Below are 72,089 nucleotides of genomic sequence, written 5' to 3' on the forward strand. Positions count from 1 at the left end.
AAAATACCACAAGTCCCCCAACCAGAAAATGATCAAGGTAGGCAAATAGTACTTAAAGAAGATGTACAAATAAATATATGAGAAATGTTCAGTAGCCTTAGCCATCAGGGACATGCAAATCAGAAGTGTACTGTGATTCAGTCTCACCCCAGGCAGTATGGCTATTATGAAAAGAACTACATAAACAATACCCACCACCCATGGCTGCTGAGAAGGACCTGGGGAATGGAATTTTTATGCAATGCTGGTAAGAATCTAATATAGCATAGCCACTATGGAAATCAGTGTGGTAGTGCCTCAGAAAGCTAAAAGTAAGACTACTGGATGATTAACTAGACAACTCCTGGTATATTACTCAAAGGAATGAAAGTCAGCATTCCACAGAGATGTAAGAGCATCCACTTGTACTGTGGCACTATTTACAATAGTATAGATGCAGAACCAGGCTAGAGGCCACCAACAGATACAATGCTAGAGAGAATGTGGTATATACACACAATGAAATTTTATTCAGCCGTAAAAGGAAGTAAAATCATGTTATTTTCAGGAAAATTAATGGAAGTGGAGATATTAAGAGAACCAAGCCAGACTGAGTGAGAGAAATATTTTTCCTATTGTATGTGGATCGTTCATGTCTGTGTGTAAGAGCGCGCGCGCGCGCGTGTGTGTGTGTATGTGTGTGTGTGTGTGATAATTCGGATGGGAAGAACAAGGGGCAATCTTAGTGGAAAGTTCAGGAGAGGGTAATGCGGAGTGATCATGGTCAAAGTGCATGATCTACTTGGATGGAAATGTCCCTATGGATCTCATCATGATGTATGATATAGTGAATATACATTAACAAAACACCTATAGTGATCAAAATGTTTTTATGATAAAGAAACTGAGTGTATAGTACAAACACTTATTTTACTGTATCTAAGTATTCGATTACTTAACTGCTTACTTCTAGGGACTTAAAATTTGTCAAGAAAAGACAAATTATTTCTAAATGATGTTGGAAAATTGTCTAGTCTGTAATAGATTTCCACATGGAGTTAGGTGCCAGGGGATGAATATTTATATGATATTGGGCTGGGAAAGGCTTTTGAATAAACATAGTATAGACATAAAGCTAAAGATTGATGATATACATAAATGCTTTTCAGACTTAGAATTTTATACATACTCCAGCCACATAAAGTAAAAGGCAAATGAAATCTTGGTCATTAGGATGGCTGCTAATTTTTTCAAAGGGCAAAAAATATAGTGTTGTTGAGGATGTAAGTGTGGAAGTTGGAACCCTTGTGCACTTTTGTGGGAATGTAGAATGTGTAGAATGTTATAACCATTATAGAAAACACTGGAGGCTCCTTAAAACATTAAAAGAAGACCTTCCATCATATGATCGAACAGTTTTTCCCATTCTGGATCTATCTATCTATCTATCTATCTATCTATCTATCTATCTATCTATCTACATATATGTATGCAGAAGTACTGAAAGCAAAGGCTTGAAGTGGCATCAGTAAACTATATTCTTAGTAACATTATGTGTCACAACAATGGGCTGACCAACCCAAATGGCCATCAACAAATGAACAGACAAGCTAAGTGTGGTATATAAGTACTATGGACAGTGAAGGAAAGAAACTCTGACATATGTTACTTCATGGAAAATAACACTTAGGAGACTATAGTAGCAGAAATAAACCAGTTGTACAATGCATACCTCAGAGGAGGTATGGAGTGAGCTAAAATTTATGGAGACACACTGCAGAATGGCGATTGCTAGGGGTTGAGACGAAAGGAAAATGGGTAGTGATTCCAACTTAGGTATATGAAATGAGGTGTAGGGTAGAGATGCCTGCACAACAATGTGGGTGTGTTTTTGCTGCTAATCTGTTTAACTGCACATTAAAGATGGTGTAGTGGTTAGCGTTCATTGTCAACTGATGGATCTAGAATCATCTGGGAAGGAGGAATCTCAATGAAAGATGGTCAGAACTGACTTAGCCTATGGGAATTTTTCTTGATCCACTGAGGTAGAAAGACCTCTCTACTGTGGGTGGCACCATTCCCCAGACAGGAGATTCTAGGAAAACAGAGAAAGGCAGCTGAGCATTAGCATACACACACGGGAATTCATTGCTCTCTACTCTACTGTGGAGGTGAGGTGACCGGTCGCACTCTCATTTCCCCATAAGAGGAATCAGAGCCTGGAAATTTTGATACAATTAACCCCTTCAGCCTTCTATTGCATTTGTCAGGGTAGTTTATCCGGGCATCTGAAAAGGGAACTACAGTTAAGATGGTCACCGCTGTGCTTTGTGTTTCACAATAATCATAAAATAATAGCGGAAGAAGAAGAAGGGTGCTCACGGTCAAGAGCACTGTCCAGAGTCAGACTCGCTGGAGCTATTCTCACTCCTCTATTGGTATGGCCGAATGAGCTTTGGCAAGTTCGTTTATGTACCCACCCCAAACCATTCTCATCTCAAGCCTTTGAAAACTCAGTGTGATAACTCCTTTGAAGTAGCTTTGACAGTGCATGGAATTAAGTTATTGCTCAATGAACGCTCCATGCTACTTATGACACAACTGCAGTGATGGGAAGATATAGATTTATAGACTCCATATATAAAGAGCTCTAAAGAGCTAATGTGGAAAGACAAAGATCCTTAGGGCTTAGAGATAACAGATACCACCCCTCCCCTCTCCTCCTCTAGTCCAGGTTTGCCTCAAACTTAATGCAGTTTCCATAATGGCCTAAATTTGTGATCCTCTTGCCTCAGTCTTTCTTTTTTAAATTTAAAAAAATTATTTGTTTTTATTTTATGAACCTTAGTGTTTTGCTGGCATGTATTACTGTGAGAGAGTTGGGGACCCTGTGGCTGGAGCGTTAGACAAACCCGGGTCCTCTGGAAGAGCAGTGGGTTAATAACCACTGAACCATCTCTCCAGCTCCCCACCCTAGCCTTCTCAATGCTCAGATTGCAGGCACACACCACTATACCTGGCTTAATAGTTTGTCCTTAGTTTTTGTTGTTCGGGATATTCTTACATCCTGGTTGCAGGGATGGAAATCAGCGCCTTGTACAGGTTAGGAAAGTGCTTTACCACTGAGCCTACCCCACCAGCTATGCTAAATATTTCTAACTTCAAAAAGAAAATACTTTGGGGAGACAACTTAAACAACAGAAGCAATTTTGAAAGGTAAATTTAGAAAGTAAGTTCTTAGGGAAAGTAAGAACTGAGGTGATATAGGCCCACAGTGACTCTGGGGAGGACCACAGTGACTCTGGGGAGGACCACAGTGACTCTGGGGAGGACACAGCAGCTCTGGGGAGGATCACAGTGGATCTGGGAAAGCCCATGGTGGCTCTGGGGAGGACACAGTGGCTCTGGGGAAGGACACAGTGACTCTGGGGAGGATCACAGTGGCTCTGGGGAGGACTCAGTGACTCTGGGGAGGATCACAGTGGTTCTGGGGAAGGACACAGTGACTCTGGGGAGGATCACAGTGGCTCTGGGGAGGATCACAGCGGCTCTGGGGAGGATCACAGTGGCTCTGCGGAGGATCACAGTAGCCCTTCCATGTCAGCCCTCTTTATTAACATGAGTGGCTCTGCTTGCTTAATATCGTTCTCTTTCTTCACATGCAATAATTCACTGCCCTTTTCCTTAACTTGTTTTATCTCCATTACAGCGTTTTCTTACTCCTGACTTGTGCTTCCTTGTAATAGCAATGTGCCCAGTACGACAGTTTGCTGCAGGGCCTAATGAATCTTAGTCAGAGAATCCTTTAGATTCGGTTTTCACATTGAACTGTCTGCTTTTTCTTCATTTACCCAAATCAGACTATTAGGGGTGGACTCTGATGGGAACTTACCTATTTCTTGGCAAGAATTGCCTTTGTCTTTGTGTTTAGTAGCGCTTTTGGTGTCTGCCATCTTGATGCGCATGTGTTACATGGTTTGGATCTGTCATGCAACCAGATGCATGCCAATTTACTGTGATCTAGGTGTATTTTCTGTGTGATACAAAATGGGATTATCTGGGGCTCCCTCTTTAGAGGGTGTGTTTACACTTTTAGAATATTTATTTTCTTAATCAACACTGTAATGACCAGGTAGTTGAATTTTCCCATTAAAAGTCTGTCAACACTATCTTTTACATCTGTTTTGCTTAGTTCATTCCTAAAGCTTCCTATCACTTTGTTCACAAGGTGCTAATCAGTTATTGGGCTTTAGTGTGTAAAACAGAGCAAGGCAAAGGTCTAATAAGATGCTAAGATGACCCCTGTAGAAAACCACACCACCAATCTTGATTGACAGAAGGTTGGTGAGCTCTGCGGTGAGGTAATATGGTGTTTTGTTTTTCTAACTTTTTAATGCAACACATGGTCTTGGCTTGGAGGCTTTGGGGGACTTATGCTGTGTCTGAATTTGAAGGTGAGGTGGCTGAGTCCAACTGCCAGGTAGAGCAGATCTCTTGCTCATCTGAGGAGCTGCGGCACCTTTATTCCCAGGCTGTCATATTGCTTTATAGAGTTGCATCGTTCCCCGTTCCGAGTGCCTTCCCCCGTGATGTTTCTTTTTCAGTAGAAAAATAAACCACATTTGCCTGTTATCTTTTGGCTAAAGTGGGGCCATCTTTCATGGAAAAGTAGCATAAAGCAACGGCGGAGAAGTAAGATGATCTTTTTATGCAAATAGCTACTTTGCAGTTTCTAACCATCTGCTTTTAATTGAGCTTGTAGGCTATTAGCCTCGTTGTCTCAGAGAAGACTAGTTAGGTGCCTGCCAGAGAGCTCAGAAAAGCAGGGATCAACACCATGCATGTCAAAAGAAATTACTCAAATGAAAAATTGTGCCCCAGCTTTTGCATGGAAGATGGGACTGAAATCAAAAACAGCTGCTGGCGGCTTCAGGAGCAAATCGTGAACGGCGAAGCCACAGGTGCTCACACAGGAAGACACGCGGCTTTCACAGCAACATGCTATTTCTGATGATTCTTATTTATTGTGAACTGAACTTTGAAGAAAGATCACCCAAAGATCAACATAGCATTCTTCACCTCACCTCTTCTGGGGAGAAGCCGTGTCTTGCAAAGAAGGATTCTTTCTGAGAAATGTCTTGAATGGGTTTTGGACTTCATGCGCTGGCCCATGGTGAGAGGCTGGGACAAGGCGGCATTTAGGAAACCCAGTGCAGAGTTGGGAAGAGGCTGGAGTCCTAGGTCCTGCTTGGGCCATGTGAGTTATGCACACACAGTCCAGCAAATGCACAGGTTGGCGGAGGCAGGGCTGTTGGTCTGATTGCGGAGAAGCAACGGGGATGAGTCTCTGTCCGAGTAGGAGTTTGTTCTGCTAAGTTCTGTCTTCTCCGCCTACCACGGACAACATGAGAAGCAGAGAGTTGGAAGGACTCGGAAAGTACCGGGCCTGCATTTTAGAAAGGAACAGGTGCAGCTTAGAGAGACGGGAAAGTTAACGGGGGCAACCCATCCGGTCCATGGTCAGCAAGCACATCTCATTTTACTGCCCTGCTCAGAGCTGGGCATATGAAGTCGTTGCTAAACTGGAGCTCGTTTTCCCAGTGCACTACTGAAATAACGCTTCCAAAGTTCGTTACTGTTTCTCAAGGTAAAATAAGTGGTTTATTTTTTAAATCTGTCTTCCCCTCGCTCCGTTTCCCTCTTCTCTCTCTCAGCCAGACAGGATGGCCCTTTTCATACGTGGGCACAGGATTCTGAGAGAGCCTTCTTCCTGCACATTTTGTTAATTGGCCAGAGGTTAGACACAGTCATGTCATTGGACTAGACACTTCCTTGTGTCAGGTGAAAAGGAATGTGATTTTGTATTCATTGCATGTTAATGACCCAAAACTGTGACTAAAACATCTGGACTCTGGTCCCACTCCTGCATTAATTAGTGGTGTGCTCTGGGTCTTAATCTTCTCATCAGACCAAAAAAGCGTCAGCTAAATAATCTCTAAGGTCCCCACGAGTTTAAATATTATAATAGTCTAGTTCAAAGAAGTTATAGAAACTTTATACTCATTACAAGGTTGTAATGGGCTGTTTCTTTTTAATGCCTGTCTTCTTTGCCCCAATTTGCAAAGCAAGTCTTTGATTCTTAATTTCACGTTGGCTTTTATGTTCTACTCGGACTGTCAACAGTGAGGTGTACACTGAGGCTGGACACATGGCTCAGCCAGTAAAGAACCCTCTGCGCAAGCGTGGGGGTCTGAGTCTGGTTCTCTAGTACTCATGTATAACCCAAGTAAGGTGGTTCAAGTGAGTAATCCCAGGTGTAGCAAGGCCCGGACAGGCAGGTATGTGGAGCTGATTGACCAGCAAGTCTCACCAAGCTAAGTCAGTGAGCTCTGGGTTGAGTGGGAAGAGTTAGTCCAAAAACTAATGTGAATGGACTTGGAGAGATGGTTCAGTAGTTAAGAGCACCGAGTACTCTGCTGGAGGACCCAGGTTCAATTCCCAGCACCTCATGATGGCTCAGGACTGTCTGTAATTCTAAGACGAGGGAATCTGACAACTTCTTCTTTTGAGGGCACTGCACATACATGCCACACAATCATAACATGTAAGCAAAAATATCCATACACATACAACTAAGGAAATAAGACGCAGAGTGGTCAAGGACAGCATTGTTGGCCTCATACGCACGTGTACACATGTGTCCACACCCACATGAACTTGTATTCCCCCACCCATTTACCATTATATGTGCGTCATAACTACACTGACCTCAGACTCTGCCTGTAGAGTGATGGACTGCCAGGTCAATCTGGCTCCGCATGTGTCCTTTTATTCTGTCTGTAATATTTTCTACAATGTCTTGACATGGAGATCTCCTCATCATTAAGGCTCGACTCAAGAATCACCAACATAGACACATCCTGGAGCCGTCTTAGTTTTCAGCCAAATCAATTTACCGTTCACCTGTAGCATGCAAAGCTTCCTGTAAGCAGCCGAGCACAGGCCCAGCTCTAGCCGATGGGTTAGTAAAGCATCTGCTACGTTGATGTCACTTTCATCACCCGAAACAGACAACTTGCAGGAAACATGGGCATGTTTGGGCTCAGGATTTCAGAAAGCTTAGTCCAAGGTCACATGGCTTCATGTTTGCAGGCCAGTAGTGAGGTAGACTATCATGGTAGAGGTGATTCATCTCATATCAGCTGGGAAGCAAAGAGCAAAAGCAGAAAGAGGACAGGGCATGATAAAGCCCCAAGACATACTCCCAATGACTCAATTCTTCCAGCGAGGCCCACTCTATCACTTCCCTCTTTCACTATTGCCTTCACATTGGGAGTCCATCAGGGATTTTGTCTATCCCTTGGGTCAGAACCCCAATGACCTACTCATCTTTGGAGATGCCTTCAGTCTCACACTCAGAGGTGTGCTTCACCAATCTTGTGCATTTCCCCAATTAAGTGAACAATTAAGATTAGAAGCCATCATAAGGAAGACGGATATGAAGCAAATAAACAGTAAGAGTAAGAGATCAAGGGGACTGGACATGGTGATACATACATGTAATTACCGTACCTAGGAGGGTTGGGTAGTTGGATTATAAAGTCAAGGGCATACTATGAAAGTTTGAGGCCATCTGAGCTGCATAGCAAGATGCGGTCTCAAAGAATAAATAAATGAGCAGGCAAGTGAAGTAAGTGTGGTGGTTTGAAAGAAAATGACTCCCAAAGGAAGTGGCCCTATTAGGAAGCGTGGCTTTGTTGCTGTGGCCTTGTTGGGGAAGTGTGTCACTGTGGAGGTTGGTCTCTGAGGTCTCATATATGCTCAAGATATGCCCAGTGTCCCAGTTCACGTCCTGTTGTCTGTGGGTCGAGATGTGGAACTCTTTAGCAGGTCTGCCTGCTGCCTTTGGATCAAGATGTGGAATTCTCGAGCACCATGCCTGCCTTTCCACCACCATACTTTCAGCTGCCATGATCCCTGGCATGTGATAATGGACTAAACCTCAGGAACTGTAAGGTGCCACCTCAGTGAAATGTTTTCCTTTGTAAGAGTTGCTGTGGTCATGGTGTCTCTTCACAGCAATAGAAACCCTAACTAAGGCAGAAGTAGGTATACCAGGGACTGGGGTACTGTTGTGCTATGTTTGACCATGCTTTTGTTTGAAGGACTATGGACCATGGTTGATTAGAAAGGCAGCTGAATGCTTAAAGTACTGCTTAATAGGTCGTCCTTGTAGAAACATGGAAGACAGTGGTGCTGAGTCTGATTTGAACCGTGAGCTCCTGCATCAAGAGGTTTCAGAGGAAAAGAATGTTAATATGTGGCCTAGAGACTGGTCTTGTAATATTTTGGAGAAGAATGTAACTGTTTTTTGGCCCTTGTGTAAAGAGTCTGCCTGAAGCTAAAGTGAAGAGAGTTGGATTAATTCCATTGGCAGAGGAAATCTCAAAATAGCTTAGTATAGACTCTGTTGGTGTGGGAGAATTGTCTGTATTCTGTCAATCATGTTTTAAATAAACACTGATTGGCCAGGCAGGAAGTATAGGCAGGAAAACCAGACAGGAAATGGAAATGATGCAAGGAGAGCAGGAGAATTCTGGGGAGGAGGAAGTTGATTCCTCCCACTCCTGCCCAGATCACCGAAGCAGCAGGATGTGATCTGCCCAGCTGAAAAATGTACTGAGCCACATGGCTAAAATAGATCAGAAAAATGGGTTAATCAAGATGTGAGAGTTAGCTAATAAGTAGCCTGACCTAACAGGCCAATCAGCTTTATAACTTACTGAGTCCTCTGTGGTTGATTTTCTCTGGGACTAAACAGTTGTGGGGTACTGGGAGGCACAGAAAACACAAATAAGCCGGCCCTCGTGTTACACTCTGACATGTGGTTATGAGTGTTCATGCTTACAAAGATTTGTAATGGAAAGGAGCAAGCTGAGCAAGAAAAAAATACATGATGCAGAGCAATTGGAGGAGAAAAGGAGTACCAGGAATGGAGCTACATGGATTGAAGTTAAGTCTTGTGTTCAAGGAGATGAACAGATTAAAAATGGAATAAATGTATAGACTCTGTCTTGTGGTTATTACTGGTAACTCTAATAAAGTTTTATAACAAAAACTAGCAAGTTGAGCAGGGTAAATTACAAAATGTACAATTTGAGGAGAAAAGAAGCTTTGGGAAGTAGAATAGAACTTAGTATTGTGTTCAAGGACAAACAGATTAAGAAATGGAGTAAATGGAATGGTGACTGCAGGGCAAGATCCCACCCAGCTAAGTTTCCAATTTGGAAGAAGGAATTAAAAGCTTAGAGCCAGGTGTTCTGGTGCACACCTTTAATCCCAGCACTCAGAAGGCAGAGGCTGGTGGACATCTGAGTTTGAAGCCAGTTTGGTGTATGGAGCAAGTTCTAGAACAAACAAGCTTAGGCAGTGAAGGAAACCATGGAAAACAGAAAGCTGGCAAACATGTAACTGAAAGATCTCTGTGTTCAAAGCCAGCCTGGCCTACAGGTCCATTTTTAGGGCAATCAAACTTAAGCAGTGGAAAAAAAACCATAAAAACCAGAAAGCTGGTAAAGACATACTTGAATGAACAGGCCATGTTCCAGCTCGAATAAGTGATAGAAATTGACAATTTTGGCCATGTGGTTCTGGCTTTAGTGGTCAAAGTTAGAAGAAAGCTGTTATAGAAATTTCCTCCATGACTAAGGAAAGTAGCTGAGACCAGGCATGCAGCAGGGGTGTCCCTGAATGGAGATCCACAGAGGCCATTGTATGAAGCTGTGAAGGTGAAGCCTGGGCTGCCTTGAAGAACCTAAGATGTTGGAGATACCAGAGTCATGGGACATGTGCAGCAGAAAGCTGCTGACAGAGAGAAAGAAGTGTGTTGCAGTCAATAAAGGTGAAAGAAGTTGGAAATCTGAAGAGCATTTTGACATCAGCCATGGAGATGCAGAGTTGGTAGTTAACTCAACTGGTATTTGGTGCTGCGGGAGCTCCTTAGGCCAATAGCCTTTAAGATACCCGCCCACTGGGCATGGCCTATTATACTATAAATGCAGCTGTAAAGTGTGAGCGCGCTCTCTTGCTTCCAGCTCTCACTTCCAGCTGCTAGACTCTGTTCTTGTTCCCCATTCGTGCAGAGGACTGTGATCTAGGACAGTGATCTGCGAGTCTCCCCTAAATAAAAAACCCTTTATTATATGTCAAAACAAAACAAAACAAAAAACGGAGAATTCTGGGAAGAGGAAAGCACAACCTGCAATTGTGATCCAGACACAGAGGAAGCAAGATGAGGTTACCTCGCTGATGAAAGGTACAGAGCCATGTGGCTAAATAGACAAGAATTGTGGGCTAATTTAAGATGTAAGAAAGAGTTAGGAAGAAGCATGAGTTACTAGGCCAACCAGTTTATAATTAATGTAGTAGGCCTCTGTGTATTTCTTTGGGACTGAACAACTGTGGAACTGGGTGGGACAGAAACCTCTATCAATAATTTGGTCTTGCTGTGATATATTTCCTCACTATGCTCCCTTCTCTACATTTTGGAATGGTGATGGATATCCTGTCAATTATTTGTTGGAATTATGTGATCTTCTTTTTAGTTTTGATTTTACAGGGGTTTCCACTTAAGAGATTATATGAATCTCAGAAGAGACTTTGAATTTTAGATATTTGAATAAGTTTGAGACTGTTCTATGAGACTATGGGGACGTTTGAAGTTGGATTGAATGTGTTTTTGCATTGTGATATGATTACAAACCTTGGGGGGCCAGGGAGTGGAACGTACTGGTTAGAAAGAAAATGGCCCCCAAAGGAAGTGACGCTATTAGGAGGTGGTCTTGTTGGAGTAGGTGTGGCTTTGTTGAAGGAAGTGTGTCACTGCGGAGGTGGGCTTTGAGGTCTAATACATGCTCAAGTCATGCCCAGTGTCTCAGTTCATGTCCTGTTGCCTTTGGACCAAAACGTAGAATTCTCCAGCACTATTTCAGCCTGCACAAAGTCATACTCCCAATTGCCATGTTCCCTGCCAAAATGGATTAAACCTCTGAATTGTAAGCCACCCTAATTAAATGTTTTCCTTTATAAGAGTTGCCATGGTCACGGTGTCTCTTCACAGCAATAGAAACCCTAAGTAAGACAGTAAGTAAGCAAGATAAAGTATCAACTGATACAAAGAGAGGAAAGCCCTGAATACCCACAGAAGCCCAAATGAACTGAACCCAGAATAGCTCCCACAGTCCCTTGTTGCATGCCCTTACCATTAAACCAATTACATTGCATCACCAATAGTAAGAGAACCATAGACCCACATATCTGTCTCTTCCTGTGATCTGTGTGGCCTAACATGGTAGCAATGAGCCATCATGATAATGTAAGTAATTACAATAAAATTAATATTTGATTCTTCTTTCATGCTAAGAATTTAGAAGCTGAATGTTGTAAGTGGTCTCGGTACTGGGTAGTGTAGATGATAGCATCTCTACCAGTCCAGAAAGCTCCCACAGTGTTGCTCTGACTGACAGCGCCCACTCTCCCCTATATCCACATGGCAGTGATTTTTACTATACAAGAGCAGAAGCAGGGTCTGCTTTTGGGTTCAGGAATAGCCAGGGCACTGTGTGAAAAACCCTCACAGAAGGAGGCAGAGATTGTAAGGAGGAAAGCAAGGACTTTTGATTTTGTTCTGAACGATTGGGAGAAGCTGGGATGTGGTGAGCAGAGGAGAAAGGGGGTGCGACTCACATTTTAAATGTTAGTGTGGCGCTTTACTGAGAGCAGAATAAGGGAGCCACACCAGAGACCAGTTTTTGGGCTCATTGCAAATGAAAGCCAAAGCATGAATGGGATGGAGAGGCCTATGTATTTTGAACGCAACATGAGGGAAAGAGGAGACAGGGATGTGCCCAAAACTCTCATATACACAAAAACAAAGAAGTCTCATAAACTAACAGTGTTGACTTGGAGGTTGCAGCATCTATTGGGGTGGGCGATTTGTATCTAGAGAAGAGAGAAAAAAAAATAAAGATCTGAGAATTCAAGTGGGCAAAGAGTGCATATGAGCAAATAAGGTGAACTAGTTCTCTCAATAAGCATGTTAAAAAGAATTAAAGAAAAAGCACCAAATTTCTTCCTCACAGCTAACGGGGGAAGGTAATGAGTATCCTAGGGTTGCTCTGACACAATTGAGCATCTCACAATAATTCAAATTTATTACGTCTATCTTCTGTAGGTAAGAGACTGACAAGTCTTTCTGGGCTAACATCGAGGTGTAGGCAGGCCCATATTTCTGGAAGGGGTAGGTAGAATCCTTTTCTCTCATAGAATCCCTTAGTCTAACTCTCCAGGCATTCTTCCTGGTTCTGAATTGCATCGTGATTACACCAGGCTCAAATGTCTAATCCAGGATAATCTCCCCATCTCAAGGTAGTTAGCTGATTAGCAACTTTAATTCCAAGCTCATTCCTCCTGGCCATGTAGTGTATCGCACGCACAAGTTTCAGGGATTAGTGGCGGATAGCTCTGGGGGGAATGTCTTGCATTTTTCATTCTTTTTTTGTGCCAAAGGATCAATATACACTAATAAAAATGATTGAGAGGATGTCTAGAGTATACACAAATCCAAATTAGACACCCTCTCAATCACTTTTATTATTGTTTATTGATCGTCTGAAGCTAAAAGGAAAGAGAAGGCTGAAAATGCTAAGCAGAAGAGGAACTTAGAAGATCCCCCATTTATACAAAGTCGTGCCCACATTGTGCTTTTAATTAACCTTCATAATATTTATGGTTTGTGTAAGAACAAGCCCAGATTTAGAATATTGTGTTAGGGGTGTGTACACATGAGTATGTTTGTGTGTGCCTGGGTGATTGTTTCATATAAATTTTTATTGGTTATAAATCTTATTTGAAAGTCACATACAATGACTATTGGAATTTGTTCTCCACTACTCTCAGGATTTATCTTTTGGCCTTTATGTATATCTTGTATTTACAACTGCCATATTTTTTTTGAAGCTGCTGTAGAATGCAAATACCCTGTGGGTCAGAGGGTTGAATGTTCAGAGTTGAGACCCGTTGGAGTGACTGACAAGTTTGCTTCATCCAAGAAGTGCTGGATCTTATTCTGTAATTTCTCCCCCAGCTGTCCCCACCATCATTTTTATGACCTTTTCTCCAAACTAGAACAAGCCCAGTGTAACAGCTTCCTGAGCGGCCTCACTGTGTGTACTGGAAAGGCAGGAGAGCCTGGTGGTGACAGAATGGTCTTTGGGATCAGCGAACTGGAATCCAGTCTTACTTGGACCACTTACCAGACAGTGGCTGTGGGAAAGTTATTCCCTCATGTCACCCCAGTTTTCTGTAGAATGGGGGAGACAGTGTTCTCATGCAGCTGTTAAAGGTTTATATTGAAGTAAGGAGGAGATGAACTCATTGTGTTTGAGGAGCAGAAAGGGCAATGGCTGGAGCAGGCGAGTGAGCAATAGACAGAAGGTCTGAGAGGCTGTGCAGGGCTCTGACAGCCTTGCAACCGGTTTGGACCAGAGGCAAGAACCCTGTTGAAGTCTAGGCTTTGGGTTTGAAAAGTGACCTTGGGCTTTATAATACCTTTATAATATCTATAATAAATAAAGGTATTTATTAAATAATACCTTATACCTTTAAAGTGTTTTCCTTTCCTCTCCTCTCCTCTCCTCTCCTCTCCTCTCCTCTCCTCTTCTTTTCTTTTCTTTCTTCTCTCTCTCTTTCTGTGTGTGTGTGTGTGTGTGTGTGTGTTGGGGAAAGGAAGGGAGAAGAGTGAAAGAAAGTCCAAGTTTAGAAAGTCTAGAGTACTTTCATGTTTTCTCCTTGGGAGCTAGAGAGTGGCAGCAACTATTTTGTGAGACTCGAAATACAGAGCCGGTGGACTCAGGGGAGCAGACAAAGCTGTTGTTCCAGTTCCTTCCGGTTCCTAGAAGCTGCTCCACTGCAGATGCACGCGGATGCCCACGCAGACCTGTGTCTTAGCAGAGTCTTGGCTAAAGATGTCGGCTTGAGAGTCACCAGTAGGCTTGGGTGACTGACAGAGGGAACAAGCATTTAGTTATGATAAAACAGTAGACCAACCTGACATTTTCTCTCTGCCTAGCTCCCTTTCTACTCCACTGCTAAGATGCAACGAAAATGGCTACAAGAAACCAGAAAGAGGCTACGGTGCTGTTTGTGGTGTTGTGAGGAATATAAATGAAGTATATTTGTGGAAATGAAAGCCACACATCTGTGCTATGTGCAGATTGGAGGTCCACATTCGTTCTGCCTGTATTGTGTGGGAATCCTAAACCAATAGAAATTTAGAGATGATCCAAGAACCTCCCAAGATCTAGCAGAAGCAAATTTAAAAAAAAAAGCTCCAAACCCTTAATTTCAGTGAAATTTTCTAAGAAAAATGAATCCTTCTTGAGGGGATGAATTAAAACGAAAGAACTGACAGATCACAAGAGAAGATGTCCAACCATAAGAGAAAGTCAACTGACCCAGGAGCAGAATCAGTCTAGGGTGCAACTGATGCAATATTAAACTTCACCCATAGAGGGTGCTAGAGGAGCCTTTCAGTTCTCAGTGGAGAAGCCCATTCCTCTTCCAGTACTAGGTCTTTTTTTCTTCCTCCAGAACTCTGACAAGAACAGGGACGTACTGTTATCCCTAAGCCCTGCACATATGGCACTCCGGCCTTCTGTCCTCAGCTAGACCTGGTATTCACAAGGTTCCAGTCTCACAAAGCAACGTCAGCAGTTCAAACACACGAGTCCTGGCATATTTGCACGTTCAGACCACAGCACTGTCTCACCTGTCTCAGACTTGAGAGGTGGAGGCAGCTGTAGACAGTCTGACTGCTTAGTGAAGCTCTTTCTTTAAAAACAATTGTTAGGCTATGCATCTAATGAGTCAATATTGCATATTTACACCATTTTAGTTAATACCTGTTTTGTAAATGGACTTTTCTTTCTAGTCATAGTTTTATGACATTGTTAATATGACTATCTATTGAGTCGGGTGTAGGTACTGAGGTGAGCATGTTTCCTCCATCCTGCCTCTGCAGCACAACCTGCTATGATGAGCTCAAACCATGAGCCAACTAGACCCTTTATGTCAGGAATTTGGTCACAGTAATGAAAAAAGGTAACCAACATAGCGCCATACCAGCCTTAGATGCATACTCTTAAAGCTAAGGACATTTTAAAAAAATGTCTGTTTAGATGTCTAATCATTATTGTTTGGTCATAGGCAGGTCACTTTAACCCAGAAAAACACAGGGAATGGGAAATATGCAAACATTTTGTAACCCACATAGGTCCTTTAATTACACTTGAAGCTCAAGAGAATACTTAGCAACTAGTAGAAATTTCCAGAGAGTTTATCAAGGCTGATATCTAATGGAAGTGGGCAAGTATTTGTTCTTGTATCTAATGAGTTAAATTTGAAATGTACCTAAAATATTTTGTTCTTCATAGCCATAAAGCTACCAAAGTATATGTGATTAGATTTGACATAATGTATGAACTTTGAGAAAAATAATGAAATTTAATATATTCACAGGCTTTAGTAAATGGGAAGTTATAACATATAGTCAGGCGCTATGATGGTAACGTTCATTGTTAACTGGCTGCATACAGAATCATGGGTGAGATGGACCTCTGTGTGTGTCTGTGAGGACTTTTCCAGATAACTTTTGTTAAGGTTGGAAGGGCTACTCTGAATCTAGGCAACATCATTCCATGGGACCAGTATTTATCCCCCTGTTTCCTACTACCGATGCTGAGTGACCAGCCACTTCATGCACCTGATTTTTACAGCAACACCTATTCTTAGAACCATACCTGTCATGATGGGTTCAAATTGGGAGCCAAAATAACTCCTAATTTCTTTAAGTTGATTTTAGCAGAGAGTTGCTCACAGTGTAGCTAGAGCTAATTAGTGTAGGCAGGTAGTCTCAGTATTAAAAAAAAACCCTGCTATTCTCAAAATAATGTATAAAATCAAAGGGAGGTCAATCTACACCTCAGGGTTTCTCAGAATTCTGACAAACAGTTTCCAAAATTAACACAAATGAATCACATGCAAAGATTAGTCAAAGGAAAGAAACAAACATTAGAAAGAACAAACTTAGTCAATTATCAAAGCTTATTATAAAGTCATAATAATTAACTTGTTGGCAAAGCAATGCAGGTTGCAGTTTTGTTGAGGCAAAAGTAGGCAGTGGTTTGTTTTAATTAGATTTCATAAAACAGTGCTATATCTGGGGTTGAAAAGAAGGTAACATTGAAGAGAGTGGAGGCTCTGAAGTGTCCATTTTCCTGCATTTGCTAACCTGCAGAGGTTAGGTACCTAAGACCTTCAAGGTGTGAAAGTTTCCTAAAAGTTTTATTGGTTTATTGACTGATTGGCTAGGGAACTCAAGAATGCGTTAAGTGTTGGGGATAAAGCATAGGCCTCATTTATGCTAGGTAAGCTCTGCACCACTGAGTTATATTTTTAGCCCTGGCTGTTTGGTTAATGTGACAAAAATACTTTCAATAATCAACTTATAAAGGAGGAAAAAGTTTCTCTTTTTTTTCCCCATGAACAAAGCATTTAATAGGGTTTACACTTTCAGAGGGTTAATAAAGTCCATGATGGAAAAGTGAAGGAATATGTCAGAGCTTACATCTTGACCCACAACCACAGGGGGAAACAAGACAGATGCTGGGAGTGGTGTGAGATTTTGAAACCTAAAGGTTCACCCCCAGTGACACACGTTCTCCAGCAAGGTCACACCTCTTAATCCTTCCCCTGAAGTTCCACTCCCTAATGAGTAATGATTCAAATATATGAATCTAGGAGAGTCATTCTCACTCCAACCACACCTGCCACAACCTGGTCCTCATGGGCTCATCTCCACAATATAGTACAAAGTGCATTTAGCCCAACTTCAGACATCTCTAGAATCTTTCACATTCTCAATGCAGTTTAAAGTCCAAAGTTCCTTCTGAGACTCAAGGCAATCTATTAATTATAACCTCTATAAAGTAAAAAAAGCAAATTATGTATGGTATGAAAACACATTACCGTTACAAAAGAGAGGAATGGGGGCACAGTGTATCAATATTGGACTAAAACAAGACTGAAAACCCACAGGGCAAACGCCAGACTCCACAGCTCCATGTCTGATGTTGAGAGCTTAGAAGGCTCCACCCTTCTGGCTTTGCTCACTGAAACACATGTCTTTCTCTTTGGCTGGTTCCATTCCTAGATGTAACTTTCCCTGGCAGATGTCTTCATGGCTCTGGCATCCCCAACATCTTGGGGTATTCAAACAATCCAGGCTTCACTTTCAGAGTGTGTCTTAATTACTTTTCTATGGCTGGGCTAAGACACCTTGACCAAGACACCTCATAAAAATAAGCATTACATTTGGAGCTCATGGATCTGGATGGTTAGAGTCCTTGACTCTCATGGTGAGGATCATGGTAGCAGGCAAGCAGGCATGACACCAGACCTGTAGCTGTTGGCTTACATCTTGATCTATAAACGTGAGGCAGAAAGAGCTAGCTGGAAATGGTCTGTGATTATGAAACCTCAGGGTCCACCACCGGTAACACAACTTCCCTCAACAAGGCCACACCTCCTAATCCTTCCCAAATAGCTTCACTAACTGGGGACCAAGTATTCAAATATGTGAGCCGATTGGGGAGGGACATTGCTATTCAAACCACCACACACAGCTTCATGCGATAGTGTCTCAGGATTTCCATGTAGGGTTTCCTCGGCTACATACCCATCCTTATCATTTCTATCCCACCATGGAGGAAGATTTCACAACCCCCTTACTCCTGTATCTTTCCCGACTCTAAAGCCAGAACCACACATACAACACTGCCAGATTTGACTGCCTGCTTGGGACAGGGCCTAGCCCCCTTGAATCTCATTTGCAGAAGCTTTCTTTTGTTGTTGCTTTTTAGGACCAGACATTTCCTCGGGCTTCCCATTTTTGTAAGTTGGATATGGGTGGGGTCTTTCCCTAAGGGCAGCCCTTACTTTATTTCCTTTTGTATCAATCCCCTCCTTGATCTCCTTTTCTCTTTCAGCCCAAGCCTTGGCTCTAGCATTAAATTTCCTGATGTTATTTTTCCTCTTAAAACTGTGTGTTTCCTTCTTTGCCCCTCTTGTTCTTTTCCACTGTGGACCATATAAGAGTGACTACTAGTAACCATGCGACAGCATCAATATTAGGACATCTTGAAATCTCCTCACCAAGGAATTGAGTCTATTGCTTTTAAATTGAGTCTCAGGCAGATTCTTGGGATAAAAGCAGAACGAATCTATATCTTTTGTCAAAACATCACAAGAATGGTTTTAAGCACAGTTGCTACTACCATTTCCTCTCTGAAACCTCTTGATCTGGATCTCCATAATCCATATTAATCTTAACTCTATCGTCTTCCAAGCTCCTACTAGGATGACCCACTAAACCCTGCTCACAGTGTTGGACCTCTTTCCAAGTCCAACTTTCAAACTCTCCTATATACTTCCTCAAACCAGCGTGCTCAGGTCTGCCACAGCAATAGTTCACTGCCTGATACCAGCTTCTGTCTTAGCTTTTATATTGCTATGATAAAACACCATATTATAAGGTAACTTATAAAAAATGTTTAATTTGACTTCAGATTAGGAGGGTTAGAGTTCCTGATGGCAATGAAGCAATACCTGAGAGTTCACATCTTTTTTTTTTTTTTTTTTTGATCTTGGAAGACGATGTTTACAAATCACCATTTCCAATGGAAGATTTTTATCCAGAATATGTCAGAACCCCTCGGATCTGAACAGTAAGAAACAATCAGATTGTAAAGTGAACTGAAGAAGGGCATGCATGGATGGAAAATAGCTCATGAGAAGATATACAATTTCATTAGTCATTAAGGAAAGGTAAATTAAAATCTGTAAGAGTGTCAAAATGAAAAAATACCAGAATACCAAGCGATGGCAGCGGTGCAATGGCTAGAACTCTAGGGTTCTCCTGGCGTGAGTGCAAAATATCTAGTCACTACTAAAAATGGCTTCAGAGTCCTTAAAGTTAAACGTGTTTCTACCACCACATCCAATAGCCCTCATCTACCAGTTTACCATAGAAAAATAAATGTCCCCAAAAGCACATCCCAAATGAAGCTGTTCCTAAATGTTTACTGCTTCTATTCACAGTCACCCCAGATAGGAAACAACGTAAATACAGATGTCCCCCAAGGGGACTGGAGAAACAAACAGTGGAACATCTCAACAACGGCATTCTCTTCACCGTGCAGAACCAGCCACTGAATCATGCAGAGCCTTGGATGAATCTCAAAGTCATTAAACCAAGTGAAAGGAACCCACCAGCCTCACAGGGTGGATTCCACTTAAGAGAATGTCTCTGGCAGTCAGCACATCACAGCTAGGCAGCAGCCTGTTGTGGGTTCCCTGTTAAGGTTCAGAGGGGAGACATGAGGGTGGCTTTTGTTTTGCTTGTTCGGTGCTTTGGTTTTGAGGCGGAGTCTCACTGTGTCTAGCCCAACCTTGCCTTGGAATTGGCAATGCCTGAGTCTTTGGAGTGCTGGGATTATAGGTGTGTGCTGTTACACCCAGCCCAGAAATGTATATTTTCATAGCGTTGGTTGTAATGGGTACTGCATGAGATCCTTTTTTCTTTTTTTTTTCTTTTAGCTGCTTTTAAATTTTTTTTAAAAAAATTTTTTAAATAAAGCAAACTGTCTTTTTCCACTATACATACTAATCCAGTTCCCACTCCCTTCCCTCCTCCCATTTCCTCTACTTACCCCCATCCCTCTTTTCATCTACTCCTCAGAGAGGGGAAAACATATTGCTTTGGGGAAGATCCAAGGCCTTCCCTACTATATCTAGGCTGAGCAAGGTATCACCCAAAGAGAATAGGTTTCAACAAAATCCAGTACAAGCAGTAGGGATGAATTCTGGTGCCACTACCAGTGGCCCCACAGTCTGCCCCAGCCATGCAACTGTTAACCACATTCAGAGGGTCTCGTTTGGTCCTATGCTGGTTCCTTCTCTGTCTGTCTGGAGTTGGTGGGCACCCAGTTAGCTCAAGCAAACGGTTTCAGTGGGTGTCCCCATCATGGTCTTGACCTCTTTGCTCATATTCTCACTCCTCCCACTCTTCAGCTGAACTTTAGGAGCTCAGCTCAGTGCTCCACTGCAGGTCTCTGTTTTTATCATTTGCTGGATGAAGGTTCTATGGTAACATTTACGATGTTCATCAGTCTGACTACAGGGCAAGGCCAGTTTGGGCACCTTCTCCTCTGGTGCCACTCATAAATGAATATTAGCTATAAACAAAGGCTACTGCCAGTGGCCTCTTAGTCTGCCCCAGCCATGCGACTATCAACCACATTCAGAGGAACTAGTTTGATTCTATGCTTGTTCCTTTCCAGTCCGGCTGATGTTAGTGAGTTCCCATTAGCTCAGGCAGACTGTTTCAGTGGGTGAACCCTTCATGGTCTTGACCCCTCTGCTCATATTCTTATTCCTCCCACTCTTTGACTGGACTTTGGGAGCTCAGTCCAGTGCTCCAATGTGGGTCTCTGCCTCTGTTTCCATCAGTTGCTGAATGAAGGTTCTATGGTGGTATTTAAGATATTCATCAGCCTGACTAAAGGGCAAGGCCAGATCAGGAATCCTCTCCTCTATTGCTTAGGGTCCTAACTGGGGTCATCCTTGTGGATTCCTGGGAATTTCTCTAGAGCCAGGTTTCATGCTAACCCCATAACAGCTTCCTCAATCAAGATATCTCTTTCCTTGCTCTCATCTCTGTTCTTCCTCCATCTTGACTATCCCATTTCCTCAAGTTGTCCTTTCCCCTCCTCATCTCCCCTCCTCTTCCTCTTCCAACCTCCCTTCTCCTCCCACTCCAATGTTCCAAATTTTGTCAGGGGGTCTTGTCTATTTTGACTTTCCGAGTGGATCTATGTATGTTTTCCTTAGGGTTCACCTTATTACTTAGCTTCTCTAGGATCATGAGCTATAGGCTCAATGTCCTTTGCTATAGCTAGTATCCGCTTATGAGTGAGTACATACCATATTCATCTTTTTGGGTCTGGGTTACCTCACTCAGGACGGTGTTTTCTAGTTCTGTCCATTTGCATGCAAAATTCAAGATGTCATTGTTTTTGCCCACTGAGTAGTACTTTATTTTTTTTTTTTATTTTTATTTTATTTTTTTTTTTGAGTAGTACTTTAATGTGCTACATTTTCTTTATCCATTCTTCGGTTGAGGGGCATCTAGGTTGTTTTCAGGTTCTGGCTCTTACAAATAATGCTGCTATGAACACAGCTGAGGAAATGTTCGGGAGTTCACATCTTGATCCACAATCATGAGGGAGAAGGGGAGGGAGAGGGAGAGAAATTGAGGCTAACTGAGAATGACCCGGGATTTTGCAATCTGAGAACCTCTCCTCAGTGATACTGCCACCTTCTCTAACAAAGCCACAAATCTTTAAATCCTTTCTAAGCAGTTCTGTTGACTTGGGATCAAGTATTCAAATATATGAACCCTTGGGGCCAGTCTCATTCAAACGACCACAGGCTTATATATGGCTTATAGTTTCAGAGATTTTAGTTGATGACTACTTGGTACTGAGGGACTGTTTAACAGCACAGTCAATGTTAGAAGATCATAGTAGAAGAGGTTGTTTTTTACTTACTGTAGCTAGGAAGCAAAAGATGGGAAGAGGAAGAGGTTAGGGTCCCTGTACCCTCTACAAGGGCATATCCATAGTAACCCAACTCCTTTCCTCTGCTAACGGTGCCAAAGACTGTCAACCAAGCCTCTATTAATTGGCCTTTTTGGGGGACACTTATCTAAACCACAACCAACACATGGAAGAAAAATTAAACAGGAAGAGAATGAGTTAGGGACTAGAAGCTGTCAGAGCTGTGGAGATAATGCCACGGTTCCTGGCTTACTGAGTTTAGTTTTAGGAGTGGCCCAGTCATTTCTCCATAGTAGATTTGAAGCCATCATGGATATTGATAATGTTTGAAAAAGGAAATGTTATGGTATTCCTATTTCTTGACAAGGGAACTCATGTGAATAGACATGAACTTGGATGTTGATTTTAACAGATACCACAATTTGAAAATGATAATAAGAATATCTACGACGTTTTCCATAGTCAATTATATAATAATAGTAGATGTTTAGTTAGAGATATTTATCTGTATGTGTCACTATGGATTGAATCCAGGGTCTTGTACGTCTTTTGCTGTTGAACTACATCTCTAGCCTTTGATTCTATGACCCAGGATCTTGCTCTGTAGCTCAGTCTGGTCTTGAGTTTCCAATCTTTCTTCCTCAGCCTGCCAAATATTGGGATCATGCCCAGCTGTGTGCTATTTATCTTTGCTATCTTGGGTGGCTTCTGGAAGTGGAAATGGTGCATTGAAAAGGAAAGGGTGTGGCTGGTAAATATCTCCTCGCTGGGATCCATGTTTCTATGTAGTCTCATGAAGATTAGAAATCTAAAAGTTTAGTTTTGTGTTTGTGGTTCTAAAGGGATTTGAAGAATGGGGCATGGCTAAAGGGCACTGCCCAGTGGTTCAGATACTTGTGAAGGTACCTTCTGCAAATAAATTCCAACGTAGAAGGCAATTTTCAGTGGGGCTAGGGAGATGGCTCAGTGGATAAAAGTGGCACTGGCCACTCTTCCAGAGGACCTCAGTTCGATGACCTAAATGGCTGAGTTCAACCCTCTGTAACTCCAATTCCAGGAGATCTGATGCCCTCTTCTGGCGTACTCAGGTACTGCATACACATGGTATCCATGCCGTCGGGACACCCATAAGACTTATAAAATAAGAATAAATAAATGAATCTTCAAGGAAGAAGTTGAATTGTTTCTAGAGTACTGAACTCCGCAATTCCTGTTTCTCCAAGGCAGCAATAGAAAGGAGGTCAGAGGTCAGAGGTAGCTTACCTCTTGAGTAAGGTTGATGCCAGGAGCAGTCCAACAGTTCCTGCTTGTTAGAACAGCCGCAACCACGGCTGCAGAAAATGCTTAGAGAAGCTGCTTCTACTGTACTCAGATTTGGTGACCGAGAACTCTAAGCTCATCTGACTGCGTGGAACCATGGAATTTTAGAACCCTCTGCTATTAAAGCTGATGAAACCTCAGAAGTTTCCAGTTCAACCTTTCCATTTTTCATCTATGGCAGGGACACCTAGAGCTGTGTCTAAAGGGACAATTGGATCAAACTTATACATTTTCTAACTTATCCCGACAGTCATAACAGACAAACCGGTTGTGCGCAGAAAGACATAGAGACAATTTCAAACAGGGTGTTAACCTCTTGGTACATGATTTTAAATATCAGTCATAAAAAAAGCCAAAGTTTAGAGACCCAGATTATGTTTTATATCGCTCTGAATATTTTAAATGGCTTAGAATTGAATTCTAAATGCCCAATTTATGGGTATCACAGAGTGACAAATCTGTCTTAAACATACAAGGACTATGCTATTTATAACCTACAGATACCATGAAAAACCTAATTTACTCACTGCATAAGTGTGACAGATGGGATGAAAGACAGGGCTTTGCTTGATTTATAAACTTCAAAATATTAAAATAAGGCATCCCCAAGCAAGGCCTGCTTCTCGATGAACATTTATCTGACGCTGGGCGCTTCCTTGGCATAGGCGGCCTCTGGTTATCATTAGACCGCTTTTGAAAGCACCCAGAAAACTGTCTCTAGCTCTGGCTGAGCAGCTCACCAGGTGGGGAGATCTGCCAAGAGGAAACTCTAAACTCATTGTACTTTTCCTAGGAAAAGACGTGGAAAGAAGCTTCTGGAGACGGTGTGTGTGAGGCAAAGCAAAGCTTTCAGGGACCAGATGCTTCCAGACTTCTTGGCTCATCTTGCAGTTTTTTTTGGGGGGGGTGCACAGAGTACAATAGAACTGTATGTGGTAGGGTTCCATGGAGGAGACACTCGTGAGAGGAAATGGAGAGGAAGTCTGGTAGGGCTGGGAGAGTCCTCAGAGGGTAAGGTAAGCTTGACAGTGAGTGAAAGAGGGAGATTATGTTCATGGCAGCAACCCGATTACCAACCAACCCCAGTTTAAGGAAGGGTTGACAGTGTCCTTGAGGAGTGTTTGACCCTACTGGGCTGTGCAAGACTCCCATGTCTCCCAAGAACATGGACCTGTCTGCCTGAGTGTCCCGGCTATCCTCAGACCTTGGAAGGCAGCTGATGGTGCAATGTGCATGCTCATGGCTGCTCCTTCCAGCCATGGGGCACGTTAGGAAACAACCAGTTCTGTCTGCATGGTCTTCGTGTCTCACTGCATCTCCTTTCTCTTCTTATGCATACTCTCCTTAGACGTGTGCGTGGAGAGGTTTAAGCACTTTTTATTCCCTTTAAAGTTATTGAAATTATTTGAATTATATGTTTTTGTTTTGGAGGTGGAGGTATGCAACATTGTATACAACATTGTTAAGGCTGATTTTCAACTTGACAGGATCTACAGTCATTTGGGAGGCAAGCTTTTTGGAGGTCTCTGTGAGGGAGTTTTAGACTGGATTAGTTAAGGTATGAAGACCAACCCAAAATTTGGGAGCACTGTTCCATGGGTTGGGGTCTGGACTGAATAAAAAGACAAAGGAAGTAAATAAGGTGTTAAGTGCAAAGGCACGTGTTGCCAAACGTGCCTGCTTGAGATCCCCAGAACCACATGGGAGGAAGAGAGAACTGGCTCCTACAGGTTATCCTCTGGCCTTCACACATGTGCTTCCCAAACAAACAAACAAAATACATCAATACACAAACAAACGAACAAAATAACAAATGAATAAATGGTAGTTAAAAATAAAAAATGAAGAGTTGGAGAGGTTACGAGCCCTGGCTGCTCTCCCAGAGGACCCAGGTTCTATTCCCAGCACCCACATGGCAGCTCACAATGTCTATAACTCCAGTTCCAGGGGATCCAGCACTTTCACAAAGACATACATGTAAGTAAAACACCAGTGCAATAAATAATTCTAAAAGTTAAAAAATTGAGAGAGAAAGGAAACTTTGATCGCGCCCTCTTCCTAACTGAGGATGCGTTATGACCTGCTGCCTCATGCCACCATGATAGATGGTATCCTTTGTTAAACCGTGAGCCAAAGCAAAGCCTTTGTTCATAAACTACTTCTTGGCACGTATGGTCACAGCAATGAGAAAAGTAATTAATAGAAGAATTGGTATCAGAAGTGGGGTTGTTGTGACAAACTGTTTTATAGGCCTTTGTTACTGGTTTGGGGGAAGAATGTGGAAGAGTTTTAGACTCCAGATTAAAGTAGCCTAGAATGTTGCAGGCAGAGTTTAAAGGCCATCCTCACGGCAGTTTGGAAGGTGAGACTGTGGACAGAAGCACTAAGAGTGGAGGCCTAGCTCATGAAGTTCAGCGGCTTTATACAGAACTTGATTCGAGGCCCTTTCAATTACATTTTGACAAAGAGTTTGTCTGAATGTTGCCAATTTCCTGACAACTTCAATGGGGCTGAATCTGAAAGCAGTGGACTAGTTTGTTTGATGGAGAGAATCTCAGGAGAGGACGCTGTTTATGCTAGGTCAGAATTACAGCTCGATGCTCACACCCAAGTCTACACACTTTACATTTGGCATTGTGATGGCCGGTGTTGATTGTCAACGTGACATGATCGCTAATCACCCAGGAGACAATCTTCTGAGCATGTCTGCGAGGTAGTGTCTAGACTGGGTGAGTTGAGGCGGGAAGATCCACCGTAAATGTGGGTGGCATCATTGCTTGGGTTTGGGTCTGGTCTGAATAAAGAAGAGAAAGGAGACCGAGGGTCAGCGTTTGTGCTTTCTGCTTACTTACTGAAGATGCAGTCCAGCCAGCTGCCACAGTCCAGCAGCCATGCCTGTCTCACCGTGATAGATGGTACTGCCCATTAAACTGGAAGTCAAAGTCAGCCTTTCTTCTCGTATGTTACTTATTATCAGATATCTAGTCACAGTAATGATAAGAGTGACTAATAGAAGCATAATTCAATACATGTGTATAAGGTATAAAGATCAAATTAGAGCAAATCCCCACAGTAAACCTTTTTTTCTTTAGAAATTCTCAAATATTCTAAAGTAGTACATATTTATGAGAGTATATTGTAATATTGTAATTTATGTGTATGCTATATCAATAAAATAGGATCATTAGCATTTATGTCTTGAAATGATTTAGTTCTGCAGGGACTCTGATGTTCATAGTGTGATGAACCATGGCTTTTGCCTCCTCTGTGTTTACTGAAAGACTTTCGGAGCCAGTGTGTGCGTTCACAAATCTGTAGCTGGAGGGAAGCTTGTTTTCAGTGTTTGAAAGCTTATAAACCTTGTGAGACATCGCCTTTCATCCGAGCTTCCACACTTTGTACTCAGAAAACTTTGACATGGTGTCCTATAGCTTGTAATAGCATTATATAATGTCGTGTTTGGAAATGTCTACTTTTAGATATATTTGGCAGCGATAACTAAGCAATTTGGCACTTAAATCTCAACTATAGTGCATTTAAAAGATGTAGGATAGCATAATTAAAGATGATGCACACATTCATGAATTTTTATGTAAAGATCTACAGAATTTTTTCCGTAATATTTCTGTGTCTGTTGAGAGCAAAACTCTTTTCTAAGACTCAATCAAAAGGCAAATTTTTGTTGTTCATTGTACAGTATCAGAGATTCAAGGCAGTGACACCTTTTGAGAGAAGATCCATAGGGAAGGTCTCCTGTGATGAAGGCCCAACACAAGACACATGGGCACATTGATTAGGGCTCCATCCCTTGCTATTGTCCCATTTCCCTGACATTTACTAGAGAGCAGTGGTTTTCAACCAGTGGCCATGTAAAGCATTAATAAAAATTAATAAAACTCAGAGAGAGAAATTGGAGTGCAGGCTAATGTCGTGGAAAGCAAAGCAACCAGTCGCTGGTTCTTACCTTGACCTCAGTCTGAAATTGGCGATCTTGCCTCCAGGTTTCAGAATGAGACTGTGACTGAGAGCTGTCTCCTCCCATTTTATAATCCTCTCTAGGTCTGGGATTAGAGGCATGCATCGCCCAGTTTTTATAGCAACTAGTGTGACCCTGGGATTTAAGGTGTGTGCACCACTGCCTGGTCTGTAAGGCTGGCCAGTGGGGCTTTTTGATTCTCTGATCTGCAGGCAAGCTTTATTTATTAAGACACAAATGAAATGCCAGTATAGTCGTGACCCCTCTGAGGGCTGAACAACCTCTTCACAGGGGGCTCCTAAAATAAGCAGAAAACACAGATGTTTACATTATGATCCATAACCATAGCTGAATTACAGTTTTGAAGTAGCAACAAAAATAATTTTATGGTTGGGGGGTGGGTGGGTCACCATCACACGAGGGATTGTATTGAAGGAGCACAGCACCATGAAGGTTGAGCACCACTGCTATAACGTCTTAGTAAAGATGGTGATGTAGAGGGGTTGTTAGGCTTACTTTGTTCTTGGGGTGCTGGTGAGGAAGGTTCCCACCCAGCCAATCCCTACTCAATTGTTAGGACATAAAATTTACTGTCTTGTCTTTCTTCCCAGTGTTCTGTGACACCCGCTGAGCTCTTCTCGAATCTCAAGAAGTTATTTGCTGTAGGTTGACTGTACATCTCCAAATTCAGGCTGTTTTCACCTTGACCAGGAACTGTTGCCTGTGTGGTAGCCGATATTGCCTCTCGGTCCTTTATTGTGACCCACAGAAAAGTGAGTTGTTTGTTTATAATGTGTTCAAGGTTTCTTTTTTAAAAAAAGATGTGTTTATTTTGATTTTACGTGTACAGCTATTTTGCCTGCATGTGTACCTGTGCACCATATGTGTGCAGTGTCTATGAAGACCAAAAGAGGGGGTCAGATTTCCTGGAACTGCAGTTACTTATAGAGGTGAGGTGCCATAGAGGAGTTGGGTTCTCTACAAAAGAACCTGATGCTCTTAGCCACCGAGCCATTTCCTCGGCCCTCAGAGCCTTCTTAAACTTTTTAAACAGGGAAATTAAGCAAAACTGTTTCCTTAATTTTACTAATCTAGAAGTGCATCACTGCCTGCTGGAAATCTAAACCTCATGGCCTCTTTTGGACCTAATAGCGGAGCCGCCCCAAGCACCCCCTCTTCCATTACAGTGTTCAAATTGTCACGCAGGTTTGTTCTGGCTGCCGTTTACCCAGAATACCATGCTGTCATTTGGCTTTTATCTGTGGCTCAAGGATATTTGGGCATTTTCCTCTATTTTCCACAAATGCAGCATATTGCTATCACTAAGCTTATAGACTAAGCTTTTGTTTGGGAAAATGATATGACTTTTCAATTGCGTGAGATTTGGTGCCACTAATATACTTTAAAATAACATTTTAAAATTGCCTTTTCTCCCTACTTAGACATTAAGTTGCTTTTCCAACATACAAATTTTTATGGATGAGATTTCCATTTAACATCACAATTTAGATTAAATTACTTTCTTTAAGTCCCATTGCCCCCATAGCCTACTTAGTTTTCTAATTCCCATACGCTGCACGGTTGCTGGAGAGACTTCATGGATGTAATGTGACTGAAGAGGCAGCCTTTCTTCACAACACAGAGCAATCTGCTAAAGGAGTAAATATTACCCATTTCTATTATTAGAGCTGAAATGAAAATTTCTGGTGCTGCATTTTCAGGATGGGACATAATTAGACAGCAAGCCCGGGAAAGTCAGAAATAGTGGAAGCGAGGTCGGACGTAGCGGATGCGAGCGATTGCCATCAGCAACAGTAGAGCTGGTGCCGTCTGCTCAGCCTGGCTCCTGCCTGGCTCCTACAGAGCCCCAGGCCATCTCATTCTCTGTTTGAATTATAGGGTGCCATGCGAGTTCGCAGATAGTGGGGTAAGAAAGTATGAAGCAAGGGTTTCAATTCTATATTGGTTTTCTGGCTGAAGGAGAAAGGGAAATTCTTGATTGATGTTTCAATTCTCCTCAGCCTCCTGCAGACACACCTTTCCAGATCTGAAAGCTCGCTGAATGGCTCTTCATGTTGTCAAGAGAGGCTTCTGCCTTCTTCTTTCTTGGCTTAAATTAGAATTGTATAAACAACAGCAAAATACATATACATACACACATGCACACATACACACATACCTACATATGACTCCCATTCTTGTCAAAGTGCTATTTGAATTAATATTGTGTATAATTCCTGGCAGGAAGTAAGAGTGAGAGAGAGAGAGAGAGAGGTTTGTGATATGTTTGTGTGTGTATGTGTGAGTGGATGTATGTGGTGTAGTATGTTTGTGGCATATATGCATGTATGTGAATGTGTGTGTGTTTGTGTGAGTGTCTGTGTTGTGTGTGGTGTGGGTATACTTACAAAAGTAGCTGGTGAGAAAACAGGCTAACTAGAGAAACCTCCACTAAGATTTTTCAATATGCGTGTGGTTTTTGTTTGCTTTGGCAGAAAATGTTCTCTTAGCTCTAAAGCTAAAAGTCAGATTAATTTTAAATATCTACTTGTCCAAGGACACACTCTCCATCTTCAACAGTGCTGCTAATGTGGTTACCAAGTTAATTCCGTAATGGAGGGCATGTGTAGAATTAAACTCAGCTTTCCTTATTCAACTTGTGCATAATCCCTGATGCTTCACAGCCTGACTCTTCCCATTGCGTAAGCAGCTTTCCACTGTCCTTTATCCATATTAGGCCACAACATGCTGAGGCTTCCAGAAAAAGCTAACAGGGCAGCACCGCACACTCTGTGTGTTTTCATGAATACTGGGTAAACTGACGGCTTCACTGAAGCGGGCTGTCTTGTACCCAGTAGAAAGCGTCCCTCTGAGCCATGGTCTTTTGATTTAAAAGGATGCTAACCTCTGTCTTTATTGCAAATCACATGTGGGTTGTGGAAGGGAGTGGAGGGAGATCAGGAGCGATGTCTTTAATGTCAACTCTGCCATCAGTGAGACTCTGACGAGGAGGGAATGCTGGACCTCTCTGGAATCCATTCCCTCAGGTATGAAATCGTAAGGGGTTTATTTCTTCATTATTGTGGATTATGCGTGTTCGAAAGCCTATGAGAGCTAGCCAAGAAATACTAGTGGAATGGTTTGGTATGTTTGCGACTGGCCAGTGGATGTAAGCAAACTCTTTTGAGATCACATCTCTTAGGCCGATGGGAAATTATCCTAGTGAGAAGAGGAATGGCTGAAGTCAGTCTTTTCTTGTTTGTAAGACACAGTCTATCAGCCTAGAGAAGACGGCATTAGCTGACATGCCAGTAGCTTTTAAGTGACCTCTTTCTCTTTGTTAACTGATTGTAATTCACGCACAGGCCTGACCTTTGGAGCAGCTGCCAGTAAAGAGACCTGACAATATCTTCCCAGATCTTGTGCTTAAAGGTACATACCCTTACACTGTTCCAGAGCTCAGGGTAAACCAGCTCTGAGCACTTTATGTCTGACTGTAAGATCTCACTTCTAAAAGGACGTGCTGACATCTGGGAATGCTCACATTGCTTCTTTGTCAATAATACTGTACTCCAAGCCTTCACTAGCCAAAGACATTTCAGAATGTTTATTTATGGGGCCAGCATAAAGGCAGCCTAAAGTTACAATCATGAATATAAGTGTTGTACAACAGGTTGCCGAGATTCCCTGAGCACCGACTTTGGGCTGGGTCTCATATATTACACAGGTGCTATCTTCTATAGACATTCTTCACTTGGCATCTTATAAACAATTTTATAAAGGAGGCAAATACAGCATTAATTTTGCAGATAACGTAACTAAGGCTCAAAGAATCAAAATGACTTCTTCAGCCCCAGCATAACTAGGCACCATTAAAAGGAGAATTCAAATAGTTCATTTTACCATAAAACTTTGTTTCCACTGGTGCTGCATAGTTGTATCCCACTCAGCCATATTTATTTATTTATTTGTTTACTTATTTTGGTTTTTCGAGAAAGGGTTTCTCTGTGTAACAGCCCTAGCTGTCCTGGAACTAGCTTTTTAGACCAGGTTGGCCTTGAACTCACAGAGATCGCCTGCCTCTGTGTACCAAATGCTGGGATTAAAGGTGTGTGCCACCAGACCCAGCTAACAGAGTACTTTTTAATTTACTCAGGTAGCAACTCTCACCTTCGTTCATAAACAATCTTTGGAGCAATTCGCACATATGGCGAGACAGTCAGCTCAACGATGCGTTCTTCACCTGAGCACGCTTGGAAAGGAGGCTGCTTCTGTCCCATTGCTGCCCTCCGGTGTAGAGTCAGCAGACACTGGCAGGGAATCTGCAAACCCTGATGTATGCAGGTAACTTGTCATTTCCTAAATTTAAGGAGAGCTTTCGAAGTGTAACTCACCCTCTTTCTTCCCGTTGAAAACAAAAGTGCCTCTCAGCCCACACCCGAGCAGACTCTTTCCCCAACAGGACCTGTAAGCTGGAGGTGCTTGAGAAATGAACGGAGACTGAAAGTGTTTTTGTAGCCCACTTACCCCTCTGGGAGACCTCTGAGCACAATACAAAGAAGCATCCTTTCAACGAATTAATCCAACAAGTTGGATTTTAAATATGTTAAGTTGCTGGAACAAATGCCATACCATTTTGTGCTATTCCATTCTTTTAGACTCCTGAACGAATGGTATTTTCCTGTGTTCTGACCCATGCTGCTAGTACACTGGTAGGTTGCTGTAGTGCAGAGCACCTGAATGTACCCAGAAAGATCATCCCCACCACGTAAAGCATTTGTACGTTGCGAAATGCTTCCCGCAAAGGTATCTGTGTCCTTGCAGATAAGGAGGCTCCCATTTAGATAAACCGAAAGAAAAACAAGCTTGACAATGGATAGAGCCTTTAAAAAAATAAACAATCTGATTTTCAAATAGCATTCTAAAGTCGCTGTGGAAACAGCCGCCGTGCTGTCAAAGCGAGGTACCATCTTAAATGACAAGGGCCCAGCGTGTGTTTTAGAGTCTCGGTTGTGTCAAGGCTTTGGGAGGCACGTAGAGTGTTAAACAGAATCTTTTTCTGTAAGGATGTGGAGTAACACTGTCTGTCTAGTTTACTGGAATTTCTTCTCCAGCCCTTGATCAAGCTTTGGTGAAGGTAAGGTGGTTAGAGGCACCCCTCAACTTCTTTACCTGGTAGGTATATCTGTCCCGAACTTCTGATGGGGGTGCCCTGGTGCATTGCCAGTCCTTCTGACTGCTGGCCCCAGGACGCTGGGTAAGTACCACCCCTGCCATCTCTGCTCCTTACATGTTCTAGAACATTCTTTTCATCTAGGCCTTCATTCTCCCAAGGTGACTGAGGTTAATGTGGTAAAGTAAGGACTGAGATTGGGTGGACAAAGCAATCGCTTTTAAACAGGGTCCTCTGAAAGGGGCGGGCTTTCCTGGAAGGGTCTTCAAGGGAGCATGCTCACACAAACTGAGTTTTGTCAGACGGGATTTTGAGGTTGTGAGCCCTCTAGTTCCAGCCTTTCTCTCAGTAAGGATTTCTACTGTTCATGGCAGAACCTCACCATCTTTCTCAGGACTTTTTGACGTGAGTGCTTTGACCCAAGAAAGTTTCCTCTGTTCCTTGACAAGTCCTTGTTTCCTTTGTCAGAGGGGCCTACTGTTCTCCAAACAGCTCAGAGAACCTCTTCGGCAATTGGGAAGCAAATATTAAATCCGTAGTAAATGGACATTTCCCAAAGGCCCCAAATTCCATGCCTCAGCTTGCTCAGCTCAGCTCAGCTCTTTGGGCTCCTCCGAAGCACAAGGAGATCTGGGCACAGAGGCCCCGAGACACTTGGATTCCAGCCTGGGTTCCTGAATGAGATGTGTTCAATTCGACCGGTCAGGCTGGTGTGTAAGGCTTCACTCTCCTGTGTTAAGTAACAACCATGCTAGTGTTCTGGGGCAGGGCGTAAGCCCAAATCCCAGTCATCTGCTTGCCCTGAAAGAGCAGAAAGGAAGGGCTGCCACAGCAAGCCAAGGCTGCCCTGGGAACTTGGGGCCGGCGAGCAGTGTGACAGCAGCCTTGGCTCTAGGCTGGGGCGCACTATCTGTGGTAATATATTCACTGTCCCTCCGGTTCTTTGGATAAAGATGACGAGGGTGACATCTGCTCCAGAGCTGCCTCGCTCAGTGGCGATCCTGATGATTTAATGCCTTTTCAGACGTGTACCACTGCTGGTCCCCCTTCTTTGGTTCTGACTTTAAAGGAACTCAGTGGAATCTCTAAGCCTTCCTTTATGCCTGATTTTTTTTTTATTCTGAAGAAATAATTCGGAACACGTCAAGGACAAGTGCTGTCATCTTAGAAAAAACCAAAAAAAAAATGCGATTATATTATAAAGCAGTCCCCCAAATCTTTTAATTTCTTGGATGGTTTTGAAAGTAGCTGTGTGGGAACATGATGTCTGAGATGAGGGACAGTTTATAAATGAGCGCAAAGGACGGGGTGCCGGGACAACGTGGCTTCTTGTTGGCATTGCTAGGAACTCCAGAAAGGAAAAGGGGACAGGAAAAGTTTACCAGACTTTGATAGTCACCCTGTGCAAGCATCCGGGTGAAATCACAGCCAATTACTATGTACAACTTGTGCCTGCACTTCCTCACCACCCTCCAACCCCACCCCCCACCCCCAGCCTCCAAATTCTGCGGGGCTTTAAACCCTTCACCCAGAACAAAGATTTGTAGGGTAATGACCTGATTTAGCTGTAAAGAAGAAGTAAATCTGGCAGCTGGGACAAGAAGACATAATAATCCCCAAAGTTCACACCAGGCTTTGTTTCCCTCTTTTATAAAAAAATTAATGCAATAAAACCAAATACACACAACACACACACACACACACACACACACACACACACACGAGGGCTCTGTATTTCAGCTCAGATTACTCTGCTTGAGAGAAAAGGGCAAGGGAGAAGGGAGAAGGGCTGGAGGTGCTAGAGAGAGTTGAAAGAAAGACTTTTCATCCTGAGACGGAACAACTGAAGGGAGGGGGAGAGAGAAAGCGAGCTGAGCTGGCCGCCCCACGATCTGCCTTGCTCCAGGATGGTGCGGGAAGGAGATGGGTAGACAGAGCGCACACTGAACAGAAGGGGCACCGGGGGCATCTGGAGAGGGCTTCTGATCTCCCAGGCATAGCTCATGCCCACAATTCACAACGTGGTTTCGGATACCAAGTGGATAATTATTTCGCTTTGCAGTTTCAGGTTTGATCCCCGGCGCCCCTGACCTCAAGTGACGATACACCCACTGTGTAGTGCAGCACAGGGAGGGCGGGACCCAAGTCCTCTGAAGCAGTCTGACATCTGGACATGTGACCTCATCAATTAGGTGTCTTTGTGTTTCATCGTGGATGGAGCGCTTTGGGCTCATTTTCCCCTTCTGCCTTTGTTCAGTGTGAAACTGCGTTATAAAATATCATCATCAGAGTGTGGTTCTAACAGTCCTAACCGCTGTTCTTCAAGAGAAAAATAATACGGGGGGGGGGGGGAAAGCAAAAAAACCTTAACTTTGAAAGCGAGGCAAGTATCGCCCAGTGCAAAGAGTATTGATTTAATGGTCACACATAATCCTGTGAAATTAGTCCTGAAACAGACACTAATTTTAAAGAGCACTACCATTAACATATATCTCTGCTCAGCTATGCGGCGAACAGACTTAGGAGTCCTGGACAGGGAACTGAGAGGCCCATGTGTCCTTGCCAGTCTGAAGTTGCTGTGTGGGTTAGTGACAGTTTGAGTGCTCTCGGCTATAGGATTGGATTCCTAAGCAAATTCTCTCAGCTCCCAAAGACCCAAGTGATAAACATCGCCTGTCTGTGTTTCTTTGTTACTTCCTTTGGGTCTCGCCAGCTAAGCGTCGGCTCCACCGTGAGCAAGTGTGTGGAGCATTGTGGGAGAGCTGTGCTAATGGACAAAGGCCTACTTTGAAGGTCATAAAGTATTTCTCTCACACGGGTGATGAACAGCGGTTTGGAATTTCCTTGGCTCTGTCTCGCCGTGTGCTGTGATGGCTCAGTGTTCTTCAGAGACTGCCTATCTTGGCTCGTTGGACTAAATGAACGGCAAAGAATGGAATTTGCGGCTAGGTCAGGGTCTTGCAATGCATTGTGAAACGTTCTCTGGTGAGGTTTGCAAGTGATCGTTAACGTTAGAACCCAGCTATTAGTCCTAACTGGTATTCAAAGTAAGCTGGGATTGAACCCAGTGAAATCAGCAGGGTTTTTTTTTTTCTTTTCCAGTTTTTGTTTTTTGTTTTTGTGGTAGTAATGGGTCTGAACTAGAGTGCCCTGATTGGGAAGCAAGCATTCTCCCACTGAGCTATAGTCTAAAGCCCAAGCAGGTCTGTCTGTGTCTGTCTGTCTGTCTGTCTCTCTCTAAAAAACACTGATGGTTTTATCAAGGACTTGCATCTTTCTTCCTTCCTTCCTTCCTTCCTTCCTTCCTTCCTTCCTTCCTTCCTTCCTTCCTTCTTTCTTCCTTTCTAAAAGCCACTGATAGTTGTTATCAAGGACTTGCGTGACAGAAACAGGAAGCTGCACTCACAGGGCTCGTGCGTGTCCACCGAAACGCAGGCAGAGGCAGCAGTGCGAGTGTGCCCTACTGGACTTTTGAAATCACACTACTAGACTACTAGACTGTGGAAGCAGAAAGCAGAAAAATGAAGTCAGGTGGCGACAAGTCATGCTCCTGCCTTTATGAAGAAAGCAATGCATGCAAGCATCAGGTAGGAACTAACGGCTGGGACCCATTTCCGGCAGGAAGCGTGATTTGGGTTTGTATCGACCTTGCTCTGCCGTTCCCCAGCGCAGCGTCCTGTCTGCCTAGCCTCCTTCTGGTGCAGGCACAGTAAGCAGACTGTGTGTTTTCTCACCTCTGTGAGGGTGGTTTGAAGGTATGAGAATCCACGTACTGAAGATTGACAGTAGGCCGAGGCTATGGAATCCACAGTTACGAGACATTTGGGTCGTTTAATGTAGGGCAAACAGGATGCATATCGAATGCTCCTGGGGCTCCTACTATATTAAAGCTTAGTACGAGAGAACGTGTTAGTCTTATAATGCTAACACAGGGATCGTGAGAATGTTAAATCTTTGGCAAATGTTTGGGTTCCTAAAGAATCAAATGTAATCTAGTGGAATTTCCTGTTTTCCAACAGCACTGGATAAATTTATTGACCTTTCCAAATGTTACTACACACACACACACACACACACACACACACACACACACACACACTTATTTAAGACATAGTACCAAAGTAAATGTCAGTGTGGCACTGTGTAGTCACACAGACTAAGGTTGCTGGGACTAAATCCATGGGTAGACAAAGATATGATTTTGAAAGCAAGACTAGATGGCTTTAGCCATCTTCATTGCTTCCTGATGGTATCTGCTTCGATCTTTACGCAATTATATATCTTATAAAAATTGAAAGCCTGCACAAGAAATAAGAGGGAAATTAATCTTGTGTATTGTAGAGTGGGCAGGAGCTTGTGTTTGGAATCTAAGACGTCGAAAAACGTGAGTTTTCCTTAGTCGGTTAACCGATCCCCAACTTGGATCACCTTTGAAAGAGAAATTTCACTTCAGAACCTCGTTTGAAAACAAGGCTTGCAAACAACACAGGAACAAAATCAAAACGCCCGCATCAGACCGCGTGTTTTAAAGACACTGCTTCCTGTGATATGCTACTAGAGCCACTCCTCACTGCCAGGAAAGCATCCCTCAAACACATCTGTCATAGGATGTATAACCGTGGTACCACAGTATGTGTTGCGAGTGCCAGTGATTATTCATGGTCACAGCCTCCAGGAGTTCCTAGGTACTCTGGTGCTAACCACACACATAGGGTCTGTCAGGTAAAGACAAACTGTGCTGCCGACACGGGTCAAGGGATATGAGGTGTGCATTTGCACAAAAGGGGCCTCATCGGTGCCACTGCAGAGAGAAAGCACTTTCTCTGGGCTTCCTCGTGAACTTGACAAAATTACCAAAAGAACGTCAAATCTCCAACTCAGTCAAAGCCAAGGAAATCAAAGAGCAGAGACGTCCCACACCACACCAGGCTGCTCGCTTTGGCCACAACCTCAGTGCAGACTGTCGGCCCGTGAATGGAAGCTTCTGTTTTGTTCTGAACCAAAAACATCTTGGAATTGTGAGTTGGGTGAAAAACGTAAGCCATGTTCATCCGTCTTCTCTTGGTCCAGTTGAAACTTTGCTAATGAATGTTCTCGAGGCGGTGAGTGATCTTCTTTTCTGATCTGCTGCTAAGTGTATCTTCAAAGCTGAGGTTGGGAACGTCCCTAGGAAAGGGGCACTGAGCAGCGGAGCTGTTTGATTGGCTGCGTGTTCTCCTCAGGAACCGTCCTTTATGACCAGTCAACAAACACAAAATAATTAGGGATGTGGCCATGGAGGCGCAGCCAGAGGCTAAGTGGCATTTTCAGGGTTTTAAATGCGTTAGAAGGGAATCTGGAATTGAAATTCAGAGTGCTTAGCTTCTTCCTGATGACTGCCACCACCATGCCACTCTATTTCCTTAATCACATAAAGCCAGTGGTTCTTGACTGACCCCTAACCTATGGCTCCATCAGGCAAAATTTGGAAACCCCCAGGCAGTGACCTGCTTTTCAATGGGAGAACTTATTTACTTCCAGCTGGAACACATCAAGAAAAGCCATTTCTCTGATAGCCTCTTTCTTGCCAAAAGACTGGAAAATAACTTATTAGAGAGCCGAACATCTCGGGAGCCGCAACAGCTGCACTGAATAGAGACCAAGCAGAATGACCGGACACTGTGAAACCGGATTGACGGAAACTGATGCGGTCTTAATTCCAGGCCCCGCTTTGATCTTGCTAACAGAGGTCCTCAGAGGGGAACTTGAATGCCTACATGACCGGGCTGACTTAGCTTGTCTGCTCATGGGTGAATTGCCTTTGTAGTCTTTGTGTATGTGGTGCTTGAGGTCACAGTTAAATTAATAATAGGGACTTGTGGCTGAATGTTATTTTTAGACTCTCTTTATAGTTCACATTGCAAGAGTCTTAATTAGACCATGCAACCTATTGGGGAGATAAACCCAGTTAAACATATATGTGTACACATATGAAATGATGCTGTTCTATAAAAATTACAGGGTGCTAGGTTCAAATAATACAGTGTTTGCAATATGTATTCCCATCACACTACTGAATAGTTTGTAATGTAATGAATTGAATGACTTAGAAATAGCAATATTTGCCAAATACATGAATTTAGTAATTACTGTTTGCACGTAGTGATGGTTATCCTTTAGCAGACTGACAATAGCTTCAACAGAAAATTTCCTCTGTACCAGAGAGTTACAAAATGTGCAGAGTTTTGTTTCTGCCCCTTTATAAATTCAGTGTTAGGATCAGAAGGTGACAAAGTGGGTAAGAGTCTTCATCAGGAAGTACAAATGCACTGAGCAAGGTTCGGGTGCATGCTCTTTAATGCTCACTTGCCCGAAAGATGGGTGGGAGGAGGAGAAACGGTATGGACATGAGCATATATGTAGTTTGAGTCTTAAAAGTTCATGGATACTGGGCTTGGGGCACTTAGCTTTATTAACTTGTTTTAATAAAGCCTGCTGTGTGGCGTTCTATCAGCATTTTTACGGAAAAGATAATTTCTATCTATTTATCTATCTGTTGTCTATCTATCTATCATCTATCTATCTATCTATCTATCTATCTATCTATCTATCTATCTATCATCTATCTATCTATCTATCTATCTATCTATCTATCTATCTATCGTTTGTCTATCTATCTATCATCTATCAATCTATCTATCGTTTGTCTATCTATCATCTATCTATCTATCATCTATCTATATATCATCTACCAATCTATCTCTTTTAGAAATATCGTGCAATTTAAAAGACTGACAGTCAGTGGCTACACTAGTGTTTCAATACTTTGTGCAACACAGGGGATCTTGTGGAAGGAACATGAAGCTTAGCTTGACAAGGCTGAACAGTTATGTGTATTTTACCAGTGGGGAGTAGAGCAGGCCTGGAAGCTGAAATTTCCTTATTTTCTTATTAGATTTAATGATAATTTATTGTACTGAATATTAGAGAAATCCATGCAGAAGGACATGCCTTTCAGTCCGTAAAAGTGGAAAGACATCCCAGAGATACTACAACAGTGTTAAAACCCCTGTATCAGCATCAAAACACATGGAATCCATACAATGACTTTTTTTTATAATATTCTTGAACTAATATCTTAATTTGTGTCTGTGTCTGACTATTGAGACTTCCCAATATTTGTGATGCAAAGAAGACTGATTATAGATTACGAAATGAAATTTTTTGGTTTTATGGTTTAAGTCAATCCCAAACCTATATTCAGCTCTATCTGAGACCCCGACAGTGAGAGCCACAGAATGTACATTAAATTGTATCCAATGTCATTTATTTTTTTTGACTATACCCCCAAGCAGTTTAGATTTTTATAGCTGCCTTTATTTTATTTACTTAATGCATGTAATCAGTTGGTAGGAGGCACATGTGCTCCAGCGGTCTCATCCAAAGTGGTCCTTAGTTTCTCTACCACATTTTTATTCTTACTTATATTATTTTATTTTATTTTTTTATATCCCAACCAAAGTTTGCCCTCTCTCCCCTTTCCCCAGATCCTCCTCCCCTCTCTCCCCCCACCCCCCGCCATACCGCCCCATCTGCTCCTCCTGTTTCTCTTCCTACAAGGGCTGCCCTCCCATGGATAGCAGTCAGTCGGGGTATATCAGGTTGCACTGAGACTAGGCACCTCCTCTACTGCTAAGGCTTCAGGAAGCAATCTGGTGGGAGGAATGGGTGGAAGCTCTCTTTTCAATGGCTAAAAATTCTTTCGTGGTGTGCTAGAACCAAGCAAGGATATTAAGTTGGTTGTAATTCTATTAATAATCTTCATTTACAGCTGGGTCTGGAGTAGTATCACACGGATAGAGACTGTGAGGTTATTTGTAAGGTTATATCTGTCCTAGGAGAAGGCTGTGATCTGGGGACAGTGCCTCCCACAGGAGAGAGTGAGTGCCTTGCTTTACTCTGCCTGACAAGAATATTGGCTTTTTTCTTGTCTGATTTTTAGGTGTGACATCACTAAGAAGACACACAGAGATTATTGTGGTTCATAGGGTGAACTGTGGTTTAACAGGCTCTGAGGGGTTTCGAGGGCATAGGTGTTTCAGGACTAAAATTAGTAGAATCCTGGACAATAGGTCACTATATTTTAAATTTGAAATAATTATTTTTTCTCTCTCTTTTTATTAATTCTTTGAGAATTTAGCACATTTACCTTGATCCTATTCCTTCCCAGTCTTCCCACAGCTCCTTCTGGATCCACCCTCCACCTCCCCATCTGTTTTCAACTTATTGTCTTCTTCCTTGTTTTTTAGTAACTCAGAGTCCAGTCTGTGCTACCCACATGCCTGTGAATGTGGGGTCATTAATAGGGTGTGCGCCATCTACTAGGGACACATGCTTAAAGAAAACTGACTTTCCTTCTCCCAGAAACCACTGACAACACTCGGCTCCTCAGCTATAGGCTGGGGCTGGGAGCCCCTCCCCACTCCCTGCCACAGTCTTAGTTGACTTGATCTAGTTTAGGTCTTGTGCCAGGAAGCATGGCTGCCCTGACTTAATGAGTGTAGCGGCCTTGTGTTCAGAAGACTCTGTTCTGCTGCAGTCCTCCAGGACCTCTCTCTTAGAACTGAAATAGTTCTACTTTCACAGGGTGTTACAAAACAGATTTAAAAACTATGGAGGGGGCACACATCCTGCCCTGCTCTCGAGGGTGACAGTGAAATAGTATAGTGTGCCAACCTGTTTCAGCATCGGGGTCAAATGCCTGCAGGAGTTGTTGGATGAATGAATTGGTCGCCAAAGTCCTAAGTGTGCTTCTCTGCTGCTTGGATAAAGCTCTGTCCAAAATCACTGTGAGTGAGGAAGGGGTTTGCTTGGCTTATAGGCTACATTCATCATCCAGGGTACCAAGCAGGAACTCAGGCAGGGGACCTGGATGCTGGGACTGAAGCAGAGATCCGGGAGGCTCTCTGGTTTCTGCTTCCCTAGCTTACTCAGCTACCTTTCTTATGGAGCCCAGGTCTACCTGCCCCCCCCCCCATGACTCTGTAAACAGTGGGGTGGGCCCTGCTATGTCAATTAGCAATCAAGAAAAGGCCTCGCAGATGTGCCTACAGGGCAATCTGATGAAGACAATACTTCCCTTGAGATTCCCTTTTTACAGACACGCCTAGGGTTGTGTCAAACTGATAAAACTTAACCAGGACAACCAGAGAGTACTGGTGTCAGCTGAGATAAGCTTGTCATGGTTTTACACCCTTCCCGCAATAAAAACAAAACAGTCAAAGCTTAAGTGATCATATAAAAACTACACCAAGAGTACTTCATTTAGACTTAGGAAAGTGGAGAAAAGTATGCAAACCTTTAAACTGACCCAGGCGTTAAATAGACTGGGGTTATAAAATGAACATATGTGTGTAGCAGTTTCCTCAAAGATTGAAACATTCAGTCCTGCAGGGAAGCTCATTAAAACAGGAAGTAAGCAACTTGAGATAGCTTCAGGAAGTCCCTGAAAACTAACCAGATTCACTAGGCCCTTCCTTCCCTCCCCAAGAGGGTATAAGCAGTAAAGACTGTCAAAAGTCACTCCCAGACAAGCCAAGCTGCCTGGAAGAAGCATAATTGAGTCCATAAACCTGGAGGAAGCAAAGAAATCAACCAAACAGCTTAGGAGAGAAAGAACCCGTCGAACTACCAGGAACAGGCTCAGACTAACTGGAATATCGGGACAAAACACTCTCCAACCTGTTGAGCTGCCTACAGGCTATGCAGTAAGCTCCAGGTTCCCAGCTACGGTGAGTTATCCACCATACTTGGCTGGATTTTGGTGATGCAGCTGTCTCTGAGTCATTTCTGCTCCTGTAAGTAACCCCTCATCTGTATTTCTGTAAGTAATCCCAATAAAGTTCATTGGTTCATCAAGTTAGACTTTGGTGGTCAACTCTACTTTGGTCTGTCATCAATTCTCTATTTGGGGCGAGTAGACATTTGTTCATGTCTCCCCAGGAATGGTTGAAAGGAACACTATCAGCTCAGGACTTTCAAGGCCAAATTCTCAGCACAAGGGAGATTTATTTGCCCCAGAGGGACAGAGGGCAGGGATAAGAGACAAAGATGAGATAGAGGACTAGGGAGAAGGGGAAGGGGGCTAGAGAAAGGGGACAGAGATATTTGTCCTGGAGGACAAAGGACTGTCTCTGGATAGAGGAGACAGACGTGGCCCATTAGGCAAATGGCTGTTTATAAAGGTACGGGGAAACCCCGTGTTAGAATAAGGTGTTTAATTTTAATTGGGTGAGCCAAAGGGGGCTTTTGATTGCTGGACTTCAGTACTTTGATAACTGGACAGCCTCAGGAGGAGGGATTCTTCAAATAAGGGAATAGACCTTGGTGGCTAGCTTTAGGAATGTAGTCTAACAGTTCTTTTTTTTTTTTTTTTTTTTTTTTAGCAAGACAGAGGGAGAAGGCCACTATCTGCCAGAGCCACAGGCTTGAGTGTGTTAGTGTCCCTTCAATGGTGTCTTACAACAAGCATATAACTGTGACTTTTAGAAGAAAGGTGTGCCCTAGAGCTGTTTTGAATGATGATTAAAGTCTGACGTCGAAGCTCGGAAGTGCTGGCCAGCTGCTCCTGAATCATCAGATCTCAGGCTGGGGTGGCCTAGCAGGATGCTCTTTTCTTGGCAGCTGACTCCTAGGCTGAAAGTGAGCCAGGGTACCCCCCACCCCAATACAGACAGGTGTTGTTTATTTTGTTCTGCTGAAAATGATCAGTTTGGAAACTATTAATGTAATAAAGGCATGAATATCAATGATTCAAATGTAAGGAAAACCAGTTTTATCTCTCCTAAACCACCACCGTCACACACACACACACACACACACACACACACAGAGAGAGAGAGAGAGAGAGAGAGAAAGAGAGAGAGAGAGAGACATACACACACTCTCTCTCTCACACACACACAGAGAGAGAGACATACATACACTCACACACACACACAGAGACATACATACACTCACACACACACACAGAGAAAGAGAGAGAGACATACACACACACACTCACAGACAGACACACATGCCACCTACAGGCTATCAAAGTTTGCTTAGAATTTAGACAGTGCCAGGGAGAATGAATTAGCTAAAGAAAATGACCACCCTCCCACCCAACTTATTTCTCTTGTTTCTCAACATTTGTTTCTTTACCCGATTTCAGGTTCACACTAGAAGGAATTTAAAACACAACCTCAGTTACTGAAGCCCTTAAGACTGTCTTGTCTTTGACCTCATAGTCAACATTTACCCCACAACTATCTATGTCCCCTCGCCTTCCCTGCTTTCCTTTGCCTTTGTAGTTTTTCGGTTCCCTGTCGTTGCATCATGGAGGACCCACCTGCTCCACTTTTGTTATAAGCCTTCTCTTCAGTTTTTGATTAAACCTTTCTTTGAAGTCTGTGAAATTGGATACTAAATGACCTGTAAGAAATTAAAGAGAACTGTATTCCATTGTACTGCCGTCCTAAACGATACTCCTTCTTAAACCAATTAGGGGAAAATTTACCTCCCACTAACAGACTCCACAATGTGTTTTCTCTGTGCTTCTGATAAATAGCTTAACAGACTGTCTTTCTTCTTGGAATCTGATTAATGTTCTACCTTGCTACTTCATGGGCTTGATGTGTATTGGGGAAGGGTGCAAGTGTGTTTGCAACGTCAGCAAACACACTGCCATTACATGCTGGGCCTTGTGCCTCAGAGAAGAACAAAGTCATAAGAAAGGATAGCAGCTCGCCCTAGCTGGTACACTTCTCCAGTGAAGAGGCAGATCTTCACTGGGAAGCCGGAAGCATGCGCCTGTTCTCTGCGCTTGCGCCATAGTGAACACAGTTAATGGAAAACCGAGCCAACCAGAGTAAGACATGAACTTCAATGCTGAACAACTGCCTGTGACTGCTGCTTGTACCTCTGTGCTTTCAGTTCTGTCCTGCACAGTTGTGCTTCAAAGGTTTAAGCAGCTGTCATTGTTCAGCCCTGTGTTTTCCCACCTCTTAGGACCCCGATGGCGTAGCTGTCCTCCGTGATTAATGGCACCCCACGCCCTGCACCTGGGGGTGGCCCACCTGCAGGGAGATTCCTAGATCAGAGGGACACACAGGCAGCTTGTCTCCTTCTCTACTCCTGGGAGGGTTGGGACTCCCAGCTTCCTTTGTAAAGTGAAAGAGCTGAGTTGATTTACAGGACAAATAAAATGTGAGAGGAAGTGGGGTTAGCTGTTACTTATGACTGAGAGAGATTTATGAGATTACATAGTAACTGAGCCTACACTTTAAGCTGTAGACATTATGGTCTAGAGTTCCATACCTCATTAGAGGGAAGTCAGTCCCGAGGATGGAGAACAGTCCTCCTGTTGAAAATGTGTCTACTTTTGGTGCAGATACGATCTGTAATCAAAGGAACACGGGACATCTTTTCCCAAAGCAGGAGACTGCAAATCTTAACAGAGTTGCGTGGAAAATCCTATTTCATGTTTGGAGAAACTGAGACTTAGAACATTTTGCACACTAAGTTGCATAAAAAAAAGCAAAGGCCTGAGACAATAACACCTGGGAATTTTTATTTCCAGTCTGGTTTTACCTCTGAGAAAACCGTCAGTGACGAAGGCGAGAGGAGAAGATGGGAAGCCTTACTGCTTTGTTGACATGCCCAACTGCTCCCCATATTCAATTCCATTTCAGAAGAGTTTCCCTCTACAGCGGTGATGGATTCCATAGTCTTGAAGCTAGTTAGGAGGCTGAAGGGTGCTTGTGGGTACAGTGAGCTATTTTGAGTGTGCTTTTTGAAAATTGAAATTACAGGAGCAAAGTCTGTAAAGACTCAATCATATTCGTATTCTACAAGAGGAGGGACCCTCATAAATCCACAGGTATGTGCCTTAAGATGTGGGCTTAGTTAAGAGGCCTGTCTGTATGCCATTGCCGCCTTGACTGCTAAAGCATCATCACCACCTGGCTGATGATTAGAGATGCATGCGGAATGCAAGCTCATCTCAGACGTACCGAACCTCAGAATATCTTTTAACATGATCCTGGGGATTACATACATCTTAAAGTGGCATGATCATTGTGCAAACACAGAGGAGAGGGTCAGGCCTGAGTTCCATGGGTAGGATTCCTCGATGGGAAGACATTTTGCTATGGCCTGGAGATTGACACATGGAACAGGCAGGTGGATCCTACCAAGGATGCTTCCATTTGTATGCTGGAGGAATTTCCCTTAGGGAACGTGAATACTTGGTTTGGTCTTTGATATTATTTTATTTTTTTCCCTGTGTTGGGGATGGAATCCAAAACTCACTCTATGAGGCAAATTCTACGTCCTAGCCCAATACTGGTGCTCTTAGTCCATGCAAACTTCTCTGTTTTCCTTGTCTCCATTCCAGTTCACATCGACAGGGAGCTGATAGCAGTTCGCTTGTGTGTGCAGCTATTGGGTCTCATGAGAATGAATGTTTTAAGTGATCTTTGAGAGATACACGAGTATGTAAGTTTTAACAAAGTACAGCATTTAAGGCTCCAACGTAGTCTAGCTCCTGACAGTGTGCCCACTAAAATTATGAATATTAATTTATAAAGGAGGCTTTGTTTCAGAAGGATTAGCACTTTTTGATTTGGGGCATACTTAATTACCCCCTCCTTCCACTCAGAATGGAGTCATTCACATTTTAAATTACAAGTGAAGATTTAATCCTAACCCTACATCTGGCACTTCGTTTTATGTAATTGCATTTAATTTCAGGGAGAGAAATGGTGTGCGCTAAGTATGCTCTCGCTTTATACAATGTTTTCTAAGTGTCTTTGTCTCCAAGTGGAGAGTGATTCAGTCATGGACAACAGTAGTCATCAGAGGTAACGCATCTGTCTGGAGGCTGAGGAAGCGTGCAGTTCCTTCAGAGACTGGATTCCTTTAATGAGATAAGTTCAGAGTAAGTTTTATCTCTTTACTTTCTTTATAAATATGTTGTTTAAGAACAAATAAAAGCTATGTTTCTGTCCGTGCATCTCTAGCTAATGAACAGAGGACATGACATTGTGTTCTGTCTGTGAGCTCTGCCTCCTGAAATGGCAACTTTATCTAGATGAGGAAGCCCTTGAGGTTTGGTAAGCAGGATTGTGATTAACGCTGAAATAGTAACAAAAACCTTTAAAGGAAAGGGTTCAGTGAGGCTTCAAGTGATGGCAGCGAAACAACTTTATCGAGCACTACCTTCTTCTAGAAAAATGTCAGAGGTATCGGGAGTAGGGACAGTGCAATGATTTCCCATATGACAAAGACCTGAGTATAGGTTGTTCTTCTTTCCCTTGGCTTTTTTGGGAAAGGTGAGAATACTAAACAATTGCATTTACTGTATTTTGGTTGCTGCCATTACTACACCCTAAGTACTGTACTCAGGACCTGAATGCACACAGTTCTCTCAAGAAGAACTATGGTAAATTGATTGCATGCACACAGTCCTCTTGAGATACCCTAAGAACCATGGCAAGCATTTGCATGCACACAGTCTGCTCAAGATACCCTAAGAGCTATGGCAAGCAGTTTGCATGTACACAGTCCTCTCAAGATACCCTAAGCACCATGCCAAACACTTTGCATGCACAGTTATTACAAGAATGTTACACCATTGGTCTCATTACAGTTTCATGCTCATTTTAGAGTTGAACAAACAGTCTTGGACACATGTAACTTTTCTGAAGCAAACAGCTTGTAAGTGACAGAGCCCGAACTCAAACACTGGTGTTCTGGGGACCAGAGACCATATTTCAAATACTTGGACTCGTCCAGGAACTGAAGAACAGAGACGGAATTCTCAGCATGTGCCCCGCACTGGCAAGCCATTTCCCATAGTTCTCTCTCCACAAGTTAAGTGGTCCCTCTTTGTCCACCAGGTTTCGTGCTGCTGCAGCTCTACGTGTATTTCCTCGTGGTGTCTAAACTGTCCACCCACATATTCAGAATCTCTGCTGAAGGGCTAACATTTCTCTCCTTTTGTTCTTTTACTTTGTCCTCCCTTCATTTCCCCACATCAAACTAGACACGAATTGAGAGGCTAGATGTGAAAGCATTTTGGGCAGTTAGAAGCAAATCGACCATATGATATCATGATTATTTCAGAAACAGCCTTCTACATCTGTGTGATGAAACATCCTCTTTCCAATCAAGACACTTAGCAAAATTTCTTATGGAAGTCCCAGAGGGCAGAAAAGACAGGAATGAGTCTTATGAGCTGCCAAGAAGTTCCAAGTGTCAAGTCGCCTTGTGCGCGTCAGTCCACCTTAAACCCAATGATGGGCAGCTCCCAGGTCCAGGGCCGTGGGGAAACTTTGGTGGAGTGTGTTATATGGCAGCACTCAGCAGCTATTCCTGGACTAGGACATTAAAGAGTCCTGTTGCCAAGACAAATGAATGGACTGAGAATGACAGTAATGGAGACTGGATAAAATTAGGTGAACTAGAAAAGAAAGTGATATGAAGTACAGAAAACAGTCAGGAATTCTGTCTCAACGGTCTACAGAAAAAAAAAATTAGAGCTTTAGAAAAATTAGTTGTTAAACTAAGGCCCTCTCTTAGTGTGTATAACCAACACCAAGAGTCTTTTGTAAATAATATGGAAGTTCTAAATGACTGAAGATTAACTAAATGCTTGTAGTGAGTGGCTGTGAAATCTCAAATTGGATGCAATTTCTGATTTGTCTTCTTAAAATGTTCCGCCCAGATGGGTTCCCTGTGAGTCACGCCAGGCAGATCATCATCCAGATATTCTCAGATTTCCACTCCGGCCCAGCTCAGAGCCCTGGTGTTCCTTCTGGAGTTAACTTTTAGCTCTGTTCGCAGGATGATTTACCAACTGCGCAGCCCCAGAAATCTTCAGTACTGCTCAGCCCTGAGCCCAAGGGAGGCTCTCCTCCGTCCCAGCCCACACTCCCGGAGTTTTTGCTTCTTCTTTGTTTCAGCTATTAGACAGCAAGAAGGTCTTGGTCAGTGACAGTCCAAATGTCAGGGAGCGTTTCATGAAATCTTGAATTGACTTGTGATGAATTTACTTTTGAAAAATAACTACTTAAAAAAAATAAACACCTAGTTACGAGGCTTGGAGAAATGGAGGCTCGCTACTGCATTGTGAATGGGAGGCCTGTTCTGGCGTCAAGTGGATCGTGAAGCAGTTGCTATGGAGGCTCTGTTCTCCCAGCCCTTCTTTCTAATCCCCTTTCCCCCATCCTGATGCCCTAGTTTTCCAGAATCCTCGTGGTGGATTTAGGAGGCCATATGCATTGGTATCTGCTGGCTGCATTACGATGATGATTAGATCAATTATAACCAATGAGATAATTTAACTTACATACACCTTGATGAATATGTAACGTTCTATATCATGAGTGAAATTTAAACTGAGGGAAAGCTGGGAACAGCGAGCCTTGTACATATGAATGAATCTGAAATCGTGGCGGCGAGGACCAGGGCTTGTTTAAGCTAGTCTCGAATCGAATTTCCATCCCTAATCTTGTCTTTGGGTAAGGAGTACCTGAAAAGAAGCTGAAGAGAAGGAGCCTAGAAATCATAATGTTTCAGAAGTGCTAATATCCTGAAACTTCTTTTTAAAGAAGAGATATGATCCAGAGACAACGGACTGCAGAGAGATTGCGCAAAGCGTGTGGCCGCCTTTGCCCAGGATTCCTAGAGAGCAGAGACGGGGCAACTCTCTAGTGCTGTCTGGGGGCAGAGTGGGAGAGTACGTGACTGCAGAGGAAAAGGGGAAGGAAGCAAGGGATACGGCTTCCTGAGGAAAGCTAGGTCTGAGCTGTGTCACTGGAAGAGCTCTGCTTGGAAAGTCAGTTTGCTTGGGGCAGTTTTGCTGAATAAAGTATATGTTTTTACCCTCCTTTCTGCCCGCTGTTCATACTGGCTCACATTTATTCCAGGGTGTACCCGACTTTCTGCATCGTTACTGGAGAAGGCTGAGATAGACGTTTCTGCTAACAAGAGACTGAGGCCCTGGTTGTGGGGAGGAAGTGCCCCGGTTGTGGCTAAGTATATCTGAGGGACTGTTGTCTGAGGGACTGCAGACGTTGGCTGTCGGTGCTAACTACCCCAGGTAACACTGTGCTGTTGGTGAAAGAAGAGCAAAACTATAAAAACAAGGTTTAAGTGACCTAAACACAGATGTGAAAACAAATTGGATAGCCATGGACAACTCTTCAGAGTAGGTTGGGTGCTGGGTGCCCCAGAGAGAAGAGAGGGACGTGCAGGACACAGAAGTGTGGCTGCTCTCTAGATTCAGTCGTCAGAGGTGCTGTCTGCCTTGGCTTGAGACTAAGGCCACCCTGGATGGGGTTAGTTCTTTGTAGTTCTGTAACCCCGGGCACTTAGCATATGGTCTATTTACCTCTTGGTTGAAAACCAAGTCTCTCCTTGGCCAATAGCCATAAGGGCTTTGCTTGTCAGTGCCTGGACTTTCTAGAGAATGAAGCCTCCCTTAAAACCGTCAAGACAGCATGTTGCTTGGAAGATGGTATAGTGTAAGACTTAGAATCAGACAGAATTGGATTTGGATCCTGGATCTGTCACTGCATATGCCAAGAATGCCAATCTGTAGGATTATTTCTTTAGGGAGGTTGTCATTCTGCAAAAAGACAATTGCTTAGCTTTATTACCTGAGATTGCATGCTCTTCATCCCGCGGATCACAACAAAAGGATGGCGTATGCCTTGCCTGGTAAATAGTTCAAGTTATATTAATATTTATATACTTCTCCAAAAGAAAGCGAGGTGGTAAAGAGCACTGGGCTGGTAAGCCCTGGGAAATTACTTTTAAAGCCGTTTCAAGTTTCAATGTTATATGAAATAAGAAATTCTAATGAGTTAAGTGGTTTCTTTTTAGGAGATTGTTAGCTGTTCTCATGCCTTACTAAGTTAAACTGAAAGGAGACAATTGTATGGATGTGAGCATTAATTTGAAATTTTTCCTGTTTTGTACATTCCCTTCATTACTGTTCTCCATTAACAAGCGCAAACACACTGACCATATGTGATTACTCTCTAAATCATGGCCTTCTGGCTTTTATAGTCATCTCTCCAGCACACGCATGGTAAAACATTTTTTTCCCTACCAGTAGCAGTTTTCATTATAATTTAACAGGAAAAAAATACCACGCAGTGACTGTTCCAAACCCTTGTGGGAGTGCCAGCCTCTGCTCAGTCAACAGAATGTGGTAGAATCACAGCCTCAGCCAGCGCCCGTTTGAAGCAGAATTGCAGACGCACCGCACTAATTTGCTCCATTGTCCACCCTTACTCTTGAGGCAGATTATTATTTTTCATTTAATTAAGATTTGTGCCCTTACAGAGATGAGGCCACAGAGCAATTCTTCCTCGATCTGGCTTCTGATTGCGAAAGCAGAAATCCGTTCAAAGTGAAAATCAGAGAGAAGCAAACGAAAGAGCATGCAGCTACTTCCGCGTATTGGTGGCTTTTCTAATCGAGGCATCAGCTCCTACTTAAATCAATAAGGCTTTAGTGCTTTAAATGAAGTTAAAAATAGCCGGAGGTCACAAATATGTACGCGGTTAAGTAGTTTAGTGTAATGAGTTCAAACTGGCTCCTGGGTGTACCAGGTGTGGAAACGGGCTAGTAGGAAAATTTTTGCAAATAATAAGAAAAGGTAGAAAGACCAACAATCATGTGTGTCCTGCTTTCCTTTCTGTTGATGTGGCCAGACACCCCGAGCAAACGGAATGTAGTGGAGAAAAGGGTTTATGTGGCTCACGATTCCAGGCTACAGTTCCTTATTGCAGCGAAGTCCGTGAAAGCCGAGAGCGGGAGGTAGTCAGTCACATCACATCCGCAGCCACACACAGAGAGACTCAGAACTCAGCTGCCTGCTGCTGCTCCTGCCCAGCTTGCCCTTTACCCTTCCATAGGTCAGGCCCCAACTGTGACATGGGCGACCCACATTTAGGGTGGGTCTCCCCAGCTCAATTAACAATCAAGACCTCCCCCTTCCCACAGGCCTACAGGCCAACCTGAACTAGATAATTCCTCATTGAGATTCTTTTCCTATGGAAAAGAAAAGCCAGGAAAAGCAAAGATTCCTTTCCTAGGTCCATCTAGGTTGTGTCAACACTAGATTATCCTGAGATTTTGGGCTGTTGAACAAAACATACAAAATGAAACGTAGTGAAAAGTAGGAATTTAGAAAGTATAAGCTGCTTGCTGTGTTCTTGTCTGTAAAGAATATTGTTATACAGAACACACTATGTAAGAGAGACTTCTGTCTTTTGTGTGTTTATTTGCTGAGAAAACTGTGTATATTTTATCAAGCGTAGAATTCAGTATTAATTGCATTTTGATTGAAGGATCATGGAATATCTAGGTATCCCTCATCCTGACTCTCTCATTTATTATCCTAAATGTTGCCTGGGGACTTACAGCTGCTGTAAATTTCTAGGAAAAATGTAACACTAAGATAAATTTTATTCAGACTGTTGAGCACAGGGTACAGCCAGGGAAATTAATGTAAAAAGATTATGCAACTGGGATTTTCTTTTTTGTTGATTAGTAATTTGTACCTTGCAGTGAGTTAAAGAGAAAGTGATCTAGTTTAAGGCCTTTACTCTGGGGATTTGGTAGCAGAGGAAAAATTCTCAGCTCCATTATGTTGCTGACCTTCTGAAATTAAGAAATAAAGAAGTTATGGGATTTGGTATACATAGCAGAGATTGCATTACAATAACCTGATAAATAACTATGAAAAGTTTATTAACTCACTTATTAAAATATGGCCCTCTCTCCCATGCATACCGCAGTGGTGATAAAAATGAACAATATCAGAGTCCTGCTTCCTGTAACATGAGGGGGCCTGTTTGTTGGCGGGTTTTCTGTCCTGCCCACACACCCCCAGATGTTTAGTCCCAGAGACAATCACACACAGGACTCCAAAAGGGATCCTCAACTTGCATGAGAAGGTGAGCGGTTATTCCTACTTCTGTCTTTATACAGTATTGTCATTTTATGTTTTTCAGGTATTTCAAATTCTAATCACAAGTTTTACATATCACGAGTATATAACTAGAGAAAAATAGAACTACCTATTGGCTGTTGCTGATGTATTTGAAAATGGGTGCATTTAGCACAGGAAAAAAATGCTCTTCCTATTCCTCAGCAATGTGTTTGGACACACAGTTTCTGGGGGAGGGTCACTGGCTTGCTGAAGAGGAGAAATTAAATCACTGGCTATGAACTGGAGCAGCCGAAGATCATCCCTGCACACCACTCTTCACTGGGGGAGCCACTGGCAGAACTATTCAACCCTTCTTCAAACTGATGCCAAGATCACCACATTCTGATGTTTCCAGCCCTGACCAGATGATCGCGTTGGTGGACTTCAGCCCTCATAAATCACTATCTAATCAGTGATCTCTGTCTCATCCTAGGATGGAAAATTTGGAAAATCCGTAATCATGATGCGATTTAATAAAATTGTGGATGTTTGTTTGGAAAACATGTAGAGCTCTTATTGCCTGAAACACACACACACACACACACACACACACACACACACACACACGAGAGAGAGAGAGAGAGAGAGAGAGAGAGAGAGAGAGAGAGAAGGGGGAGGGAAAGAGGGAGGGAGGGAGAGAAAGAGAAGGAGGGAGGGAGAGAAACAGATACACAGACACTTAGAGCCTCAACCCAACAAGAGCTTAACTATTGGACTGGAGATATGGCTCAGCAATTAAGAGCACTGAATGTTCTAGAGGTCCTGAGTTCAATTCCCAGCAACCACTTGGTGGCTTACAACCATCTGTAGTGATATCTAATGCCCTCTTTTGGCATAAAGTTGTATGTGCAAATAGAGCACCCATATACATTAAATGAATAAATAAATCTTAAAAAATTGTTCTTTAACAGTTCTAAACTGTTCTTTACATCAATATGTTCCTTCCTTGAAAATTAAGAGTAAGGACTTATGATGAAATTATTGCTGATATTTTACCAACAAGCTGCCTAGTATTTCCAAGGTAAGATTTTGAACTATAATGATGCCCAGGGAAAGGGCTTTGACTTTATGTATTTTTTTAGACATAAAAATAGGTATTCCAGAAAACACACTTCGTGGGTAAAAAGTGTATGTGGAAAATTTGGGTTGCCACACTAATCAGCAACTCCTGAATACCACCCGGCAGGGCTTGAGGGGTCTAGCAACGGCCACCACAAGCAAAACTCAAATAAAAATGCATCTTCAGTTTGTTTTGTGAACCAGCCCTCGATATTCAGAATATGGGAAGCAGAGAATGAATGCATGAATCACTACTGTTGATTCGGTGGCAAGCAACCAAAACTGTTAGCACAGTTCTGTGAAAATTGTAACCATTCTAAATATGGCACATATACACTTTTGCTATAACCTTATGCTTTCCCACAGAAATATATATGTTAAAAGATAGTATAAGAACATACAGTCATGTTTGCAAGAATATCAAAATAGAAGTTTCTTTATCTGTGGGATTTTACTACTTCCCTGAGTGAACTTTTTTTTTTTTAATTGATTTTTATTGATCTCTACATTTTTCTCTGCTCCGCTCCCTGCCTCTCCCCTCCCCTTTAACCCTCTCCCAAGGTCCCCATGCTCCCAATTTACTCAGGAGATCTTGCTTTTTTCTACTTCCCACGTAGAGTGAATTGTTTTGATCTTAGAAATAGTAAAAGCCCAAACACCATAAAGCAATTCTAACGTATCCATGCAAAGGAACCATAGTTTGAAAGTCTATGATTCTGTGGCATCATCCTGTGGCCCTTAGCCTTTGTCCTAGATCAAAATGTGGTTTGCTAAGGCCTTTACTGACAGGGTGACAATGACTGGGCAAAGAGTAAACAACAATTTGGACCCACTTGGACAGGTTCAGCAATGATGCTCCAGAGCTTTTGACATTAGTCAGTAGTATAGTATGATGGCCACCTTGCTTGTCTCCACTGTGGGTGTTGACTTAGGCATCTCACAGCTAGGACTTAGGTCTTAGGACTTGTCAACCATAATAGATACTATATAAAGGAAAATTTGTCTTCCATAGTAGTCACAAACCAACATTAAATTCTTGATTGTAATGCAAACATGAGGTGTAGTAAGAAGGCCCCTAGTTTGTTCCCAGCTTCTTAGCCCCAAAATAACCACATAAAAACTATATTATTTAATAACTGTTTGATCCATTAGCTCTAGTTTCTTATTGGCTAACTTGTACATATTAATTTAACCCATTTCTAGTAATCTGTGCATCTCCGTGTGACTATGGCTTACTGGCTAAAGTTCTGGCATCTGTCTCCAGTGAGGCTACATGGCTTCTCCTTTACTCCACCCATTTTTCTCCCAGGATTCACTTTAGTTTTCCCCGCTTAGCTCTTTCTGCCCTGCTCTGCTATGGGCTCAAATCAGTCCTTTCTTAAAGCATACGGAGGGAAATTCCACATTATCTCCCCTTTTCTGTTTAAATAAAAAGGAAAGTTTTAAATTTAACATAGTAAAATTACATATAACAAAACAGATATTAAACAAGAATTACAGTTATAATATTTATATCTACTTTATTTTTTCATAACTAAGGAAAACTATAACTGTAAATTCTCCAATTCCATCAAAGACTCCAGAAGGATATAATATTACCTAAGAAAACAATAAGTTCATTGTTACCAGCTTCCAAAACTCTAGAATTAACAGAGACAGCTTGCTACCTGGACAGTCACCCAAAGTTCTTCTGTACCGTTGGGGCATCCATCTTCAGCCCACAGGCCCATAGTGTTCAGCAAACTTTTCCATGAAGCAGGAAATTACAAAGACAGTTCTGCTTTTATTGGCAGTTTGTCAGTCATTTTCTTCTATGTCTTGCAGAATGTCTGGCAGACTCTTCCATGAAGCAGGAACCCTGAAGGGCAGTGGTCTCACTTTTCAGCAAGTTCAGCAGTCATTTCTCTATGGGTTCTGCATATCCAGTTTATCAAGCAGTCCGGGCAAGAGCAGTTTCTTGCCCAAATGGCTAACCAGCTCCATAAGGAGCCTCTTTGATGTCCATCTTCATCTTGAAGTAGATTAGTATTGCCAGAAGCAGATGTGTCTCATTGTCGTGATAAATCTTAAATTTTTAGAACATTTTAAATGCCATATTCTGTAGTCTTTGAAAGGTTTGAAGAATGCCTATCCATTTGAATTACATCTCTGTACATATAGGCAATCTAACTAACATGACTACAAGCTTGACTATTATAGATGACTATTAACTTATATTTCTTAATTATACATTACATTTTTTAAAATGAACTACAGAATCACAATACCTTAATCAAGAGCAGAAATATACTCTCTCTCTCTCTCTCTCTCTCTCTCTCTCTATATATATATATATATATATATATATATATATATATATATATCAATTGCTAAGGTCAATTTTGTTATATATATCAAAATGTCATATATGTCACACACATATGGATATATATATATAACAAAATTGACCTTAACAATTGATATAAACAAACCAAGAGCTATGCCAATGCAAATCTCTATATCATACTTCTCTTTAAATGCAAACAAACATTTATAGACAATATTTAGAAATATGGGCATAGTTTTCTAGACTACTTCTTGCTGATTGGGGGTGCTGTTAATCAGGTCTTTCATGGTGTATCCTGTGTGCTAGGCTCATCTCAGTTACCAGTTGGGAGAAGTAATTTTTGGGGGGTGTTTATGGCAACCTTTCAGGGAGTCTTGGTCCTTCAAACCACATTAGTCTGGAAGCAATTCACAGGTTTTCATCCTCTGTGAAAAGAAAGGAAGAACCTGTTTTCCAAAGCAACATATCCTTAGACTCAAATTCTGAAGTCAAGATACCTTTATAATATAGATGCTGGTTTAGCTTAATGGCCCATACAATGAAATGTCTCTCTGTACTTAGCTACTTCACAGTCAAAAAATTCAAAGAAGACACAATAATATATATAATCCAGACTCTCTGTGTATATTCTATGTTTACATGGCTTGTTTTTCTTTACTCCTTTTAATTTTTCTTCTCTCTTCCATGCCTATTTACATTTATCCAACACTGTGACTCATTTAGAGGTCTCTTATTTCTGAATCTATCCTATTGTGTATCTGTAATTCTTTACTGTTCGAGAGCACTTCTTTTTTTATATTTATTTATTTATTTATTTATTTATTATGTATACAATATTCTATCTGTGTGTATGACTGTAGGCCAGAAGAGGGTACCAGACCCATTACAGATGGTTGTGAGCCACCATGTGGTTGCTGGGAATTGAACTCAGGACCTTTGGAAGAGCAGGCAATGCTCTTAACCTCTGAGCCATCTCTCCAGCCCCATCGAGAGCACTTAAAATACTAAGCGCTTCTTAAAAACTTAAGCTGCAGCATTACTAGAATATATATGGTACTTCCTGCTTGCCTCGCTCAGTCCAGCATGACAGAGCTGCTCACAGCCTCTGAGAGCTATGCGCAGTGCCCCATCTCTAGGCACACAGCTGGTCCATGTTGCCACCATGCAAGCTGTTGCATGGTGTTCACAAACCCCATTCAAATGCTTAGTCTCCTGAAAGAGCTAGAGGTTGCACTGGCAGCATGGCCCAGAAAGCCAGCATTTCAAAATGACTGTGGCTTTTTTTTCTACCTCTGAATCAGGAAAACCTCTCTTAAGGGAGCCGCAGCATGCTGCCAGCAAGCAAAGCCCATTTGGGGGAGAAATGTGACTAAACTTTGTTTTTTAGGTCTAGAATTTCTCTCAAGTTTTAAATGGATTTAGTTTACCATGTTGGCACCAATTTGTAGTAAGAAGGCCACTAGTTTGTTCCCAGTCACTTAGGCCCAAAATAATCACACAGAAACTATATTGTTTAAATCACTGCTTGGCCCATTAGCTCTAGTTTCTTATTGGTTAACTCTTACATATTAAATTACCCCATTTCTATCAATCTGTGTATCTCCATGTGACTGTGGCTTACTGGCTAAAGTTCTGGCGTCCAGCTCCAGGGAGGCTACATGGCTTCTCCTTTACTCCACCCATCTTTCTCCCAGCATTCACTTTAGTTTCCCCCACGTAGCTCTTTCTGCCCTGCTCTGCTATAGGCTCAAAGCAGTCCTTTATTAAAGCATACAGAGAAGAATCCCACATCAATGAGGTCAATGGTCTAGGTTCCCAGTAGTGAGTCACATGCATGCTTAGTTAATCTTTACTTCAAGGTGAGAAATGTTATTTTGACCACTTTTAATCTGAACACTGGAACCAGAGATTCACAGATGATACTGGAGATGATCCTCTGAATTCAGAAATTATTCTAACCTACGTGGAAGAGTATCTCCCAAATTGTTGAGATAAGTGAGTTAAGAAATGCAGATAGCTAAACAAACTCAGACTCAAATAAGTATTAGAAATAAAAGACATACCAAGGAAAGATATGATTGACAAACATGTTGAATAAATTTTATATATATCACAGAAAGAGGTTGGGGAGACAGTGATAGTTGTGCTTTTCTGGGAGTGGCTGAAGAGCACAATATAGTTTTAGTCTATGCTCGATGCAAAAGTGGCGTTTGCAGTCTCAGAAATCAGTGTCTTGAGAATAAAGTGAGTATTGGTTAGCTACCTACAACTGGGCAGGCTCACCCAAGAAAGAAGACTTTAGTCTTAGACTCAGAACTGCCAACCAGAATGGGAGTGGGAAGATTTGGGGAGCTGGTTTCAAGTGTGTGTGCCAACAAGATGATCAGTCTGGCAACTACACGACTATTTCTGAGTTATCTTTAGCAAGAGCTGGCTTTGGAAGAAATATGGCAAGTGACAAAGAACCTCAGCAGATAGGACAACAGTACGTGATAATCTAGGTAGGACATGCAACAGATCTCAAACCCTGTTTGCAGGGACTGTGGAAAGACCAAAAGAGTCTCCGAGTGGTTGGAACTTTGACCAGGAAACAAGTAAAATCTTGTTAATAGAAAGTGATCGCCAACTTTGGGCACTGTGCCAAGAAGAAAGGGTGAAAGCACTGCCTGATAGAGATGTCTGTGCTTTCTTGGCAGTGATTTGTCATAGCCAAGACACAGAGGCAACTGGAATGTTTGCTGGTGATCAGATACAATTTGACACATCCACACTCAGAACAGTGCTTGGCTCTAAAAGTGAATGAGCTTTTGCTGTTTTCCATGCTGATGATGAGCCTGTTCTATGCTAAGTGAAGCAAGCCAGGTACAGAGACAGGTGTTGAGTCTCTCACCTGTGTGAAATACACATAAAAATAAAATATATTGAAACAGAGACATGAACTGTGGTTATAGGTGGGGGAATGGCTTGTGGACAAAGTTAGGAGTTATATGGCAGAGGGCACAAAATAGCAGATACACAGGAAAAACAAGTCTAGAGTTCTAAGAAACAGTGTGGCAACTATCGGCAATGAATTTGTGTTGTGCTCCCTCCCCTCCTCTCCTTCCCTTCTCCTTTCTTTCCTCTCCCTTTCCCTCCCATCCTTCCCCTCCCTTCCTATTTGCTCTGTTTCCAACCCTCCCTTTTTCTCCCCTCCCCTTTCCTTCTTTCCCCTTCCCTTTCCATTTTGCCATATCCCTGGTAGGCCTGGTACTTTGTAGGCCAGGTTGGCCTTAATTTTGCAACCTTTTTGTCTCTATCTCCTGAATGCTAGGATTATATGCATGGCTCCCAAATATGGCTTGTATTTGGGATTCTTGCCAAGTAGGCAGATTTTGGCAGCTTTTATTTTACACACACTCACAACTATGTGAAAAGATGAATATATTAATATTAATTTGAATTGTCATAGTGATATTTTATATTGATATGTTCCATAGGAACATAGAGAATGCATATATATGCAAACATCTATAATATTTAGACTTAAAAAGATAAGTGAGCTAAGAAGTAAAACAAAATTGGGAAATATAGAGCAACCAGACATCAAGAAATAACAGAATTTTACATAAAAATTCATCAAGAGCCAGTGAAAAAGCTCATTAGACAAAGAAGCTTGTTGCCAAGTCTAATCATTTGAATTTGATCTTTGGAACCCGTATGGTGGAGGAGAGAAATGGCTCCTACAAGCTGTCCTCTGACCTCCCTATATGAGCTGTGGCATACTTGTGCATGAGCACACACACACACACACACACACACACACACACAGCCTATCAGTTAAATAGCCAATAATTTCAATGTTGGAAGTCAAGGGTACAAAAACCCAAAATAGAATAGTTGATTTAACAGGTGGGTATTAATTATATTTAAGAATTATTTTAGAGTAATGATTACATATAGAAACAATTATTTTTTCTGACTTAAGAAGCCAGTATGTTGGTTACCTCTTTTGGAAATGTATTGCACATGTGGCCATTAGATGCCATCAATACCTACCCCAACTCTGACAATAAAACACAGGGTGCAAGTGTTTTTGGACCTCCTCAAGAGCACTGTGGTTCAGGGGTCCCTGTGATTTTGATTTTCCAAGGTTTAGGTACTTTTCTGCCATTTTGGTAATCATACACCATTGTGTCTTGCAGAATCACTTTCTTCTAATATTCTCTACCTAATTGCTTCTAACAGAGTGGACTGTGGCCCGAGCAGTCCAGCTGGATGCAGTACACGTCTGGTTATTTTCCTACCTGTACAGTTAATTGAGCGATGGGCAGATGAGCCAAGTCAGGGCAAGACAACTAATCCTAAATTCCACCCTTTTAATTGAATAGCCTGAAGCTCACTAGATTTTCCCACCATATGTGAATTTGGAAAGAGGTAAACCTGGAACTGTTGATGCACTTAAGCTTTCTGTGATTTTAAGGTAATCAAGTCCTTCCATTTTAGTTATGCAAGCAAGCCATTATGATAGTCTTTTCTTTCTTTCTTCCTTCCTTTTTTCTTTCTTTCCTCCTTTCTTTCTTTCTTTCTTTCTTTCTTTCTTTCTTTCTTTCTTTCTGCTTGTCACAACAGAGATGTCTCTAACTGATACCCAAGGAATTACAGAATTTGGGGTTACAGGTAGATGATCCTAATGTGTAGAACCAACAGATTTTATTATTATTATTTTTACAGTTAAGTAGAGGACAGTAAACCATTTCATCTATTGAAAGAAAACCACTCTTTTAAATTTGTCCTAGGCTGTGTACATGGAAGGGTGTATCATACAGGAGTAAAGCTGATACTGAATATGCCATGTTAAAAGTCGTGACAAAGTCCTGTGCTTACTGAGGCTAGGGTATTAAAGTAGAAAGGAGAGAAAAATGGAAAGATTCTGGACTCAGTGGATGACATGCTGTAACTTCCCGAACGTCCTACTAAAAAGAGAGAGCTGAGACGGAAGGAAATGTTTCCTTGTCAAACACCTTTCCTACCACAATCCAGGCTCAAAGACTATTACAGTTTGACTTTCAAACTTGGAAAATTCCAATTCTCTGTCTCAAGTTAAGGAAATTCCCAGAGTTAAGGTGGTCTGTCCAGGCAGAGCAGTGGGGAGCTCAGCACAACGTGAGACCCATCCCAGGAAAGAGCGCTTCTAAGTCTTCTCAGTAAATTACTCTGCTTCCCTGCCGGAAAAAAAGGCCAATTTCCCTATCAGAGCTCGAGACAGCTTTGGGCATAGGGAAACCAGGGGCTGGGTGACCGATGTACTCAGGCAGAAGCCCAAATGGGTGTGCTTAGACTGAGCCCAGAGAGGGGGCTGAGACCTAATTTGCAGAGGAAAGACAACATTCCTAGGTGCAATTCTAGATGGACAATACAGTCTTAGCTAGTGCTCTTGGAACTGTCTAGAACCAAAAGACCAAAAGCAGGAGTTTTCAAAAATGCTAATACCAAAGAAAACACAATTCTAGTGAAACAACTCTAGCTGCCGCAGACCCTCACATCTCCATCAACAGGTCTGCTCAGAAGAAATAATAGGAAGCTGGCTTATCCACTTGCTCAGCCAATGTTTATTCAGAAGGTGCCAAGAGTCACCCAGACCCTGTGCTGCGTGTGGTCACATGTTTGTTTAAAAGAGATTTTCCCTCACATATGGAGCTGAAATTCAACAGAGGGAGTCAGTCAATGGGCCAGAAACCCAGCAAAGGAACAGATAGAGTGAGATTATGTATTAGTTAAAAGCATATATATATATATATATATATATATATATATATATATATATGAGAGAGAGAGAGAGAGAAAGAGAGAGAGCATTACAGCAGAGATTTAATGAGAAGTGATGAAATAAAAATTTGGAAACTCTCCTTTCTTCTATAAAGTATTAACAGGCTATTTTGGCCTTTCTCCCAAAAAGCACTGAAGTGCTAAATTAGCTTTGGCTTTGACACTCTACTTATCTTCCTGAGAGGTCCAGATCTTTAATATTCCTCAATTACATTCCCCACGCATCGGTAGTGGAGGATGGACTTAGTCATCAGGGTATCTGAGCAGTTATTTGTGGAAGACCATCTTTGTCGGGCAGAGGCGGCAACCTGAAATGCAGACTGGATGGCATATTCCCAACCACCTAATGAATCTACTCCCTCCCAATTGGGATCTCTGGTGCATTTACTCATCTTCAACCAGTGTAATTAAAGATGAAAAGTGTAACACTGATGTATCCTTCTCTGGGGAGGGAGTTGTTTTAATTGTAGACCCATCAGTGGAAAATGAACTATGTTGGAGAAAGATCAGGCTTAATTACACACCTGTTGGTAGTATCCAGCGAAGCTGTTGCCTTGTGCTGCAATAACAGAGAACCACCTAGAAAAACTTGGCAATTTGGCAAAGCTCAAAATGTCACCTCATCAGAGCTTACAATTTCTGCCTTTTTCAATCATTGAGTCATCAAATTATAGGTGAAGGGGCTACAAAGTCATTCATTAATTCCCATCATTTATAGATGAGAGAAATAAAGTCTGTGGACTTGAATAATTTGTCCAGATTATACAGATAATTTCAGTGGCATTCATTGATCATCTTTGCAGACGGCTTTTGCCATCCAACTGCTCTCTGCCTGGATTTAAAGGTAGATGGAGTGGGTTGTGGAGACCTTTGAGCTCTCAGGTAAAGTTTAGATAGCAGAAGGAGAAAAGGTACATTTTTTAGACAATATTTATACAAGTGTGAGATAGAGACAGAGAGATCTGTCGATAACCCTTCATGTTAGCACCCACCTGGAGTTGTAAGTCACTGTTATAGATTCCTACAAACTATAATATATAGTAAGATGGACAGAGAACTATCCATATATATCCATGTATGTGTATAGTTGTATATTATCTGTATTTTAATAAATAAATTTTACCTGAAGACCAGAGGCAAAGCTAAAGCCACCAGAGGTCATGTAATGGTGACATACAACTTTAATCCCAGAATTTGAAAGACAGAGGCATATGGATCTTTGTGAGTTGAAGGCCACCCTGGACTACACACAATCAATGCAGAAACAAATCAAGGTGATGGTGGCTTACACCTTTAATCCCAGCACTAGGGAATCACACCTTTAATCCCAGCACTAGAAGTAATATAAAACGGGAAGAGCGAGAGGCTCAGTCTGCTCAGCCTTGATAGAGGTGAGACTTCTCTAGTAGTTTACTTTTTTACTGCTTTACTTTTCTGATTTTCATATTGAACCCCAATACCTGACTCTGAAATTTTATTATTCATGCTACATGTGTGTATACACATAGATAGCCGTTTTATGTAGTATATAAAGGATAGAGTTCTCTATGTTTATACAATACTATCAATTGTCACATTAGATTTAGCACCCAATTTCAAATTGACTTCTGTTATGAAGACTGTTCTGAGGAAAATGATCTGCAAATGTTTATCTTCCATCTTGTTTCATCCTGGACCACACTTTATATCTTATTTTCCTGAGAACTTTCTGGAATCTGTTGGTTTTCCTAAGGAAACTTCTTCCAAAACACAGAGTATACCTAGGTCCAAAAGCAAAGGATGGCAACCAAACTCTATAGTGAATGGTAGCAGAAGATCTTGTTTCCACATGTGGAGTGTGTCTGCATACGAAAGATGTCCAGCATCTATGCTTGCGTGACTCTGTCTCAATGTGTGGTGAAAGACAAGAGACAGTTTCAGTGACTTTTGTAACAACCTTTTCAGAAGCCTCTGCTGGGCTAGGAGCTCTGGTGGGTCTAGGTGTAAAGACATAAACTAAACAGGGTCACTTTTGTGGGAGAGCCAGAACATTCTGTCATATCGCTGGTATTTTAGATCCAACAATATGGAGGGTCTGTTTTGGGGACTATAAAACACGGAGCAGAATTTCTTTCTTCTACCCACTAGATGCCAGTAGCAAACCCCTGTTGGGATGATCAGAAGGTCTCCAGATGTTGCCAGATGCTTTCTAAGTAGCAAAACTGTTCCTAGTTGAGGCCCATTGAGCTAGAGAATAAGCAAATGATCACACACAATTAAATAATTACAACAATATCTAATCTCTTTCTGTTCTATTTTCTGGTTGGTTACTTTAGAACAGTGCTTCTCAACTTTCCTAATGCTGTGACCCTTTGATACAGTTCTTCATGTTGTGGTGACCCCGACCATAAAATTATTTCAATTCTGCTTTATAACTGTAATTTTATCACTGTTATGAATCATAATGTGAATAACTGATATGCAGGATATCTGATTCACGTTTCCAAAGGGGTAATGTCCCACAGGGTGGGAACTGCTGCTTCAGAACATGGTACAGAGGAGAAATATTGTCTTTTGGAGATAAACTTGTATAATACAAGGCTAGCCTTTGAGACAAACTGCCGTCATCTTCATGAATTCAGCCATGCCCTACTGTAAGAAATTGTCCCAGCTTGGATTGTTGAGTGTTGATGTTGTGCATAGAAGGAAGGGCTGGGAGACTCACGGAACCCTCACTTGAGCATCCAGCCATGCCTCACACCAGTCGTGTGCAATTCTGATCTAATAGCATATGGCCTCAGAGAGGGACAGGACTACAATGTCATGGGAGAATCATCACCTATGCCAGGTGTAAATCTTTTCAGTGTGGCTGCTTTAAGGTCACCACCACACATCATCCATTGCCCTTAAGTAAGCTAATAAACTCACTGGTTGTGCTGGATACAAGTCAGTGGAGAAGAGGAAATCTCAATTAAGAAAATGCCTCAATAGGATCAGATTGTGCACAAGCCTGTAGGGTATTTTCTTATTAGTAATTGATGAGGAAGGGTGATACCATTGTGGGTGTTACCATCCCTGAACTGGTGAACCTGGGTTCTGTAAGAAAGAAACCTGAAAAAGCTGTATGGTGCAGGCTACTAAGCAACACCCTACTATGTCTTCTATATCAGCTCCTGCTTCCATTTTCCTGTCTTATTTGAGTTCCTGTCCTGACATCCTTTAATGGTGAACGGTGATGTGGAAGTGTAAACCAAATAAACACTTTCTTCCCCAACATGCTTTTTATTTATGGTGTTTCATTGCAATAGAATTTCTAACTAAGACACTGAATTTCCAGAGTGAACTTTGGTGGAATTATAACTCAGGTTGTGCTTTTCTTTTTTCATTTTTTATGCATGTATATGACTTACACCCAAAGTTCAAATCACACACATGCATTCATGTTTCACACACACACACACACACACACACACACACACACACACACACACACACACACATCCAAAAACCAAACCAAACCAAACCAAAATAAAAACATGGAGTTGTTTTGTGTTGACACCTGGGCACGGGACCTGTCTTGCATTGTGGTAAATATACCCAGTGAGGCTCATTGAAGGAAATGGATTTTTCCTTTGCAGGCAGATACCAATTGCAGATAGCTTCTTGGTTAGAGGTGGGAGCCTGTGTCTACTCCCCATTGTCAGCGTTAGGACCTTGTTCTGGCTTGAACCTGTGCAGATTCTGGGCATGCTGCCACACTGTGAGTTCATGTGTACATTGGTCCTGTTGTGTCTGGAAGACACTGTTTCCTTGGGGCCATTCAACCCATTTGGCCCTTACAGTCTTTCTACCCCCTTCTCCTCATAGATCCCTAAGCATTGATAAAAGGCGTTTGATAAAAACATATCATTTAGGAGTCAGTGTTCCAAATTTTCTCACACTCTAAACATTATCCAGTTGTTGATCTCTATGTTAATTCCTATGGGGATCTGAATAAAAATGGCCCCCACAGTTCCATAGGAAATCACCTTATATGAGGTGTGACTTTATTGGAGTAGGTGTGGCTTTGTTGGAAGAAGTGTGTCACTGTGGGGAGTGGGCCTTGAGATTTTAAAAGCTCAAGCCAGGCCTAGTGACTCACTGGGTCTGCTGCCTACAGATTCAGATGGAGAATTTTCGTCTACAGCTCCAGCACATGTCTGCCCATGTCTTTCCTACCATGATGATAATGGACTAAACCTGAACTGTGTAAGCTATACCTGATGAAATGCTTTCCTTTATAAGAGCTACAGTGGTCAAGGTGTCTCTTCACAGTGATAAAACCCTAAATAAGACAACTCCCATTTGTTGCAAGAGGAAACTTCTCTAACAAGGGATGAACAAGAAGCCGATCTATGGGTATAGTCCTGAGGAGTCACTTAAATTGCTCTGTTCTGTTGTAAGGAGTTGCTTGTTTGTTTCCCCGCTGCTCAGCAGCTCAGGCCTGAAATAATCACACAGAAACTGTATTAATTAAATCACTGCTTGGCCCATTAGCTCTAGTTTCTTATTGGCTAACTTTTACATATTAATTTAACCCATTTCTAGTAATCTGTGAATCGCTAGGTGGCTGTGGCTTACTGGCTAAAGTTCTGGTGTCTGTCTCCTGTGGGACAACATGACTTCTCTCTCACTCCATCCTCCTTTCTCCCAGCATTCAGTTTAGTTTTCCCCTCCTACCTAAGTTCTGCCCTATCAAGAGGCTAAGGCAGTTTCTTTATTCACCAATGGTATTCACAGTATACAGAGGAGAATCCCACATCACTGTTACTTTAGCAGAACAATAGTAGGTTTTCCTCTAGACCCATGACCCATCTAGTCACAGGTTCTTGGCCACTTTAGCATTGTCAGATATGGAGGCCATCTCATGGGTTCAGCCTAAATCCAATGAGAAAGTGATTTTTTACTCCTATAACTTTTGTGGCACTATTGTACCAGTATATCTTGCAGTCAGATCACTGTTTTAGGTCACAGTGACTTAGAGATATCATACCAGGGATATTCTGATGTTTACCTTTCTCTTCTGGTAGTGGGAAAAGTATCTTCTAGTACCTTGAACATGAGTCAGTAGGAGTGAAGCTTCTACTAGGGTACAAGTTCAATCCTACTTGTTTGATAACATATATAATGTTGTCTTAAGCAGTAGGGTTTTACCCTCAGATTGTAGAGAATAGCAAATAGTTCTAGCAATAGTCTATGGTGTTTTGGGGGTTTCCACTGGGCCCCTTTGGCCAATGACTCAACAAGATGTAACTCATTCCTGGAACTGGAGGTCTTACTTGGTGGTACAAAATATCTAGTTGGGTCATTGTCTTCTCTATTATTTGGTGACTTCATTTCAGGTTCTTTGAGTTCTTAATATATTTTAGATACTAACCTTGTATCGTTTGTATAATTCGTTAATATTTTTTACATTCTGTAGTCTGCTGTTTTGTCAAAATGATGATGCCATTTGCCTTGCAGCTTTACAGCTCCATGAGGTCCAACTTATTAATTGTTGATTTTAGTACCTGCACTATCGGTGTCCTTTTCAGAAAAGTTTTCCTTGTGTCAGTGAGTTCAAGCCTGTTCCCCACTTTTTCTTCTATCAGATTTTATGTATCTGGCCTTAAATTGAGGTTCTTTATTGATATGGGATTCCCCTCTGTATGCTATGAATATGTTTTATTATCATTGGTTATTAAAAAAGCTGTTTTGGCCAATGGCTTAGTAGAGTAAAGCCAGATGGGAAATCTGAACAGAGAGTCAAAGAGATGTCATGTAGATGCCAAAGGAGAAAGGCACCAGCTGCTATCCAGAACCTTACTTGTAGGTCACAGCCTTGTGATGATTCACAGATTAATAGAAATGGGTTCATTTAAGATATAAGAGTTAGCTAAAAATATGCATAAGCTATTGACCAAACAGTGTTGTTATTAATATAGTTTCTGTGCTATTATTCAGGTTTGGGCAGCCAGGAAACGAATGAGCAGTCTCTGTCTACATTTTATCTACTTGGACTTCCGTTTTGTGCAGGGTGGCAAACATGAATCTACTTGCATTTTTCTACATGTGGTCATAGAGTTTGATCAGCACCATTTTTTTACATGCTTTAAATTCCTTCTTCCTTCTTTCCTCTTCTTAAAATGTTGTCTTTTCTCCCAAGTGTACTTTGGCTTCTTTGTTAAAAATTCAAGTATATGTAGGTGTGTGAACTTATATCTGTATCTTCAGTTTGATTCCATTGGCCAAAAAGTTATATGCAATTACCTGCTTTCTTTTTATTACTATAGCTCTGTAGTAAAATTGAGATGGGGAATGGTGATACCTCCAGCAGTTCTTTTATGGTTCAGTTTTTTTTTGCTATTCCTGATTTGTGTGTATGTTTGTTTTTATATAAAGTTGAAAATTGTTTTTTCCAGTATGTGAAAAATTGTCCTGGAATTCTGGTGGTGGTTGTGTTGCGTCTGTAGATTGCTTTTGGTAGAATGGCATTTTTACAATATTAATCTTTCTGACCCATGAGCATAGGAGATCTTTCCACCCTCTGGTGTCTTCTTCTAATTCTTTTTTCCTCATTATCTTAAAGTTTTATTATACAAGTCCTTGTTTGGTTAGAAGTATTCCAAGAAATTTTATTTATTTATTTAGGTTTTTTTTTGAGGCAAATGTGAAAGAAACTGACCGTTTACCTCATTTATGAGTCTTTTTGTCATTTTATATAGAAAGGTTACTTCTGTTTGTGTTGTTTTCTTTTGATATGTGTGTTAACTTTATATCCTGCTACTTTGCTGAACAGTATTTATCAGCTGTAGAAGTTTCCCGGTGGAGTCTTTTATGTATAAAATCATATCATTTTCAAGCAATGAAACGTTGCCTTCTTCTTTCCTACTTGCAAACTTTTCCTTTTTGTTTACCCTTGGTCCCCTTCTCTTGTCTTAGTGTTTTAGTGAAGACTTCAGATACTACGTTGAGCATGTACGGAGAGACCATTCTTGTCTTTTTCCTGATTTTAGTGCAAATGATTTGAATTTCTCTGTGTTTAGACTAGTGTTGTCTGCGTGCTTGCTGTAAATTAGTGGAGATATGTTCCTGAATCACTAGTCTTTCTAGAATTTTTATTGTGAAGAGATACTGAATTTTGTAAAAGGCATTTCTGCATCTAATGAGATGATCATGTATTTTTTGTTTACCAGTTTCTTTATATGGTGCATTATTGATTTACATATGTTAAACTATCTCAGCATCTCTGGGATGAAGGTAACTTTGTTGAGGTAGACAATCCTTTTGATATGCTCTTGAATTTGGTTTGCAAGTATATTTTTCACTGACAATTTTTGCATCTTCTTTCATGGGGATGTTGGTCTTTATTTTCTTTTTTTTCTTGTTGGATATTTATGTGACTTTTTAATCACAGTAATAGTGCCCTCATAAAAAAATAGGAGATGTTTCTTCAGTTTCTATTTTGCAGAATTATTTGAGGAGAATTGCATTAGTAGAATTCTACACTGAATTCATCTGGCCCTGGGACTTTTTTTTTAAACTGGGAGATTTAGTTACTGCTTAGTTACTTTGGGATGGCCTATATGTATGTTCACATTGTCCAATCTTGATTTAATGTTTGTAGTTCATATATATCAAAAAATTATCCATTTTAGGCTTTCCAATTTGGTGAAATACCGATTTTTGAAGTATGCCCTTATGATTCTCTGAGTTTCTTCAGTATCTTCTATAATGCCCCCATTTCATCTCTAATTTTATTAAATTGGTTCTTTTCAGTCTTTTAGTTAATTTGGCTAAAGGTTTGCCAATCCAGGTTTTAAATTTCCTTCTTGATTTCTGCTTCACCTAACTCATCGGTGGTGACTTGTTCAGTCTCCATGAGTTATATACTTGCTGCCATATCTATGGTTGATAATCAGCTTTAATCCATTGTGGTCAAGTTGGATAAAAGGTGTTATTTCAGGTTTATCTGTTGAGACTTGGTGTGTGTCTTACTATGTGATAAATTTTGGAGGAAGTTTCTTGTACTCCTGAGAAGAGAGTATATTTCTGTAGTGGTAGAATGTTCTAGATGTCTATTCTTCCCATTTGACTTCTGATGTTATTTGATTTCAGTATTTCTCTGTTTAATTTCTGTCTGGATGGCCTGTCTACTGGTAAGAGTCTAGCATTGCCTGTAGACATTGTCTATAGTCTCTCACTATAATCGCGATTTTAAGTGTAGTAGTGTCTCTTTTATGAACTTGGATGCCCTTGTACTTGGCGAGTAAGTGATTAGAATTGTAAGTACCACTAATTGGATTTTCCCCTCAATATGTTTGTAGTATTTTCCTCTACCTCTTCTTTTAGTTTTGGTTTGAAGTCTATCTTGTCAGATATTTAAAAAATTGTGTGTGGTAGTTTGAAAGAAAATAGCCCCCAAAGGGAGTGGCATTATTTGGAGGTGTGACCTTATTGGAGGAATTATGTCACACTGTAGGCGAGCTTTGCGGTTTCATATGTCCCAGATACCACCCAGTGAGTCAGTTGACTTCCCACTGCCTGCAAGATACAACACTCTCTTAGCTTCAGTACCATGTCTGGCTGCACACTGCCATGCTCCCTTCATGATCACGATGCACTGAACCTCTGAAACTGTAAGTTAGCCACCTCAATTAAATGTTGAGTTGCCATGGCCATGGTGTCTTTTCACAGTAGCAGTGAACCCTAACAAAAACACTACACGTGCTTGGTTCTTATGTCCACTTGTTTGGAATATCTTTTTTTTAAATAGCCTTTTATTGTAAAATAGTATCTGTTCAGAATAGTGAGGTATGCTTTTTGGATGAACAGAAAAATAGATCATGTTTTTTAATCCAATTTGTCAGTCTATGTATTTTTATTGGGGAAATTGGGAAAATTAATAAAAAGACTCATTATTGACAAGTGTTTATAAATTCCTGTTAATTGTTTATATGGTATTCCCCTTTTTGATTAACTGACCTTGGATTTTTCACATCTTAAGTCCTCATGGTTGTAGTTAACATTCTTTTCAGACTGAAGTTCCTTTCCATTACCTTTTGTACTCCTGAATTCATGGAGTAATTTATTTTCATTGTGAAATCTTTTTCTTCCTCCACTGATTGTGATTGATGGTTTTGCCAGGTATGGTCATCTGTGCTAGCATCTGTGGTCTTTCAGAGTTCTAGAACATCTGCCAAGGCTTTCAGAATCTTCATTAAAAAGTTTTATTTCTATGGGGTTGTCTTTATATGTGATTTTGGTCTTTTCCCTTGCAGATTTTACTATCCTTCCTTTGTTCTGTGTGTTTGGTATTGTGATTATTATGTGTCATGTAGAAGTCCCCCCACTTCTAGTCTTTTTCATTGTTCTGTCTGTCTTTTTACCTCAATAGGTGTCTCCTTCTTTAGGGGTTCTTATATGATTTTGCTAAAAGTATTTTTCTGTGCCTTTGACCTGTGGTAGTCCCCTTCCCCTATACGTATTACTCATTGGTTTGATCTTTTTAAAGAATCTCAGACTTTGTTATATTTTGTGTCTAAATTTTTTGATAAAATAAAATATAACTAGATAAAACAAAAACAGCAAGGCTGGACAAGGTATTCCAACAAAAGGAAAAGAGGCCTAAGAACAGGTACATGAATCAGAGACCCAATTTTTTACATGCCCAGGAGACCCATTAAAGACACTAAGCTGAAAGTTATAATATGTACAGAGGGTCTGGTGCAGACTCATGATGGCACTGTTCTTTCTGCTCTATGAGTTCGTATGATCTTTGATCAGTTGATTTAGAGGGCCTAGTAATCCTGGTGTCCTTCATTCCCTCTGTCTCTTACAGTCTTTCTGCTTACTCTTCTTTGAAATTCCCTGAGCTCTGAGGGGAAGGATTTGATGGAGATACCCCATTTAGAGCTGTGTGTTCCAAAGTCTCTCTCTATGCTAATGTCTGACTATGGATCTTTGTGTTTGTTCCCCTTTGCTGCAGGAAGAAGCCTCTCTCATGAAGGCTGAATAAAGCACTGATCTATGAGTTTAGCAGAATATCATTAGGATTAGGAGTAATTTTATTTTTCCTTTTTTTTTATTAGACCAGTAGTGTTTGGTTTTACCACTGGCTGTTTAGTCTTTGGTTCTTGATCACTCAGACAGTATGACGTATGGGTTTCATTTCCTGGAGTGAGCCTTAAGTCAGACATTGGTTTATTACTCCCACAAGCTCTGTGTCACCACTGCCAAAGCATAACTTGCAGGCAGGACATCTTGCAGGTTAGAAGTTTTGTGACTAGTTGGTGCTTATGTTTCTCTTTTGGTAGACTGTAGAGTACCTTCTAGCACTAAAGACACTAGAGCAAAGTAGTAAAGGATCTATGTAGGCTCTAGCTTGACTTCTCCAAGTTCATTGAATTGTGTGGATGACAATGGGGTACCCCAAGTCAGAAAGGAAAGAAGGACCTTTTGCTTTGTCAACTGTCTGGGTTGTATAGAAATTTCCATGGGAACCCCTTAGCCAAAAACTCAATTGAAAGCAATCCATTTCTAGTACTGGAAGACTTGTTTGGTGACAAAAGATGGCCAGTTGGGAATCTGTCACCCCTGATATTAGAAGACCTCATTATGATTGCTTTTATATATTCTAGGGAGTTTCCACTGCACTAAATTTTCATACTGTCCCCCCAATGCCCCTCAGT

The 72,089-nt window shown here is 41.8% G+C and overlaps 2 long non-coding RNA genes across 2 annotated transcripts; both read left to right on the forward strand.

The window, feature by feature from the left end:
* Nucleotides 1–29,787: 29,787 nt before the first annotated feature.
* Nucleotides 29,788–38,717, forward strand: LOC146891463 (uncharacterized). Its single transcript, XR_015735118.1, has 3 exons — nucleotides 29,788–30,056; nucleotides 31,166–31,353; nucleotides 34,245–38,717. It is a non-coding gene; the product is annotated as an uncharacterized LOC146891463 (long non-coding RNA).
* Nucleotides 38,718–48,531: 9,814 nt separating this feature from the next.
* On the forward strand, nucleotides 48,532–52,712 carry LOC148119572 (uncharacterized). The gene is made up of 2 exons (XR_015735182.1): nucleotides 48,532–49,307; nucleotides 52,234–52,712. It is a non-coding gene; the product is annotated as an uncharacterized LOC148119572 (long non-coding RNA).
* Nucleotides 52,713–72,089: the final 19,377 nt, after the last annotated feature.

Source organism: Myodes glareolus, chromosome 16 (genome assembly GCF_982192425.1).
Source record: "Myodes glareolus chromosome 16, mMyoGla1.1, whole genome shotgun sequence".
Lineage (NCBI taxonomy): Eukaryota > Metazoa > Chordata > Mammalia > Rodentia > Cricetidae > Myodes > Myodes glareolus.